Source organism: Hydra viridissima, unplaced genomic scaffold, assembly GCF_058129835.1.
Source record: "Hydra viridissima isolate aposymbiotic clone 2 unplaced genomic scaffold, HvirCarnegie_v1 scaffold_12, whole genome shotgun sequence".
NCBI lineage: Eukaryota > Metazoa > Cnidaria > Hydrozoa > Anthoathecata > Hydridae > Hydra > Hydra viridissima.
Genome location: NW_028324311.1, coordinates 14,981,317 through 15,044,817, shown reverse-complemented (window position 1 = coordinate 15,044,817; position 63,501 = coordinate 14,981,317). Strand labels below are relative to the sequence as shown.

The window sequence follows — 63,501 nt, the reverse complement described above, 5'->3', positions numbered from 1 at the left end:
TGGTCTTGTAAAACCTTGTGATTATGCGAATTAATGATGGATTTTACGTTTCGCATACAGCTATAACTTACCTTGATCGAATTTCTATTGAAAATTTTGTGCAATCTATGATTTACCGGAAAGTGAAGGTCAACCAATGCAAGTAAACGGTTTCCTATTTTTGTTTCCACGTTTTTACTGAAAGGCGGGTTAAACCATATAATGTTTCGCTTGCGTTTTGTATTTTTAGTCGTGGCAACTTGATGTTGATAATTGAGTTTACATTTATAGCCTGCTTTATTTAAAGCCTCTTCGTAAGGTGGAGTAGCATTTTTAAAAATAAGTTCGTTCGATGAAGTTGAAGATAATCTTAATTCAAATATTCAGAGCAAACGTTTTCAGAACGTTAAACACGCTTTTTGTAAATAAAAAAACAATATGTAAATTATTATTCCGAGTTAGTTGTTTGGTTTGCTGTATTTTGACAAACATTATTTATTTTGATTCCTGTAAATAAACCTGCTTTTATTGTTGTTCGTTAAAATGATATTTTTCTACGAAATTAAGTTCTATATTCGAATATTTATGTATGAGTATATATGTTCGAATATTTTCCTAGACTGTTTTGTGTTTTGATGGAAAAAATGTGTATATATTTTTTACTGGGAATGATGTTCAACTGTGGAGTCATTTCTTCTTTATATCAAAAAAAAAATTCTAAAACAATCGAATTGTGTATTTGCTGTGTTTTTTATCATTAGATTATCTTTTTAAGTTTAAAAAAGTATGGTTCATGAGTTAATAAACTTAAAAATCAATATAACAAATTTTCAAAAATTTAATGGGTTTTAGCAGAAAAACTTTTCCTCTTAACTTCTTGATTTGGTCTTGATTGGTTGTGATTGTGCAATTCTAGGAATCTGGAAATAAAGTGTCCTTTTAAATTTAAATATGAAGAATCCTTACTATGCTCATATGTAATTTCAAATGTATGTCACTAATATTTTTGCCATTTTTATCTAAGAACAAAAGGCAGCAAAGGGAACTGAAAGTGTTATCAAAAGACTACCTCGAACTGTTGAATTAAGATTATCTTCAACTTCATCGAACGAACTTATTTTTAAAAATGCTACTCCACCTTACGAAGAGGCTTTAAATAAAGCAGGCTATAAATGTAAACTCAATTATCAACATCAAGTTGCCACGACTAAAAATACAAAACGCAAGCGAAACATTATATGGTTTAACCCGCCTTTCAGTAAAAACGTGGAAACAAAAATAGGAAACCGTTTACTTGCATTGGTTGACCTTCACTTTCCGGTAAATCATAGATTGCACAAAATTTTCAATAGAAATTCGATCAAGGTAAGTTATAGCTGTATGCGAAACGTAAAATCCATCATTAATTCGCATAATCACAAGGTTTTACAAGACCAAAGAAGCATACCAAAAATCACCTGCAACTGTATCAACAAAACCGCTTGTCCTTTAAACAATTAATGTTTGTTAAGCAATATCGTTTATAAAGCTATCGTGAGTTCCGAAAATCTTGAACTCAAAGAAAAAGTTTATTTTGGCATTAGCGAGACACCATTTAAGCTAAGATATGCTAACCATTTGAAATCTTTTAATACGGTCAGGTATAAGAATGATACCGAGCTTTCAAAGGAAATTTGGAATCTCAAAGAAAAAGCCATCACACCTATAATAAAGTGGAGAATTGTAAAGCGCTGCAAACCTTACAACCCTGAAACCAAGATTTGTAACCTTTGCCTTCACGAGAAGTTTGAAATTTTATCGTATAAAGAAAACAACCTGCTTAACAAAAGAAGCGAAATAATATCTAAATGTCGACATGCTAACAAGTTCCTTTTATCCTCTTTTGATACTGAAGACTAAATGATTGCGTCTTTTTGCTCATTACGACAGAATTCGTTCTACCGTAAATTTGATTCGTTTTTAAACGGTTTTTTACGTTTTTGATTTGTAATTAACAGATATATATATATATATATATATATATATATATATATATATATATATATATATATATATATATATATATATATATATTAACATATAATATTATTGTTGTACTATAATCATTTCATCGTGTGATGCAACAGAGTTTATATATATATATATATATATATATATATATATATATATATATATATATATATATATAGTATTGTAGAAATTATTTTAATACTTCCAGTAAGAGTGCTCAATACAGCACTCTTACTGGAAGTATTAAAATAATTTCTACAATAATAGTCCAAAATTTTCGCAATTTTTTTAGACTCAATATTAATACTGTTATACTGTGTTATATCAGACTTTTTGTATGTTTCAGTAATGTTTTCAGTATAAAGTTTCTAATACGAAGGTTTATCTAGCTCATATATGTTTCTAGTTTTATCTGCAAAGACGAATAAGTTATTTGAAGATTTTACTTTTGCAATGTCGTGATGCAATTGTCTTTGAAAATCATTTTGAATATTATACTGTTATACTGTGTTATACGAAACGTTATTTGGTTTAACCCTCCGTTTTCACTGAACGTTAGAACAAACGTAGCAAAGACATTTTTGGGTTTAATTGATAAATGCTTTCCTAAAGAACATAAATTCCACAAACTTTTTAACCGGAACACCGTAAAAGTTAGTTACAGCTGCCTCCCAAATATTAAGAAAATTATTACTGCTCATAACAAAAGAATACTATCTAATACTATTGACAATAATAGCCAATCATGCAATTGCCGAAAAACCGCTACATGCCCACTAAATGGAAAATGCCTTAAGAAAAACCTTATTTATATTTGCAATGTAAAAACCCAGCAGCAAGAAAAGGGGCATTATTACATTGGTCTAACTGAAAAAACTTTTAAAGACAGATGGTATAAACATAGGAATTCTTTTCGTTATAAAAGTAAAGCAAACTCCACAGAACTTTCTAAATTTGTATGGGAGTGTAAAAGTAAAGGTTTAGAACCTATCCTTACGTGGAACACTCTCGATCAGGCAGAACCATTTAAGCCTGGTGGCAATTACTGTAATTTGTGCTTGACCGAAAAGTTCCACATCATTACGTCGAAACTTGGCTTACTCAATAAACGAAGCGAGTTAACATCAAAGTGCCGCCATGAAAATAAATTTTTAATAAAAAACTTTAATGCCATCATAACAGACACTCCATAGCACTTTTTTCGTATTTTTTGTCGTTACGTCTTTTTACGGTTTATAACATCTGATGATCGCTATTGCGTGAAACTTTAAGTAATGTAATATAAACCAAGCTAATTATTTAGTTTACGTAATAATAATAATAATAATAATAATAATAATAATAATAATAATAATAATAATAATAATAATAATAATAATAATAATAATAATAATAATAATAATAATAATAATAATAATAATAATAATAATAATAATAATAATAATAATAATAATAATAATAATAATAATAATAATAATAATAATAATAATAATAATAATAATAATATATATATATATATATATACACACACAGTGGTTTTCATAAATTTAGACGCATTTTCAAAAAAGTCTTACAACTTGTTAATTGATAGTTATTTAGTACTTTTTTTCCCATATTTCTCAAAAATAGGCCTAAATTAAATGATTTTGTCAAAAAGCCTTATATAAATATGACTTACCTGGAATTAGTTAATCATTATTTAAAAAATAAACAAAAGTTAAGTTAGTTTTGCACTAAAAAGACGCGAAAAAGGGGCAAAAGACGTATCACTGATGGTGAAAGATGGTAAATTATTGCTCACATTAAAGAAGGTACTAAAAGTAATAGAGAAATTGCCAGGTTAATTGGATTTTCTGAGAAATGCGTTCTGACAACGAAGCAAAGCTTTTTTTACACTGGTGGTGCCAGCGAGAAAACGAGGCCAGGTAGACCCTTGTCAACCACCAGAAAGGACGATAGTGCCCTTTTTAAAGCTGTCAGAGCTAATCCAAGAATTAGTTCTGACAGCTCTAAATTTGTGATCAAAACTCCATCTTGTTGAAGTTTCCATGGTTAATTAGATAAACCATGGAAACTTCAACAAGATGGAGCTACTGCACATACTGCATATTATACAAAGGAGTGGTTCAACGATAATAATATCAAGACAATACCGTGGCCTCCATACTTACCTGCTTTGAACCCGATTGAAAACATTTGGGCTTGGATTGACTGTGAATTGGCAAAGGTTCGAATTTCCACACTTGGCCAGCTGAATGACGTCCTTAAGGAGACCTGGTATAGGGTCCCAGAAGCGATGTACAAAAATCTTGTTGTCTATGCTTAGAAGAGTTCTTAGTTGTGTTAAAGCAAAACGCGGATACACAAAATGTTGATTGGTTCATAAATTACGCCTCCCAATGTATCGTGCGTCTAAATTTATGAATAATTTTTTTTGTCCTATTTTTTTAATACCATGCAGTTGTACCTAATTATTACTCAGTATTTGTATTTTTTTTGTAAACTTTTTTAAAATTTTTTTAATAAATAGAAAAAAAACCAAACCGAAACCTTTTTTCGTTATTGTTTTATCGTTAAAAAACTAAAAATTTCTATTCTCAAATATAAGTGCGTTTAAATTTATGAAAACCACTGTATATATATATTAACTTTAGGAAGCTAAAGTTTACAATGATTCTAACCTGGAAGTATTGTAAAAATACTTCCAGGTTAGAATCATTTTAAACTTTAGCCTGCTCGACGGTGAACAGCTTCTTGTCCGTGAACAGGATGCGCTCCCATCGCTGAGCAGCGGTCAGACTCTTGAGTTAACAACATCTCTGGAGCCGCACACGTTTGTTTTCATCGGTAAGCAATTGAAATTTTTGGAGCTTGTAAGGCATGAACTCAAGCTCCCTTTTTGCCATTTGTCGCACCAATACACGTTTCATTCCGGTTTCACGGGCGATTTTTCGCATGGAGACCTTCGAATTTCACTTGACTCGCTTCCTGATGATCTGGCGGGTGGCGGACGTGTTGACGGTGCGTATTCTACCACTTCCAGGACGGCGACCATCGTGGCCGAGCTCCTTGAAACGATTGACGGCCTTGAATACAGTTTGATTAGGCACATTAAGCAAGCGAACAATATCACCTTGACGCATTCCTTTACAAAACAACTCCAAAATTGCACTACGTTTATTTAACATTCTAAAAATATAATATATTTTTAGAGATGTCAAACTGAGAACATGTATATACTAAACATAAAAACATGGAGAATCCGAAAACCCAAGTGAGAACCAATAAAATTAAATAGATATCGTAAAAAACTTTATTATCAGGATATATTAAATTTTGTCTCCGTTTTTTTTTGGTTACCCTGTATATATATATATATATATATATATATATATATATATATATATATATATATATATATATATATATATATATATATATATATATTAGGGTGATCCAAAAAAACTTTTTTTTACTTTTTGTTATTCCTAAGATCTAAATGTGTTCATTTATGAAAGAAAACATTTTACCAAAAAAATCAGCCAAATCGGTTAATATTTAGAGGTCGCGCTGGGGCGATCTTTATACCCCTCTAAAATTGGAATTTTCAAAAGTTCAGTAAAATATTGACCTTCGTTTTCTGTACACATTTCGGTTATTTACCGTTCGATTTTAATAAAATAAAAACGAAAATAAAGCTCTTATTACACATAATAATTTTTATTAAACAACATTAAACAACAACAGCTGCTCATTGTCGCCTGGTTTGTTTAGCACTCAATGTTGATTTTTTTGCATCTGGTAAGACAGCCCTGTTTTCTGCAACTAAATTTAGCACATACTTTTGCTGCTCTTCATCTTTTGTTAAGACAGCATTAAAGTCTTGTACTAACTTCACCCCTCTTTCGGCGCAATCATTAACAACTTTAAGAGACTTCACTACTTCTTTAGAGTCGGCATACGACTCATTGTTTTTCCAGTTTGAAGGATCTTCTTCAAGAAAGGAAATGTCAATATTTAAGAAATTAAAAAATGAAAATGATTTACACGTTACAAAGTCCTCAAGGGATTTACTCATTACATTTGTAATATCTGCTAATTTCTTTGATGGCCTATTATTGTCTACGCATTGACACTGAAGGGCAGTTATCATTTTTCTTTTAACTTCAATCTCTACATCATCACTAAAAAAGGCCAAAGATATAAGTTCTTCACTTAAATACCATAGATGCCGCTTAATTGCCTTGGTTGCAGCGGTCGCTATTCATTTCACGATATTCCTCAATATTTTTTAGAAAATCTAAATCATTAAATAGGGCCGAGGCACTGAGTGGTGCAGTAAACCACTGTCGAACATATATTAACGCAGCAAACATGCTAATATCTCTTACTGCGTTTAATTCATGTTGCACCATGTTGATCTCAAAATAACCATATTTTAATTGAATAAACAAGTTTTGCCATCCACCGAGCATGATGGAATGCTCCAGGTGCTTTAAATCTTATTCCACTAGGAGGTTGCTCTCCTAAATATATTAGACATAATTTAAGAAGTTCTTTATAATCATCTCGTGGTTGTGAGTCTTGCAAACATTTTTTTAAGAAATTAATTATAGACGATTTTTTTTCAATCGAGAAGTTTGAAAGATATCTTTCAGCTTCTTCATCTTGCACTGTTGGGCTAAAATCATCTTTCTTGATATTCTCCAGCCTTGTTTAAATCGTTTGAAAATAGCAACATCTGGTCCGGAAATTTCACAAGTTGATTTGATAACTGTTACCGAACTTTCATATATACTCAATCCTTTCACCTCATGGTGGAAGAAAAAACATTTTAATACTTCCAAAATCGTTAGAAGCTTAAGATGGGAAAGCATTGATATTGGTTGAACAATTAACCATTTTGCTGTAGAACTGCGTGTTGACTTTGCGACTGCAGCCATTTTAGATTTTCTTTAATACAGTGTATAAATGAAAATATATTTTGTTGTCACCTATATTTCCAAACAAAATTAGTTTCGTTGAAACTCGCAATTACAGTGGCGAGCAAAATAATAGGTGCGAACCAAAAAACTAACAAATACGAGAATATCTTTGAAACAAATAAAATAAAAATTTGAATTTTTATTAGAACTTTTATTTTATTACATAAATAAACAGAAATTAATAAATATTAAGTTATTAAATATATATAATATATTTTAATTTAAAAAAAATAAATTCCACACCGAGCAAAATAATAGGTGTAAAATAAAAAATGAAGATGGAGGTCAATAGGGTTGCAAATTATTAATATTTTGTTGCATACCCTTTATTTTTTAATACTTCCGTGCATCTTGACGGCATTGAATCCACTAGTTTTCTGCAAACTTCTACAGGAATGCTGTACCAAGCCTCCTGGAGCATCATCCACAGTTCATTTCTATTTTTTGGATTTTGTCCTGAAATTTTAAGTTTTAACTGGCTCCATAAATTTTCAATAGGATTTAGATCCGGTGACTGAGGTGGCCATTCTAAAACTTTTACATTATTGGTCGTAAACCACTCTTTCGCAACTTTGGATGTATGTTTTGGGTCGCAGTCCTGTTGGAAATGCCAAATTATCGGCATATTTTCTTCGGCAAATGGCAACATGACATTATTTAGTATGTCTACGTATGTATATTGGGTCATAATATCTTTGATCCAAAAAAGTGGCCCCACACCGTACCAGGAAAAGCAACCCCACACCATTATATTTCCTCCGCCGTGTTTCACTGTTTTCGCAGTGAAGCGAGGTGAAAGTTCTTGCTTTGATGGTCTTCTTACATACTGTTTTCCATCAGAATTAAATAAATTAATCTTAGTTTCATCACTCCACAAAATATTACGCCATTTTTTGGTCATATCTGGTCCCCGCCAAGCAATATGAATTTTTGCAAAAATTTTTCTTTTCATAATGTTCTTTCTACCAAGTAATGGTACTTTCCTCGGAGTTCGAGCTGGCAACTTACTTTCTAAAAGCCTTCTTCTAACTGTCCAAACACTAATATTTTCATTAATTTCATTTAAAATTTTTGTTGCTGGCTTGAATGGGTCTTTTTTTGAAATAATTGTAATGTGATCATCCGTACGCTGACACGTTTTGCGTGGTCTTCCTCTATTCTCACGTGATTTTTCTGGTTTTAAGGCATTTGTAACTTTATTTTGAGAACATCCCATCGTAACTGAAATTTCCTTGTAAGTTTTTCCTTGTTTTCTTAAATTTCTAATAAGTTTTCTTTCTATCGCTGTGCAATGTTTTCCTCGTCCCATTTTATATCTAATTCTAATTCAATACAAATATGAAATGTTATTATTTTATATAAGTTGTATAAATATTGACCTTACCTTTATATCAACAACAAATAAAAATAATAAAATGTTTTTAATCTTACAGCAAACAGGTTAAAATAAGCACACACCTATTATTTTGCTCCACCAAATTTGTAGGTTAAATATATAAATAGGGTATTCCCCTCATAAATTTGTAAGAAATTGGAAATATACTGCTCTCTGTTATAATAAAATAAGCATAGCTTGTGTAGCAATCAGTTCCTAGATGTCACTTTATAAAATATACTGTAAAATGTCAATTTAAGTGAAATTTATTATTCACACCTATTATTTTGCTCGCCACTGTATATCACTTTTCTAAAATACTGTAATTAATATTATTAGTCAAGCAAAATAGATAAACTATAGTAATTTTATTTCAGGAATCACAACAATCTCGATAAAGTCTCGAACTGAACTAAACCATATAATAAACCAATATAATAAAATATAATGAAATTTGGCTTAATTTGCAATTTATTTTGCCGCTTTAATATGCATTTAAAGAGGAAATGTTGTTTAACAAAAATTATTATGCGTAATAAGAGCTTTATTTTCGTTTTTATTTTATTAAAATCGAACGGTAAATAACCGAAATGTGCACAGAAAACGAAGGTCAATATTTTACTGAACTTTTGAAAATTCCAATTTTAGAGGGGTATAAAGATAGCCCCAGCGCGACCTCTAAATATTAACCGATTTGGCTGATTTTTTTGTTTCAATGTTTTCTTTCATAAATGAACACATTTAGACCTTAGGAATAACAAAAAGTAAAAAAAAAAAAATTTTTGGTCATTTTTGGATCACCCTAATATATATATATATATATATATATATATATATATATATATATATATATATATATATATATATATATATATATATATATATATATATATATATATATATGTATTAAGTGAAATTGTGTATAATGTTTGAAGGCAATAAAACTTGTGGCGTTTAAAAACAATCATTAACTGATTTTACCGAAAAGCCAGGCAATGCACGCAGTATGTTGTATAAGTTTAAAGATTTTCATAAAAACTTAGAGACCTTGAGGGGGGCTTGCAACTATTGCGTATATTGGTTCCCCCTTAAGGTCTCTAAGGAGATAAAAATATTAAATAGATGGATGATGGTATCTAATATTGTTTTAAAATGCTTGAGGGGACGATCTACCCTGTATCAACATTCGACAAAGTTGTTGGTATAGGGTAGATCATCCTTAAATTGTTCATAATAATTGTGTCATTGGTGGATAGAAGGACTTTGATGTCAGTTTCCTTGATGTTGTGGTATTACTATGTAGGCAATTTCAGAAAAATCAACAACCAGTAACGTTTTATATGGAATGAAAGCTGTTGAAGCGTAGAAATATTCCCCAATAGCAGTTAGCGGTTTAAAAGTCTACGCAAACAATTGCAAACTTTTGTGTTGTCTAATGCTCTACGCAAAGTAGGCATCTTTCTGATAGCATCCTTGAAGGTCTAATGGTAGCAATATATTGATTGTCAAAAATGACGAGAGCTATAAGTTTTATTGAAAAGCCGCTGCAATGGGTCAACAGCAACTTCAAAGTTGGTTATTGTACTTTGGTCTTAAACTCATCTAACAATCCAGTACCTTTAGCTTATGGCTGGTTTGGTAATATAGCAGTTAGAAATGTAAAGGTTTTGTTCTGCTTGATTGCTAGGATGATATAAACCTCGGTTAATTTTTGTGGTATTACATTGCTATAACATTATATTCACAAAAAACATATTACTCTTAGATACTTGCAGCTTTTTTTTACAGATAGTTAAAATATATTGCAAGTGTAAATATATATCTACAGGCAATAAGTAATTTTATAAAATCCGAGGTTAAGATATATTTATGCTATTCAAGATAATCTTTGTAAGTTGAATTCAGTGAAATAGCATTTCTAACTAAGGCGTATTTGATGCTATACTTTACATAAGGTGTTCATAGATTGTTGGTTACCTACTGGTCTTTGACATCGAGCCAACATGCTGTCGAAAGACGAAGATGCATCAGAACATCTCCTTTTAACGAATAATGTGTGTTACTCGTAAAGTTTTAGGCACTTATTGAAAAACAAGTGGAAATTCGTTCATGCAAATAATCAATGTTTCTCTGAAAATGTTAATCTACAAACCATCTTTTATTTAAAATTCTTTCTAAAACATTTGCTAATTGTTCATGCATAAATTTTTTTCTTCAATTTTGATTTAAAATATTTTTTTTATGATGAAAAAAGTCGCTAATGTTGTACAATTTTTACCAACGTTTTTAGTATTCATTAATTGCAATATTTAGCTTGGCATGTGCAAATGTTTGCCTTTGTGAACTACGTGCAGCTGAAGTCTAGGCCCATTTCACATCTTCATAACCAAAGTCAGCTTTTTCCAGCAGTTTTCTTTTACAAACCTTTTCATATTTAATGGACAAGAGTTACAGACTTGCAGTTTCAAAAATTTTAAGGTGAGAAAAGTGGATGACATGTTATTTAACTTAAAAAATAGTGATTTTTTTAAAATTAGTCTCATTTATCTTTTTTGCCACAATTTTTAATAAACTTTTTTTATGCTGTTAGCGGCACTATTTTACCTTTAAACCATTTTATAATATCGTCTTTCTACTAATATGGAAGTTGTGTTGCTGAGCATTTCAGTTTGAAGTTATTTAAAAATTTAAATTAGGTAAACTTAAATCAGGTAAAGCATTGTTTACTCAACATGTTTCTTAGTGGGTAATAATTTTTTTTAAACTTATTTTTTTTAAAAATCTTAAGCAGCAATTTATGAAGTATCTTTTAAAAATTTTCGATATTATATCTTATGAGCAATCTTTATTTATAAATATGGGCGAAAAAAAGGTGGATCAAAACCAAAAACGCTATATGTGTATTTTTGTTAAAACAGGTTATTCGCGATAAGATATTGCTAAAAAAATGCAATGTTTCTCGGTAATTGCCCGAGATGTTAAGAAAAAATTAGCTAATATGGAGAAACAAATAACAAAAAGTTATAGGTGATTTGGTAAAGACAAAATTTAACACCGCGTGGTAAAATAATACAAAACAAAATAATTCTTGAAAACCAAACGCCATCCAATAACATACTTTGTACCAAACTTGAGCAGCCTTTAATCAAGATCCCAAAGCTAAATTTGACGTCGTGAACAATGTTTTTTATAATTTACACAGACAAAAGTTAGTCCAAAATTGACGAAGAAAATGTGGCAAAAAAGATTTAAATGGACAAAACATACAGAAATTCTGGCGTTTCTCTGGTTTCGCCCCTCCCTCCCACCACCCCTCTTTTATTTTCGGCAGATTCTGGAAGATCTTTGTCTGAAACGGAAAGAAACGGTATTCATTTTTATTTTTGACAAAGGAAAAGTACTCTAATTCACATTTGAATATTCCATTTTTCCGTTAAAAACGACGCTGCTTTTAACTCCATTTTGAAACTTTTTAAGAATAATTTTAAAACCATTAGTTCAAACCGCTGAAACTATTTACCTGATTTTTACAAGCGTTAAGAAATACAAAGAACAAAAATATGACTTAAATTAAAACGTTAACTGAAAAGCTACTAAATTTATTCATTACAATATATAAAGAAATATAAACCAACAAATAATGAGTTGTGTTCATGAAATAGTTTTACGAACACCTAATTTATTGGGTAGTTAGTGGCAATTTGGTCCCAAAAGTGAAAAAACGTATGCTCTTTAAACCTCTGCATCCACATGAATTTGCTGAGATAGACAGGAATCATGTCCCTATGTGTTCCAAACATTGCTTTAAACTTTGCTTTGCTGCGATACCACATTACTTCAATTTGATTAGTTGTCACGTTTGTTACCGGAACTACAAAGTGAAGCAAGTGGTTCACAGTGCCATGCTGAAAGCCTTGTGCTCCAAGAGTGTTATAAGCACCCCACATATCACTCCTAATTTCCGTGCCTGGCCTCATCAATCGATGTATAATCGAAAAAAGAGTTGCTGCTACAGGGATCACGTTGAGCTACGGGGTTGTTGGCTCGTAACCACCAAATATCCATTGGCTTTCCACAATTCTGCCACAGCTGTATTTGCAGCGAGCAAAAAGAAAATCGTCAATCTTTACAACACAGCCAGGGCCGCTTAATTGTACAAGATTATTCAAAAAGTAATCTACTGCAACATTTCTTCAAAACTGGTTCCAATCGCTAATAGTTTCCCTGCATCCAAAATCCAATTCTTTTTGAAAATCTTCTTGCGACAGTCCCCGACTTTTGCCTGCGCTACGAGCCCATATGTATGTTATTCCAATGATCTTCCACAACTCCAGTTTTGATTTCTTTTTGATTTACAGTACACCTCCAGGTTATTCCATCTACACTGCGTGTGTACAGTTGTTCACTATACTGCAAGTTGCAAACAGGACAAGTCATTACAGTAGCTAGCAAACCGAATTCTTTCAACCACTTTATGCATTCTTTGCAATTATTCATAAACCTCGCACCAATTTGAGTTAACGATATTTTATCGATTTCATCTACGGTTGGTTTTCTAGCTATTGTGAAATTTCTCTTTACTGATTACACAAATTTGTTAAATGACTTATTATAAGACATCAAAAACGTTCGAAAAAATTCCAAATAGTTTTATACCTGTTGTAATTCCATTACGGAAATTTTTAGAGCATTTAATGAAGTTATGGATTAATAGTTTTAATAGTTTTCACCAGTGAAAACAAAGGAATTGTAAATATGTGTTTGCGGTTATTTTTGAAGGACAATTTTTGAAGGATGTTGTACGAAAAGTATACGGTATAAATGGAGGAGAAAATTTGTAAAAGAGAGTTTGAGTGGGAAGAGAAGATTATTGCTACTTATTGATTTGTTGATTGCGAGGTAAAAACGACAAGCTAACCGGCCCATAAAACCAAGTATGAGATTATTTGATATGTTTGAAACGTATGATGGCACTTCGGATGCTGCTGTTTGGATCCATCGAACGAAAGTAATTGCTGAAATTCAGAACTTAAAGCTTGAACTACTTTTTCCGATTCTTCTCAGAGAAGCTGCTTATGCAATGTACGATGCTTTAACCGCGGAAGATAAAAAAGATGTAAGAGAAGTCGAGCGTGTGTTACTAGCGTCGTTTTCTGTAGATGTCCACACTGCATATGAACTGTTACGAAACGAAAATTATGTGAAGGAGAAAAAGCAGACGTATTTTTGGCTGATTTAAGAAGATTAGCCTATCTTGCTAAATTATCAGAGGAGTCTGTGCGTTTGGAGTTTGTTGTGGGTTTGTCAGAAGTCTTTTCACCAAGATTTTGAATCGTAATGGACCCGATTGATACAATGTTACGCAAAGTTAGAGCTACTTTGAACTGTGTAAATGTGATTGACATTGATGCTGTAGGCGCTGTATCTAGACGCAATGCTACAAGAACTGCTTTAGTATGTTACTACGGTAAAGGTTTGAATCACATTGCAAAGAACTGTTCGCTTACAAAGAACTTGTCTCCGAAGACGTTTAGATGTTTTAAATGTGGTGAGGATGGACACATTGCAGGAAAACGAGTGCAGGAGCGAGGAATCTGTGCTACCTCGCTCCTGAACAACGGTGGATTAAGCGCATTATCTACCACTCGTTTGAAAGTTAACGATATGGTAGCGACAGCTTTAGTAGACACAGGGTGTTCGAAGACAATTTTGAATAAAAGAATCCTGGCCAAAAGTCAATGTAGATGCTCTAACTCTTAAAAGGTAAAAACGTTTGAAGGAAAGATTCATCAGTGCACTGGATCAGCGGTTGTGATTCTTGAGGTTGATGGCATTAAAGCACGTGATGAAGTTATTTTAGTGGATTTCCAACCGTTTGGAGTTGTTATGATGCTCGGAATGAGTTCCATTAAATTACTCGGAGGAGTACCCATTTCTCTTTTGGGAAAAGCGAAGTTTGGGTTTAGTTACTATGGGGCAGCGGTTTCAAACAAGGACAAAGTCAACAGAAATGAAGTTAAAAAGAAAAATCATGAAGCAGTTTTTAATAGTGTTGAATGGAGAGTCAAATGGAAATGGAGAAATGGAGAAGACCCCAGAGTACGGAGTTCCACCATACGCTAAAGCAGAGTATGAAAACAAACTGCAGGATTGGATTGATTGGAAATGGCTGTTAGAGTATGACGAAAATGAATTGGGGCCGCCCTTAAGGCAGATTCCCTTAATGGCTGTTATTCAGCGAAACAAAGACAATAAAATCCGACCTGTTCTGTACTGGAGAGAAGCTAACGATTTCATTGAGCCATACACGAGAGATGCAGATTTGTGTGTCGAAAAGCTTAGAGAATGGAGAAAAACGGGTAACAAACCAGTAATCATTGATTTACGCAAGACTTATCTTCAACTAAAAATGGATAAATCTCTTAGGGCGTTCCAAACCGTGGTGTTTCAAAATAAAAGGTATTGTTTGACACGAACTTGGTTTCGGATTGAATGTTGCGTCAATGACCATGAAGTCCGTTGTGATTGCCGTCAATGATCAAAACGAATCAGTGAAGAGTGGAACATCCGCTTATGTAGACATCATTTTCAAAGACGAAATTGTGGTGAGTCTTGATTATGTCAAGAAGCATTTTTTGAAATATGATTTAGAGAGTAAAGAAGGTGAGCAGATTGATGATAATGGAGTTCGTGTGTTATGATTGTGTGTGCGCAAAGTTGATAACGAACTGATGTGGTCCAGAGGAAATCGAGTTGATGTTATTTCGCAAAAGCTAACCAGGAGAGTAGTGTTTTCAACCTGTGGACATTTGTTAGGACATTTATCCTCGTGTGGTTGGGTACAAGTGATTTGTAGTCTCTTAAAGAGGAATGTTGTAAGCCTGACGAAGGGTTGGGACGATGAAGTTTGTGGTGAGAACGTGAAGTGGGTGCTTCAAGAAGTCTTTGCTGAGGTGGAATGTTGCGAGCCTGCTTGTGGTGATTGGGCTGTGCATGGTGATAAGGGAAAAGTGTGGGTTGATGCCAGTTATTTAGCGATTGGTGCTCTTATTCAAGTTGGGGAAACTACTGTTGAGGATGCAAGATGGCTGCGAAAAGAAACATCTGTTGTTCATATAAACATGACAGAATTAGACGCTGTGATACGAGGAATGAATATGACTCTGATGTGGAAGCTGAAGAAAGCGACTGTTTTTACCGATTCCGTGACAGTATTACACTGGGTTTCTGACGCCCTTACAGGATGATCAAGGTTGAGATCAAAAGCGACGGGTGAAATGCTGATTCGAAGAAGACTGAGCGTGTTGCAACAACTAAATGAAGAATACAATGTTAGCGTGGAGGTAAAACTCATTCCTTCTAAAGATAATTTGGCTGACGCGTTAACAAGAGTTCGCAGCAGATGGCTCAACAAACTGACTGTGGCAGAGAGTCAGAATAGTTTTGTGGGAGTCACAGTTACGAAGGCTGAATCTATTTCCAATATACATCAAAGAACTAAACACTTTGGAGTGAATCGAACGTTAAGCTTTGTTCGTAAAACGATTCCGACTGCTACTGAAAGCGATGTTAGAAACGAGATAAAAAATTGCGAACCATGTCAGTTAATAGATCCATTATGGTACTGACAAGTTTTTGAGTCTAATTGATTGCAGACCTTTAAAATTCGCGTTGTGGCGACATTTATTAGGCTCATACGGAAGTATCGCCATAGTATCGCCATACTCCGTCTTATTTTTTGTAAACGTGGAGTACAATCTGCTATATTGACTGACAACGAGCCGACATTTAAAACTAAAGAGATAAGAAGTTTCCTTGATAGTTGGGGAGTGCAAGTTAGATTTAGAGCCGCTTTTTATCCTGAAGGAAATGGAATTGTGGAAAGAAACCACCGTACAATCAAGAGAATAACAGAACGATCGAAAATGTCAATACTGGAAGCGCTATATTGGTACAATGTCTCAGCCGACCAAAATGGTGCAAGCCTAATCGGCAAAATATACAGCTATACCATTGGTGTGAAAGGATTGGGAAAAGAGAATCTTCTTGCACGAAATTTTTTTTTCGGCGTGAAGCTTTCGTCGAGATAAGGCGCATTTCTTTTCTAAAAAAAAACAAAAAAAAAAAATGGCTAAAAGTTTAACAATCACGCAGGTGAAAGAACTATTAGAAGCTCATGAAAATACTTTATTAAAAATCTTTGGAGAGAAAATTGACAAACTTGAAGGGAAAATAGAGCAATTAAAAAACGAAAACATATCACTAAAAAATGAAATTGCTACAATAAACAACGGGATGAACTTCCAAAACGAATGCTACGAAAAAACCATAAAGGAAACGAACGAACTTAATGAAGTAAATGAACTAAAAAATCAAATCAAAGAAAATAAAAACAAAAATTCAAGCGAACTTTTTATAGACAAAATTGCTGAATTAGAAGATCGCAGCAGGAGAAACAACTTGAGGTTTGAAGGTTTTGAAGAAAAAGAAAACGAATCATGGGAAGAAAGCGAGTCGAAAGTAAAATATTTTATTTAAGAAAAATTAAATATAAAACACGACATTCAAATAGAAAGAGCCCACAGAACTGGAAAAAAAAATGAATCCGGACATAAAAAGCGACGAACAACAGTTGTAAAGTTCCTAAACTATAAAGACAAAGAAAAAATATTACAGCATTATAAACGACTAAAGCTTTGGAATGAACGTATATATCTCAACGACGACCACAGCGAAAGATTGAAAAAAGAAAAATACTCTTTGCAAAAGCAAAAGAATTAAGATCCACAGGGATGCAAAAGTTGTCTATAATAAACTTATAACGCGCGATTAATACTTACGATAACAAAAAGAAATTCTTTAAACTGTGCGCAAAAAATAATTACAAAAATGAACGACTTTCAATCGCTAACCTATAATTTTTATGAAAAATACATTATGTCAGATGAAAACGTAGATCCAGATGTAAATTTTTTTAGTGATATGTACACGGACAGTTTATATCATTACCCTAGCACCATTAAAGAATTTCTTTTTAAAAATGTAAATGATACAAACAGTGAAAGAATTAGAATCCTCCGCATAAATATAAGGAGTTTAAGCAAAAATAATGAAAACTTTCGACATTTTCTAGAAGAAACTGAGAACATTTTTAATATTATATGTGTTACGGAAGCTTGGTGCCCTTCTATCGAACTTGAAAATAATTCTAATTTTCATCTAAAGAATTTTGAATTGGTCTCATTAGAAAGACAAACAAATAATCGCGGTGGAGGAGTTCTTACATACGTTAAAGAAAACGTTGCGTATAAAGTTAGAAGCGATTTGAAGGTTTCTGACAAAGATAAAGAGATCGCAACAATTGAATTAATTATTAACAAAGGAAAAAACATACTTATAAGCAGCTGCTATAGGCCACCTGACGGCGCGTGCGAAAATTTTAGCTTTTATTTGCAACATAATATAGTTCACGCTGGTAACAACGAAAGAAAAAAAAACTTTATAATTGGGGATTTTAATATGGACTGTCTTATTTATAACAAAGACAAAAAAGTAAGAAGTTTCTATGATGAATTTTTTTTTAGCAGGCGCAATTCCCTCAATCAATCATCCAACAAGAGTAACAAAAAATTCTACTACTCTCATTGATAATATCTTTACTACAGACATCTTTAATAACTCCATCCAAAAAGGTATCGTAAAAACTGATATATCGGACCACTTCCCTATTTTCCTAACCCTTAACACAACGTTATCAAATAAAATTAAACAAAATAGAACTGTAAAAAAACGAATTTACAACGACAAAAAAATAAATGATTTTAAACATCAACTATCATTACTTCATTGGGGGCACATCAACTTTAATGAAGATACAAGTACTATTTATAATAAATTCTTTGAAACATTCTACTCAGCATATGACGCGAACTTTCCAGTATGTAAAAAAGTCATAAAACCTTCAATAGTCCTTGGATTACAAAAGGCTTAAAAAAATCTTCGAAAATAAAGCAGAAGTTGTATATTAAATATTTAAAAACTAAATCTTCTGCAAATGAAAAAATATATAAAAATTATAAAAATTTATTTGAAAAAATTCGCAAAAATCTAAAAAAAAATTATTATACTAATCTGATCAATAAGTTTAAAAACAACTCAACGCGCACCTGGCAGATAATAAAAGAGATAACAGGAAAATCAAAAAATCACTTAAGTTCTTTACCAGAAACTATAAAATTTGAAGATGTAAATATATGTGAACCGAGCAAAATTGCAAACATATTTAATAAATTTTTTACTGAAATTGGAAATAATCTCTCTAAAAAAATTCCTATGATTAAAAATTCGTTTGAACACTACTTGTGTCCTATAAATATATCTCATTATAACAATGAGTATTCTTCTGAATTATCCCACGACGAGCTCGATATAGCCTTTAAATCTTTAAAAAGAAATACAGCTATTGGTGCTGATGAAGTAAGTGGTAACATAGTTGCAGAATGTTATGAAAGTCTGAAAGATATTCTTTATAAAGTGTTTAATGCATCTATAAAACAAGGAGTTTTCCCGGATCAATTGAAAATTGCGAAAGTCATACCAATTTACAAACAAGGCGATAAAACAAATATCAACAACTATCGCCCGATTTCGGTTCTTTCAACTTTTTCAAAATTATTGGAAAGAATAATATATAATAGAATATTTAAATATTTTGACCAAAATAATATACTATATTCAAAACAGTTTGGCTTTAAAAAAAATATTTCAACTGAGCACGCAATTATTCAATTTGTTAGGGAAATCTCAGAATCTTTCGAAAAAAAACAATATACCCTAGGGGTCTTTATTGATCTTTCGAAGGCTTTCGATACCGTTGACCATGAAATATTGCTTGAAAAGCTCGAATACTATGGAATCAAAAACAACATGCTAAAATGGTTTCATAGTTACTTTTCAAATAGAAAGCAATTTCTTACCTATAACGATGGCCTTCAAAGTGACTATACTGAAATAACCTGCGGTGTTCCACAAGGCTCTATTCTAGGTCCTCTTATGTTTTTAACATATATTAATAATTTTAGCAAAGCAGCTAATCTTCGGAGTATTATGTTTGCTGATGATACAAATTTGTTCCTATCAAACAGTAATATTAATGAGCTGTTTTCTGATATGAACAAAGAACTTAAATGCGTATCTGAGTGGTTTAAATGTAACAAATTGACCTTAAAGACGTTAGACGTCCAGACGTTAGACGTCCAGACGTTAGACGTCCAGACGTTAGACGTCCAGACGTCCTTAGCACGTCCGTGGGACGTCGTGCGGACGACGCATGCCCACTGGGAAACCTTGATAAAACAAAATACATTCTATTTCACCCTATATCTAAAAAACGTTTTTTACCAACAACCATGCCAAAAATTCTTATTGATGAACTAGAAATAAAAAAGGAAACTTTTACTAGTTTTCTTGGCATTTATCTTGATGAGAATGTTACATGGAAACCACATATTGACTACATTTGTTCAAAGGTTTCTAAAAATATAGGAGTCCTCTATAAGTCAAGAAATTATTTAAACAAAACCATTTTAATCCAACTCTATTACTCATTTATACATAGTTATATTAACTATGCAAATATTGCTTGGGGAAGTACAAGCAAAAGTAAGTTGCGTACTCTTTACCATCGTCAGAAACACGCAATACGCTTAGTTTGTTTTGAAAATCGACTGACGCATTCAAAGTTTTTATTCAAAAATATAAAAGTACTTAACATTTATGAAGTGAATATATATAAAATATTATGCTTTATGTTTCAATGTAAAATCAATCCGTCCTTACACGTTTTTAAAGGTTTTATTACCTTAAAGACAAAAAATAAGTATACACTACGAAATGATAACTCACTCTTTGAACCCTTTTGTCGAACAAAATTCAATCAGTTCTGTACAGCTTATCGTGCACCCAATCTCTGAAACAAAATTGTCTTACCTAATTTTGATTTATCAATTACCTCCCCAGTCTTTAAAGAGAACTTAAAAAAATTCATTCTTTTTAATGACAATATGTTGAAATACTTTTAAAATTAAGAAATTTGTATAAACACGCTCTTTTGTTTTTCGTATTTTGTCATTTTAATATGTCTATAATTATTAATGGCTTAAGTTATATTCTTTTATAACTTTTTATGGTTCTGGCGATAAGATCATTAGATCTTCTATCAGATACCAAGTTTTTTTTATTTAAATTAGTCTATATATCACGGATTTTATTGCATCACGAAAGCATATCTCGGATTTTGATGTATTACAAGAACATATGTCATGGATTTTGTTGTATTACGAGAGCATATATCACGGACTTTATTGTATTATGACTAATTAAATGTAAAACTGAAAAAAAAAAAAAAAAAAAAAAAAAAAAAAAATAACATGAACGAGAGATTTCGAATTGGCGATAAAGTCTGGCTGAAACCACCAAATGCGAGGTGCCATACAAAGTGGCAACCAGCTACGATTACTCGCAATGCGTCGAACCAAATTGCAGAAATGAACGGCATTCCGCGTCATGTGAAACACATTAGACCACGAAATGATACTCAGTCTTGCATTATCCGTGACAAGGATATAAAGATGAATACTGAAACTGGTCAAGAAAACGCTGAAAATCAAGGAGAGCAAATTAAAGATGTATCAGTGGACAGACGAGGAAGATATCGAAACTGAAGATAGACCCCAAATTTACATGCTTTTGCGACGGAGTGGTCGGGAATGGTGCATGCCTTCAAAATACTTAGATTGCTATTTGTATGATCCTTAAGGATCAAGGAGGAGTGTAATTCCGTTACGGAAATTTAATGAAGTTATGGATTAATAATTTTAATAGTTTTCACCAGTGAAAACCAAAGAATTGTAAATATGTGTTTGCGGTTATTTATGACAATTTTTGAAGGATGTTGTAGGAAAAGTATACGGTATAAATGGAGGAGAAAATTTGTAAAAGGGAGATTGAGTGGGAAGAGAAGAATATTGCTATTTAATGATTTGTTGATTGCAAGGAAAAAACTACACCTGTTACCTGTTGTTTACTGGTATTAGGCAGTGGCGCAGCAAAACATGGACAAACATTATAGATGGACTGTAAAAACTACTTAAAAACTGATTTTGTTTTGATGATAGCACTCCATCCATTTTTCTTTTCTTTATATTTCTGAACGCTTGTAAAAACCAGGTAAATAGTTTCAGCGGTTTGAATTAATGGTTCGAAAACTATTAATAAAAAGTTTCAAAATGGAGTTAGGTATGCTTTTTTGATGATTGCATAATTCAATAATGTCGAACAAAGCTTTATATGTGTAGAGAAAAGTCGGAGGAAAATACTTTTCTAACCGGCTTATTCAGACTTTTCATCAACCAACTTCTGTAACGCTTTATTCCTGATCGAGTGTACAACCTTTTTGTTGTTCTTCTCAAATCCGATAACAAAGTAATCAAATACTTCTGTAGCTTTACATACCTCTGCTTATTATTTGTGTTTTTTTACTTTAAACATTTCGTTTTTTAATTTAAGGTTTTTATTTTACCTGACTAGGAAACAACTACAATTTTAATCTCTCTGCTCTCCTAGAATAAAATATTTCATGGAATGTTTGAAATAACAGGGATTTGTTACTTTTTATACTTTAAAGTGTAAATGAATTTAGTTGCAATCACTGATGTTAACTTAGAGCTAATATTTCTGTAATTTATATTATTCTAAACCAACATTCACAAGTAAGAGGAACATAAAATAAAGACATTTGATATTAAACAGTCACATCATAAAAGCAAACGGTAATTTTCCTGATGCGAATAAATGCGTTGTTGTATTTCAAGCAACATTATTATGCAAATTTATTCCCTTAATTATTTATACTCAATTCGAGTTTATCTATAATTGCTACATAGAAACAAGAAATTTGCCAGGAGATAAATATTAAATAGTTGGATAATGTTATCTAATATTGCTTTGAAATGCTCTGAGGGATGATCTACCCTGTATCAATATTTGACGAAGTTGTTGGTACAGGGGAGGTCATCCATAAATTAATCATAATAATTCTGTGTAATTGGTTGATAAAGGGACTTTGATGTCAGTTTCCTTGATGTTGTGGTAGTCTATGTAGGTAATTTCAGAGTAACCAACAGTCAGTAATGTTTCATATAGAATGAAAGCTGTTAAAGCGTCGAAGTTTTCCTCAATAGCAGTTAGCGATTTAAAAGTCTACGCAAACAGTTGCAAACTTTCAACACAATATTTAATTTCAATTTGATTGCTGTTCACACATCCTTTGACGAAACACCCAGTATCTGACAGGCAAAGGCTAAAAATACAAAAGAGTTCAATTATTTATTAATTTCTTTTGTTTAATAAAGAAATTTAAATGCTATAACTATATACCAACAACACCATCAACAAGGTCTTGACAAACTTTGGGTTTTGCTTCATTGTCAGAGTGAGCATTAATTTGCTTGCCGGAAAAACTGACACTTTTTAGATAGTTTGTGTTTCCCACCAATGACACCAAAAGATTGTTTACAAATCTATTTGTACCATGCGATTTGTTACATTTGCTGAAATTTACATGGTCAATGTATATTTTGTGATCAGGCACTAACTGTTTCTAAATTACAAAGTAAAGGTACTATGAATATAATTCATCTAGTTAAGTATATAAATAAAAAAATAGATAAATTTTGCAACATGAAAATTCTTACTCTACTAGATCCATCTGAGTATTAAAATTCTTTCTTGATTGGAATGTGTTTCAGTAATATTTGATTTAGAAACAAGACTGTCATTTAAGGCATTACTATTTGTAATGCTAAATAAATGATTAAGTTGATCAGGCATATCAAAAGAGTTGAGAGTGTGAGAAGTTGCTCTACTAGACCCATATAAATTGCTGGGTGCCTTTATCTTCTGAAAAGATGAATGAAAACTTTGAGTTACATTGAAGTCACTTGCATATTGATTTGTGTGAAAGGAAAGACTTTTTGTCAATTTTGGTATATGTGTTAAGGAAGATAAATCATGGGGCTTGTTTAACTGAAAAACTCCATTGAATAAGTTCATATATATATATATATATATATATATATATATATATATATATATATATATATATATATATATATATATATATATATATATATATATATGTATATATATATATATATATATTTACAGTGGTTTTCATAAATTTAGACGCACTCATATTTGAGAATAGAAATTTTTAGTTTTTTAACGATAAAACAATAACGACAAATAATTTTGGTTTAGTTTTTTTTCTATTTATTAGATAAATTCATACAGCATACAAAATATAATAAAATTTTACAAAAAAAAATACAAATACTAAGTAATATTAAGGTACAACTACATGGTATTAAAAAAATAGGACAAAAAAAATTTAGACGCACGATAGATTAGGAGGCGTAATTTATGAACCAATCAATATTTTGTGTATCCACCTTTTGCTTTAATACAACTAAAAACTCTTCTAGGCATAGACTTTTGAAGATTTTTGCACATTGCTTCTGGGACCCTATACCAGGTCTCCTTAAGGACGTCATTCAGCTGGCCAAGTGTGGAAATTCGAACCTTTGCCAATTCACGGCCAATCCAAGCCCAAATGTTTTCAATCGGGTCCAAATCAGGTGAGTATGGAGGTCACGGTATTGTCTTGATATTATTATCGTTAAACCACTCCTTTGTATAGTATGCAGTATGTGCAGTAGCGCTTTCTTGTTGAAGTTTCCATGGTTTATCATTGAGCATAAGCAGGTCAGTTGATGGAATTAGGTTGTTTTCCAGTACTTCTACGTATATTCTGGAGTTGATTCTTCCGGTGTATGTTTGGCACATACCAACACCTTTGTAATTGAAGCATGATCAGATTCCTATCGAGCTTCCTCCACTTTGTACAGCCGGTCTAATGTGCCTGGCGTAATAATTTCCGTTAGCTATTCCTTTGACTGTTATGTTAGATTTGCGATTGATAAGCTCAAAGTTACTCTCATCACTCCACATAATGTTTTTCAATTGTTCTATTGCCCAATACCTTCTTTCACGACACCATTTTAGTCTCCTTTGTTTATCATATGGACGCAGGAGCGGTTTCTTCAAAGCAGAGTAGGCTCAAATCTTACATTTGATAAGTATTCGGCGGACTGTGGTTTGAGAAACAGATGTATTTCGCGTTGTATTGAATTCTGTAGTCAATTCTTTGTAACTAATTCTTGGATTAGCTCTGACTGCTCTAAAAAGGGCACTATCGTCCTTTCTGGTGGTTGACAAGGGTCTACCTGGCCTCTTTTTTTTGCTGGCACCACCAGTGTGAAGAAAGTTTTGCTTCATTGTACGAACGCATTTCTCAGAAACTCCATTTAACCTGGCAATTTCTCTATTACTTTTGGTTCCTTCTTTGATGTGAACAATAATTTGCCTTCTTTCACCTTGAGTGATACGTCTTTTGCCCATTTTTCGCGTCTTTTTAGTGCAAAACTAACTTAGTATTTGTTTAAATATTAAATAATGATTAACTAATTCCAGGTAAGTCATATTTACATAAGGTTTTTTGACAAAATCAATTAATTTAGGCCTATTAATGAGAAATATGGGAAAAAAACTTCTAATTAACTATCAATTAACAAGATATAAGACTTTTTAGATTGTGCGTCTAAATTTATGAATAAAATAAAATCAAGCTTATCAACTAACTTTTTTGTGTTAATTGGTATAGAATGAGTAATAAGCCTCCTGTAAAAAAATTAAGGTACTCTTTAATAGAGTTTCACTTCCTCTATTAAATTATATTTCAAACACAATGGATCCATTCGGAACTCCGTCTCGTCGAATTTTTCTCGGTTTTTCGGAGTTTCGGAGTTCGAGAGAAATCGAGAAACCTCGACGGAACTTCGACGAGGTTTTTAGAAAATATCAATTTTTACTCGTAAAATAATTTAATTCTTATTTTATTTCTACACTGCTTTTACAATAGTTCATGTTGTTTTCAAAATATAAGTGTTTCTTTGTTCAATATCAACACAAATTTACATCTCAAAGCAATTAGTAATGCACAGTGGGACAGGTGGTGGTGGTGGAAAAAACCTCAAAAAAAAAGCTTATTCTATTCCAAACCATATAATAGAACATACTCGTACTTTTCCATTGTACTATTTCAGAAACTCTCTTGATTATAATAGTATCTTTTTAATAATAGAAGTTTTTAAATCCACAAAAATCAGTTGCGGTATAATAAAATGTAATGCATAATAAAATATATTTTTTTGTCAAAAAGCAAGATTTTTTTAATTTTTAAGCAAAGATATTGTAAACAGTAACTTTTAAAATATGATGCGTGTGTGATATTAGTTAATGTATTTTAACTACTTAGTAGCTTAAATTTACAAAAAAAAGTCAAGATCATTATTTACAATATGTCGTGAATCACGTCTTCAACATGCAATTAGCGTGTGTGTAGGTGTTAATGTATGCGTGTGGGTTTTAATGTATGTAGGTGCTAATGTGTGCAGGTTCTTAATGTACGTAGTTGTTAAGCATGTACGCTCTTAATGTATTCAATGTGTTAAAATGACGCGTTTGTAAAACTGTATATAAGGGGAGTTTAGTTTGTAAAATGTATGATTCGCAGTCAGATGGGAAAAAATATTATCAAGTTCATAAAGAAAACAGTGACTCTTTAGTGTCTCAGGGAAAGTCTAAACAACTCCCCACAAATATATACAAAAACTGGTCTTAAAATAACGAGGTAAGTTTTAAACATATAATACTTTTTTTTTACAATAATGTCGTATATCGTATGATCAAAATAATTTTCTCCACCTTAAGTCTAATATTCTTTTATAGAGAAAAATGGTTTCGGAAGTGTGGAAATACTTTGATAAAGTTGTAGTAAATGATAAGAAATACGGAGATTGCGAAAAATGCCATAAAAGAATCGCTTGTCCAGGAAGCAGGACAAACGGCCTAATTGGTCACATCAAAAGTTGCGAGAAAATAGATTTAAACCCATCCAGTTCCAGACCAGTTTTGACTAAGATATCGTTAAACTATCTTCTTGCCAAGTTGACAGCTTAATGGATACTCGATTAGGTCCATAACTCAATCTGAAACACTAAGAATGCTTTTTGAAAATTATGGGCATAGTTTGCCCAAGTCAGCGTCCACAATTTCAGAAAAAATTAAGATGTTTCATGCTGAAGCCAAATGTTTAATGATCGCTGAATTGGCTGCATTGAAAGCAAAAGGAAAAAAATTTGGACTAACAGGTGACGAATGGTGTAGCAATAGAGGTAGAAGATACTACAATTTAAATGTTCATCACTACCGAACATATTTTTTAGGAATGGTGAAATTGCCGTCTCCTAGTTCTGCCGAAACATTAAACATTTTAATAATGCAAAAATTAAAAGAATTCGGTATAGATGATGAAGATGGTGCAGGTAAAACTACGGATGGCTGTAGCTGCATGGTGAAATTGGGTACCATGTTTAAGTTTCCAGATCAAATCTGCCAGAATCATTCAATTCATTTGAGTGTTTGTGATTTGCTATACGCTAAAAAAGGTTGTCGCGTAAGTGTGAACAAAGAAACTGAATCGGATATTGAAACAGAAACAGAAACTGATGGAGAGTCTGAAGGAGAGTTTCTTATTGACTATTCGGAGAATGAGATTAAATATGAAGAAAATATCAAAAAAAGTCTACAGAAACTTCGAATACTAATTAAGTTTTTAAAATATTCATCGTTTCGATATGAAGTTCTTAAAAGAATAATACACAAAGTTTACGGATCTTCGCATGACAAAGGACTATTGCTCGACAACCGCACTGATGGAACAGTGTTTTTCAGATGATCAAAAGATTTTTGGACTGCTTAGAAGCTGTAAAAAAAAAACACTCGAAGAACTAAACAGCTTAAACATTTTAGATGATATTGACTTGGATTTCTTAAAATCGCTGTCTGACTTATTGGAAGTCATTGCTGACGCTGCAGTTCGATTGGAAAAACCAAATACAACAATTTTGGAGTGTGACATCATTATGGAAACGTTAGTAAGGAAATTGAAGGTTGTAGAAACTGACATCAGTTCTAATTTTGCAGAGGCGTTAATCTCCAGATACGAAAATCGTAAAAACATTATGTTGGTATCATTAAGTCGTTATTTGCACAATCCCGATTTTTTTAAAAATAAAAACCACACATTTTTTTACGCTTCCAAAAAAGATATTCAAGTTTTTGCTGCAAAATTATTTGATCAAAAGAAAACTATTTGCAACAAAAGAAAATAGTCTCCTAACAAAATCAGATGATCGCGCTAAAAGCAAACAAGAAGAACCATCACAATCGACATCTTTTTTTGTCAAAATTCAAGAAGTTTTATATCAAAATCAATCAACAGCTAAAAAGCCAAAAAAAGTCAAGACCTTAACCGATCAGTTAAAAGAATACGAAGTAACTGGTGTGAAATCAGAAGCAGTTTTGAAATTTGAACTAGCCATCCACAGAATTCAAGCAACTTCCTCGGAAGTAGAAAGAGTTTTCTCCTCGTCTTCCAGATTTGTCACAAAGTTTCGTAGTTCACTTTGTGATGAAATGATAAATGTTTTCATCTTTTTAAAATATTATTTTAAAAGATCTTCAGAATAAATACTTTTTTAATATTCTTTTTTTAGTTTTTACTATAGGTACCCCAAGAAGTCTTTATTACAGAGCACCGCGGAAGGGCATTTAACTGAAAGTTCACGCCTTCTTCCTAACCGATGCTGGTTAGAAAGCCATTTATTAGATAAAACTTGTTTGTTAAAAGATTGCGATAAGAAAAATATTTAAGTACTAAGGAATATAAAAATATAATTTTTTTAAAAATTTATTATAAATTATAAATCGAAATATATAAAAATAAAAAAATCAAGTATAAGAACAATGTTTAATTATCAACTAGATAGTTTAATTTTTTAATTTATAACAAAGTTTTATCGAAGCTCCGATTTTTTCTCGACTCCGACGGAGTTTTTTCTCGATTTTTCTCGACTCCGGTTTTTCTCGATTTTGGATCCTCTGATCAAACATAGCGGTAACACTTTTATTTTATTTTTATTTTAAGTATTTTCTTACGTATATGTAAAAAAAAATGAGTGTGTCTAAATTTATGAAAAACACTATATATGTATTAATTTATGGCTCGGTAACAACAACTTGTTTTCATCGGAAGTTGGTCAATTTGCTATCATTATTATATGTATTATATTTTATATATATATGTATTTATTTAAGCGTTCTTTTTTCTATTTTTATTTAAATTTAAATAGCTGGGAAAAAAAAAATTTTTTTGAAATTGTGCAGGCTAATTTAAAAATGACCATCCTGCCAGCGCTTTTTCAGGCGCTGGCATTAGAGTTCAAATGGAAGACTGTCCACCCCTCTTTGTATGAAGCACCAAAGAGTACGTGTTTATTGTCAAATCAAATTCACTCCTATTTCTATAAAATTAGATCAATCTTTCTGTTAATTTGGAAATAATAAATTTTTGTACATATAATCTTGTAATATAATAATTAGAAATATCAAACAAAACCAACAAAAACAGCAACTTAGCAATTATATTGAAACGCTGTTAAAAACATAGCTTAGGTACGATTATTTACATACATACATACATACATACATACATACATACATACATACATACATACATACATACATACATACATACATACATACATACATACATACATACATACATACATACATACATACATACATACATACATACATACATACATACATACATACATACATACATACATACATACATACATACATACATACATACATACATACATACATATATATATATATATATATATATATATATATATATATATATATATATATATATATATATATATATATATATATATATATATATATGCTTTGTTCTTGTATCTTTTTAATAATTTTGTGTTTTTTTGTTTTTTAAATTATCGTTATCTTTAATTTTCTTTACTTTTTTTCTTGTAACTATATATACAGATTTTTTTAAATTTCCTTTATTATTACTTTCATTTAATATATTATGACATTTGTCACAAAACCATTCTATCTTTGGTTTTTTTGAAATGCAAACACATTTGAAATGATACCACTCTAAACAGCTTTCATATTCAATGCTTTCACTGGAAACTGTATTTAAAGTGCAAAATGGACAATTCCATATCGCCAGTTGCTTTTGTTGCAAAATTTCTTTCTTTAGGCTATTCCAGGCTAAACTGGTTAAATATGGTTTTAAAATATGTATTGATACAGCATCATTGAGAAATGCAGAAGGAAGATTGCCAGGCTTTAATTCTAAATCACCAACATCTGCTTGCATTGCATGAGTAACATCTTTAACTTTTCCCTTTATGAGACAACCACCCAGAAGAACTAGATAGCAACAGATTGCAATTACATTCAAAATGATATATCATTTAATTGCAGATAAAGTTTTTAAAATTTTGATTATTTAATTCATAAAAACTAACCATTCATTTTTCCTGCTACACTTTTATAAATATAAGATAAACACTTATATCAGTTATATCAGTTTTAATAAATTAAGAACGTATAAAAATATAAATTAAAATTTTTTTTTATATTTATTAAGTATTATTAAAATAATTAAACAGTTTTCCAATATCCATTTTCATAAAAATAAGTAATACCAGCCGGTGTAGTATGAGATTTTTACTCCCACTTTTTTTTTACTCCCCAGTAAAAATCTGATATGAAATTTTTACCGCGGAGTAAAAAACGCGTATGAGATTTTTACTCTCTTTATGAGATTTTTACTCTCATATTAATTTTAGCGAAATTACAAATAAAGAAGACATGCACGCCAGATTTGCTGATATATTTAGTTATCTAAAATATAAAACGTATCCAAAAGAAGTTATAAATAAAGGTGATAAAGCCAATTTTAGAAGACAAACAAAACCATTTATAGTTCATAATAATGAGCTATATCATTTAAATAAAGCTGCAAAGGTATTCTATTATTTCGAAATGTTTTAAACAATTTTGTCATTTTTATCCTGTTATAAGTAGAACCTAGTTACCAGATAAACACGAAAATTTACAACTAGATAAACACTAAAAAACTTTGTAGTTTTCATTATATTTATGGTTTATAGTTTTTTTTTAGAGAAAGGTTATTTGGAGCAGAGATGAACAACAAAACATTATAAAGCTTGTTCATGAAGGAAACGATGTCTCTGTTGAGTCCAAAGCTCTATCTGGTCATACAGGTATTAATAACACTACACATCACATTCAAAGTAGATTTTTTTGGTATGCAATGACAAAAGATATTATAACCTATGTTTCCGAATGTGACCAGTGTCAAAAGTCGAAAAACAGGAAACTTCAGTCAAAACCATTGCTACAAAATGTTTTAATTCCAAAAGGTAATATGAAGCAAGTAGGAATTGATTTAACACAACTACCAGAAGTTAATGGCTATAAATATCTGGTCGTATTAGTCGACTACTTCAGTAAATGGGTTGAAGCAGAAGCACTTACTGATAAAACTGCTAGAACTGTGGCTTTTTTTTTGTATAAACAGATATGTCGACATGGTTGTTTTGAAATTCAAATAAATGACCAGGGTCGTGAGTTTGTAAATGAAATTTCTAAAGAACTTTACTCAAAAACAGGAACAATTCAAAGAATTACGAGTGCATATCATCCTCAAGCAAATGGATTAGTAGAGCGACAAAATCAAACAATTAAACGTACATTAGTAAAGGTGCTGGATGAGGCTGCTCTGGAATGGCCATACATTATTGATAGTGTTTTGTTTTCATTGAGAGTCAGAAAACATAAGTCTACTGGGTTTTCACCATTTTCATTGCTTTACCAAAGGGAAGCAGTTCTTCCTATTGATTTAGATTGCAATTTAATTGATTTTAATGATGATAACACTCTTAGCAATGATGATTCCTCCAACAAAAAAATAATTTCAGAAACCTTTCATGCAATGAATAAAATGAAGAATGAACTTTTTGATGAAGCCTATCAAAATATAGAAAAATCTCAAAAAAGGCAAAAACTTGATTATGACAGGAGAATTGCTCCAAATTTTGAAATTAGTATAAATAAAAAAGTGTTGCTAAGAAATAGTAGACGTGATGATAGAAAAGGCGGGAAACTTGTAAAGCCTTGGACTGGACCATACATTGTAACATCCATTTCAAGCACAAATAACTGTACCTTGAAAAATCTAAAGGGTCAAGTTTTAAAAACAAAGTACAACTTGACAAAGTTATGTTTATATAATGAAAAAATAACTGATGGTAAACAAGAAATCACATTCAATCAAATGAATATGCAAATGTCTATTGATAAGATTGGAAAATATGCAACTATTGAAATGAGAACTTCTATTTCTGAAAAATTTGGAATTGGTATTACCAAAAATATATTTACTGCAGATATTAATCTACTTTCATGTCCAAAACAACTACATAGTATCATAGGCGATGGTAATTGCTTTTTTAGGGCAATATCTTATATCATGACAGGCAGTGAAAGCAGTTATGAAATTATAAGAGAAAAAGTTGTAAGACATATGTGTACCCATATTAATGATAAAATGGCTTCATATATGAATCAATCGGTCATAACATATCTAAATGAAAGTGGTATGAGTGATAATGCAACATGGGCAACGGATGCAGAAATAATTGGGTGTGCCTCATTCATGGGTATTGATATAAAAGTATATAGCAAATATGGTGAGGAATTAAAATGGCTGACTTACCCATGTAGTTTAACACTTACTCAGCTTAGTGAACATGCTATATTCCTTGACAATTCAACTGCAAATCACTTTAATGTTGTACTGTTGTAAAGAAATTTTTTTTGCAGAAAAATAGTTGTAAATCATCCTCTTAATAACTTTAAGATATATGATTTGTATAAATATTTTTGATTTACTTGTTTCTATATAACTGTTACTTACTATTAAAGGTTTGCTGACTGCAAAATACATATATATATATATATATATATATATATATATATATATATATATATATATATATATATATATATTGACAGTGCCAAAGTTCCTTGAATAATTTAAATTTATTTGCTTTAATTTCTAGGACCTAACAAATAAGTTATAATAATTTCTTTGTTAATATTTTCTTTCCGAGATATGAAATATAATAGGCGGTGTGAATAAGAATGAGCAATTACTTTTGCTATGTGTTTTAGGAGCAATTACTTTTACGTAAAGTGGAGCAATTACTCCGAAAACACATAGCAAAAGCAATTGCTCATTTTTATTCACAACGCCTAATGTAATAATCAATACTCCTAGCATTTGTGCCCATATTTAAGGTAAGATATGGGTTTTATCGCACTATTTTCCATAACAATTTAAATATCGTTTTTTCAAGGCTGTCAAGGGGAAAAAACTCATTTAATATTAAGTTTAAATTTAAAGTTTAAAACAAATTTATCACTATCGGGAATAGAATATAAGTTTTACAGATACGTGAGTACTTAATCCGTTTTAATTAAAATAGTAAAACAATTTTTACTTCCATTATGATTTTAATTCCTTATATTGAAATGTAGGAAATAAATTATTTTTAAAAAGTTGTTTGCTACTATATGTAACTTAAAGTTTTAGTTAACAATAAAATTATTATTAAAAGTTTAACTTTTAATAGCGCTATATAAACATAACGGTAAAAACATCTAAAGGGAGTAAAAATCTCATAAAGAGAGTAAAAATCTCATACGCGTTTTTTACTCCGCGGTAAAAATTTCATATCAGATTTTTACTGGGGAGTAAAAAAAAAGTGGGAGTAAAAATCTCATACTACACCGGTTTCGTAGAACTACCAGTTTCTAATTGCGGATGTTAAGTAAACCAACTAAAAGTTACGTCATCGTCATTAGCTAGAACCCAGACCAGCCGGTACTCAAGCTGCGAGAGCTAAAGATCCAGCAGCCGGTACCGTCAGTGATTTATTAAAAATAACTAGATGTCTAACTTCCGCATATTTTTTGAAGCAAAAATCGGCCATTATGGAGGGCAAATTTAACAATCAAATTAAACAATCTTAAGCTTCGTATTTGTTTTGTTTTGATAAATAGCGTATTTTGCCCCTCATAATGGCCGATTTTTGCTTTACTTTTTCTTATGCCGATTTACGGCAGTTAGACATCTAGTTATTCTTAAGAGACGAGTTCGGTGAACAGTTTATCTTACGTTTAGAGCCCGTCAATTGACCCCCCAGATCGTGTGATTTAACGCCTTTGAACTATTTCTTGTGGAGCTATGTTAGGACTAATGTCTACAGGGATAAACCAGCAACGATTGACGCGCTGGAAGCCAATATTGAAGCATTTATTCGTGAGATACTGGCCAATATGTTGGAGAGAGTGTGCCAAAATTGGACCTTAAGCATAGGCCATCTAAAGCGGAGCCGCAACCAACATTAACATGAAATAATCTTTAAACATTAAATTATATCGACCGTTCTATCGACTCAAATAAAGGTTTCATCAATTTTTTCAAATTTATTGTGTTTTTTTTTGAAAATGAAATCCTATACCTCTTAAAAAATCACCCTTTAGAAAACAATCATTTTCATGTGGTTTTAAACATATTCTCAAACTTTTACTAATATCAACTTAAAACATAAAGAGAAACTTTAAATTAGTTATATCTCAAATGGGAAACTTATGAGTTGATGAGTTTTTCCATTAATTAGGCGATATTTTACTTTTAAAAAGTATAAATATGCTCCTTAAATCAAAAACTTGTGATTGTTTTCATAGCGGAATTTTAGGTTTATATTGATAAAGATAGAACTGACTGCTTTTTTACAAATCAAGGGCATGCCATGTCAGAAGGTTGCAGTTAGCAATAATAATGTTACTTGAATCGTTTAACTAACGGCAGAAATGATGCACGCAGGATTTTTTCTCGTCTCCTTTTTTTATTCCGCTGTCGTTGGCGGCGGCTTTCTAAAAAAAGTAGGCTTTTCGGCAAAATGATACTTTGTCGCTCGGAGGCATTATCAACTCTGATTTATCATAAATGAAATTGCTTGTTTATTAATTTTCAAGAAACAATAACCTTTAAAACTTTACAGTTATTGAAAACTTTGTCCCCAAATAGATAATAATATTTAAAAATCGAATGAAATATTAATTTTCGAGTGATTGTAAAAACTCATACTTCACCGGAAACTCAATCAAGTAAAAAAAATCGTTATTTATGTCATTTGATTTGGCACAATTTCCATTTTTAATTATGTGCGAAAAATTCAATTTTATTTTAGATAAAAAAATTATTATCATCAGAAAAACTTCAAATCATACCCACATAACAATAGAATTTAAACTGTTAAAGCGCTTTTCCAGAATTTTCAACAATATCTAATGATTAAAATTAAGAACCTAATGTGAGAGAGTCGACAAATGTAAATTTTAGCGTGAAGTACGAGCGTCTTCTTCAAAATTTCAAACTTTGATAAAAAACTAACAATTTAATTACTTAATATAACTCAATATTGGAATTAATTTTTCGCCGATGGCGTGGAAGTAAAATTTCCAGTTTTTAAATATATTTTGAGTATGAATCTTTTAAATTATTCAAAAGTTTTGAAAAAAAAAAAATCATTGTTACAAAATCGTAAATTTTTAATTAAGTCTGGAAATTATTCATGTAAATCGATATAAGTTTGATATTAATTCATATAAAACATAATACCAATTTTTTAATATTGCATAATAAATCTTTAAATTGTTTTTTAGATAAAAATAACAAAAAAAAAAAACGTTAAAAGTATTTTCTTTTCTTTTGGCGGCGGGAGGTAGAAAAATCCGTCTCTAGTTTGGGGACCGACGGCAGTTGAATCTTATACAAAGTTAAAAAATGACAAAAGTATCAAGGTTTTGATTGAAGATGCTAAATTTAAGTAGAAATGAATATTCGAGGAAAGATGGATAATTATCGGGATCCTTGAAAATCGCATAAGCATGCATTGAAAACATTGGAATGTATTAAAAACGCGGCATAAAAAATTGGTGTGAGCCTTATAGCGATGATCGGTCGTATAAAAGTACAAGGTCAACCACATTGACATCATATGAGCAAGTGCTCTTGCTCTACACAAACTGGTTACCTGGAGTTTCGTAAATAATCGCAATTCGAAAGTGAGAGTGAAAGTTCTCCTTGATCATGCTGTTCGACAAAACTTTGCGAAGGGCAAGCTACAAATCAAAAAACTCAAAGAACCAAAGATGACAACAACAACAACAAAAAAAAAAAATCAAAATTGCCGAATTAAAAAAAAACAGAAAACAGTTGTGGTAAAATAGTTGATCCATACCTCTTGAGATAAGGGCTAGCTTGGGGCTAGCGTTAGAAGCTATTAAGCCAGCTGAGCTAGAGCTAGCTGTTGGCCTAAGGGGCTAACTCATTTCTTTCTCTGATGCCTTAAAAATGACGTTAGCCTAAGGGGCTAACGTCATTTTTAAGGCATCAGAGAAAGGCCCAGCGGTTTGGGGTTGAGACCAACAGCTGGGAAAACTTACTGCTCTATCCTTAGGTCAACGCTCTGGGTCCCACAGCACTTGGCGCGGCTTGTGACAGGATTGACGGTTGTTTGGTGGCTGAGACTCACAGCTCACAATATATTTTTCTATTTAGAGATTATATTTCTATTATTATATAGGCCATACAACATGGACCACACCGTAATGCAAGAACTTAAGAGCAAGCTCAGAGAGAATATACAAACTTTAGGCGAGTATCTGAAAGCCTTCAAGAAACAAGTAACTTTGTCAGACCAGCAAAATATCCACACATCTTAACCGCATCTACTAAAATCCAAGCCAAAGCCTGCACTACCACCTTAACCCAAGGCTCCACTACCAATAATAGGGTACAAGCTAAAACTTTATGTGTCAGCGCTTCTGATCGACATTGCTCCCAGCATCCGTGAAGTGTTGTTAAAGGAAGTTGCGGAGAGAAAGCTAAAAGTCTCTCTCATCCTGGGGGCTGAACTGGAAAAGAATTGACTTACTACTAACATTACCAATGATGATGATGAGGTAGAGACTGTTAGGAAAACCTTTTAGCTGAGGAGCAACACGTTGCCAATCCTAAACAAAAATGATTTCCAGGATACGCTCGTGAGATCGAGGGAAAAGATTATAGAGTTGCTGGAAGAGTTTAGGAAACGTGGAATCTGGCTGGTGGCCCCTTCGCTGCGGTTGGTTGGACATTGGCTCTATTGCGTATTGCCTATTCCGTGGTTCTTGCTGCATCGAGACACCACCATACATCCCCAGACGCTACGTCATCAACGTGAAGAATACGGATAACAGTTGCTTCGAGTGGACTATCCTACCCGAAAAATATCCACTAAATTTCCATGAAAACCGCACGAGCAATTACAGTCAGCACCTGAGTGAGTTTACATTCACAGCCATTGATTTCACAGTGAAGGTCACACATTTCATAAAACTTGAGCGTTTGAACCCTGAGCTCTCGGTGAATCCATATAAGCAAGCATGAAGGCACGGCTATCGACTTCCTACTAATAGTAGAAAAGACTTATCGAGAAAGGACCTACAACCTCTGGATTAAGATCTTGACAACGATGTGCCATCGTATGAGTAAATATACGGCGTCGAAGTACCCTTGCCGCTGATGCCTGCATGCCTTCTTTAGAGCAGACCTCCTGGAAGCGCATCGCAAGGATTGCCAAGATATCGGGGAAAACCTCAGAGGACTGTTATACCGGAAGCCGGAAAAAATACTCTTAAGTTTGAGAATAAGTATAAGCAGGTGCGTGCACCCTTCTTCATATATGCTGACTTTGAGTGTCTCAGCATACCTGTGAAAGATACCCCTGCCAACCCAGAAAAGAGTTCGACCTGTCTCTTATCAAAGCAGGTCCCATGTAGCTATTGTTATATGAGGGTTGCAAAAAATTCCTAATTTGAAATAGAGTTCTTCAAGGTGATGAATAGTAGCGTCGTCAGCAAGACGATAAAAAATCTGTGAAAGAGGATACGCGTCGATCTCATTTGAACCAGCGAGATGGACCATTTGCGGCAGCTTGTCGCCAAACCTGCGTACTTATTGCACATGATATTCGATGGCAATTTGGTGGCCATCCACAGCACAAAAACCAGACTGAAGCTTAACAGGCCGTCAAATGTTGGGAAATCTGTAATTGATTTGTCGAAACACCAAATGTACAATTTCTGGTACAATCAGATTAAAGTACACAGATACAGATAGCTTGATATTCTAGGTCGAGACTGACGATATCTATAAAGATGTGTGGGAGAAATCCGATCTCTGTAACTTCAGTGACTTCCCGGAGGATCATCCATACTTTGACGAGAAAAACAAGAGGGTTGTTGGCAAGTTCAAAGACGAGTCTAGCAGCCGCCTAATCCATGTTTTTGTTGAACTCAGATCTAATATGTATTCAATCCTCTCTGAGGGTAAAAAAGGGGTGGAAAACAAACAAAGACTCACTTTTTGTCGAAGGCCTAACCAAAACTCGCTACAGCAAAAAAGAAAAAAACTAACAGTTATATTAAACAAGTAATCAAGTCAAGCAAACACGTAACGAGCAAGTTCAATTGCGTTTAACTTCAGCAAGACTTGGTATAAGATCTTTAAGTTTCTAGTCAACGGTTTTTGTTAGTTTTACAGCGATAAATATTTTTTAGAATATTTTTGCTGTTTTAACTGCGTTAAATTTGTATTTTGAAACACTCACTCGTGCATATTCAATTAAATCTTTTATTTCAGATGGTGGACCAGGTTTGTTAATCCACTTTTTAATCTCAGCCGAAATAAATACTCCATTTTCTTTAAGAGCGTAGAATGCTATCAAAAAAATCGGTTTACAAGAATATTCAATTATACGATTAAATAATAAATTTTTCAAAATTTACTTGAGTCTTCTGAAATCTGAAGACTTTGATTGCTGTTTCCGAGCATTAGACGGCAATGGTTCGATGCTCTTGAGATAAGCACTTTGCAATGCATCGAATTATGATCGAAAGTGTGCACGGTTAATTATATAAATAAAAATGATCTAATTGGGTTTGACTGACAGGATCTATTTCGTCACGCGGAGTATTTGGCTTCAGCTATGGAGCGTTATTCTAAACAACTATTCTGTTTAACGGAAGGGTACAAACTTTAATTCCCTCGCAAAGGGCTTGACCGTGTTTTTCTTGCACAAAAATCCAGTAATACCTATGAAGTATCTTCGCTAAAGGTATGCTTTAATTTCCTCAGTGTCAGTTAAGCTATTTGAACACATCTAAACATTTTGTTCCACGTCGGAATATTTCCCAATTTTTCTTAAAATGTAAACAATACTATTTAAACAGACGTATGTGTGTATGTCAAAAACAGGTCAACCAATTAATCTTAAATGTTATTTTAAGTTAGGATGAAAATTCGGTTGTTTGAAAAAATCTAGATTTCTAGAAATTTTGGTGCGGTAGAAATAAGGTAATAAATAGTCCTAATTGTATTTGTATTTATTTGAACCAAAAAAAATCAAACACATAAAAAGTTATTAAAAAGGTCCCACTGAAACACCCCAGGGTCAGTATGTAAAATTAGAATTATTAAACAAGTAATCAAGTCAAGCAAATACACGAGCATTTTTAATTGAGTTTTATTTCTGCAAGAACTTTTATAAGTTCTTCAGGTTTTTAGCCAGCTGTAATCTTTAAAACTACACAAAATTCCTTTTCCAAATTTGCCATTTTGTTAACATATTTAATATTCTCTTCAATTCTTTCATTTCCAGTCCCACCCATGAGTTTGGCTACTCGATCTTTATCGTTCAGTACATCTATGACTTTTTGGACCTGTAAAGAAATTAACACTTAAATAGTTCAAAATTTTGAGCAAACAGAATATTTTGTAAAAAAGAGTTGGACTGCTCCGACTGAACCTCGTCTCTGTAATTACTTTGAGAGCGAGATTAAGTAACGTAAGATTTTAAAGTTTTTCTTTCACTGATTTAAAGTTAGTGCAACAACATTTCCATACTTGTGTAAATATAATACTTTAGTCATAAACAAATACAGTAAAACATTTAGAGCTCCACAAAAAACTTGCTTTTACGTATAGAACTTGTACTATTATGAATTTCAAAATTTAAATATGCAGGTGAATTCATATGCGAGTAAGGAAGTTCTCTTGAATATTATTTTTGTATTTTAAAAATCTTTGTTTTGTTTGTAAATCTCTTTTTGGTGTAAGATAAATTTTAAAATGTAATTACACGGTGCATAGAAACGTGCTCTAAGACCTTGCAACACATCCCCAGAATTTTTTATTTTGATTATCATCAGAAAACATTTCCTCATTGAAAAAATGTAAACGACAACCTATTTTAGTTCTTCCTGGGGAGAAATCAAATATTTTAGGGGAGTGCCCAGGAATTATGTTGTTAAAGATAGGTAACTAAGAGGCATGGGGTATACTAAAATTTCTAGCATGTTGATACTGGTGTCGAATGAGGATGATTTGCAAAAAATTAGGATAATTGGAGCTAAACCAACCCCGCCCCGACCCCTAACTGCCCCCTTCCTAGAACTACGTCTCCTTTAGTCGAAAATAATTTTTTTTTGTTCTATCATAAACTAGATCTAAATTCATCGACAGATTTCAAATTTCATTAAAAAATCTCTTTTCGTTTAAGATTTATAACCCTGCAAAGCTTAAAATTACCCCCTGAAAAAGTTTTAAATGGTCTTAACTTTTAAACATAAAATTTTTTTTTGATGTAATTTGAAATCTGTCGATGAATTTTGATCTAGTTTAATATAAAATAAGTAAAAAATTGAAAAGGGTTTTTAGGAACCATACTCTAGGGGAGGGCTGTTAGGGGTCAAAAAGGGTTTGCAACAATTATTTATTACAGTAAAAAAAATTTCTGGTCTTTATGGCTAAATTATGATTTATATTTTACATTCCAAAATCATACTAAACGTTTGTTCATAGGAGGTTTAATATTTTACTTTTTAAAAACTACATTCATGCAAATAGAAAGATACTTTAAAAGTCATTGTAGTTGTAAGCAACAATCGCGTTTTATAAGTTTAGCGCCTCTTTATAGTTTGGGCTATGTTTTCCAACTTTTCTCATTTGCCAAAACTGATTGAAATCCTGATGAATGGATTTGAGAGCTTGTTCGGTCCAGTAGCCCAAGCCTATACAATGTAAGACGTACAAAAGAAATGCAAGTTTATTTAATAAGTATTCGTCATAATTTATGCAAGTTTTACGATTCAACTGTTGAAATAGAGTATTTTATTGCGAAAATTATAAATTTTTTTTATCAAACTTAAAAGTTATTGTTCATACGAAGACTCCACCTTTCATGTTGATGAATTTGATAATATGTTGCTCAACTATATGTACCTTCAAAGGAATTGTAGCCCTTAGATTTCTACAGCTCATAGAGAACTCCACTAAATTTTTGACATATGTGGAGCTTAATGATTTTCCACAACAACCATGGACTATTTTTTCAAAATTTTTAAGTACATTAATGAATTTGGCAGCGGAAACTCCAATACTAGACTCCTGAAAAAGTAGTTCAAAGCTATCTATGTTTTTAAGTAATTTATTCCAAGCATTACCTTCCAAACGATGCTGCCATTGGTAGGACACTCTGTAGAAGTTTAACTTAGACAGATATTGGTTAACAACTGTCATCCACACTCCTTGTTTTCAAATGAATTTTTTAATCTCTTTTAAACTTTTCCAATCATTTTGTTGCTCTCAATCAGTTTAATATTGAAACCTGACTCTACACTTTTCCGTCCTGCTTCACTTCTCGGAAATTGTGCAACTTCAATCATGTTACGATTACTTAGAAATCATAATGAAGTTGTTACAAAAATTGGCTTTAAACTTATAGCAAATTTTTTTTTAAAAGTTTTTTAAAGTAAGAAAAACTTACCTGGCATGTAGTTTTAATTGAAGTTTGTTCAATTTATCTAAAGAAAGGTTTCTTAACCTCAGTCTTTCCGAAAGAGACAGTGAGTTGCTTCTGACCAAAAGCTTTCATAGCTAAGGTGTTCCCTGAGTCGTTTGTGCTGAAATCTTGGATAGAAATGGACAGAACTTTTCCTTGCGTTGTTGGGGATGTTAATTTTAAAATGGCTGTGAAATTATTTTGTCTTTCTAATTTCGTACATAGATGTGGAATTCCTTGTCCCATTTGAACATAGCAATCTTGACAAATTAGTCTTTCTGCAGGTTTATTTAAAGTATTTTTAGCGCATTGATAATCAAGTTTTCCCGACACACATTCAACCATAGGGGCAAATATTTTTTCAATTTTTGATTTGCGCCCATTTTCACAAATAAAACATTCACATTTTCTCCCTCTAATAACTTTGATATTCATGTCTAATTTTTATAGCATACATATAGCAACTATGATAACTAAAATAACGAAACTAAATTTTAACTAAAGTAAATTAAACATCAATATTGTTATAATTACCTTCATAAAACGGTAGCATAGTGAAGTAATAATCAGTCCCTGCAAGCTTTTTTCTACATTTCGAGCAAAGCATGGTAGGAACGTCAGAGTCATCCGCTGAATAATTTTTCCAAAATATAGTTTTGATAAGGTTTGAGCTGTCATTTTTCTTTATATTTAGATTTAAATAGGTTGTTTAAGCATTACTTATTGGTCTTAAATCCTTGTCTTTCCTGAAACAGCAAATACAAAATTTTTTACAAAATCATAATTTTCTTTTGCATGTTTAGGCATTTTAAATGAATGTTTTAAATAAAAACTTCTGATATGGTTTGATATTACTGGCATGACATATCGGTCATTTCAATCAAATGTCAATATAATGGCCGCAAACATGCTTTCAGTTCGTATTTAATTGGGTGTGATAAGCTATTATGCGACTGTTAACAATAAGCAATTGCTAGCTTTTACTAATTGTTAATAATTAAAGGTTGCTTTGCCTTGTTTTTATTTCAATAAAAATAGCAAATAGGTTGTTGATTACATTTTTTGAATGAGGAAATGTTTTTTGATGATAATCAAAAGAAAAATTTCTGGGGATGTGTTGCAAGGTCTTAGAGCAAGTTCCTATGCACCGTGATTATTATTGAATAATAAAGTCGAGATTTTCATTATCAGTTCGATGTTACTAAATAAAGAGTCAAAAAATTGTTTGAAAACATTGATAAGAAAGCGCTTTACCGTTTCAGTTACGCTTTTGATTCTGCCATTCTTTATATTGCTGATCACGCTGGAGCTTACCCCTGCCGCTTCAGCAAGAACATACTGATATTGCTTGGTTTTAAAATTTTCTATTTGCCTCTTTGTTTTGAGTAATATAGCTTCGTCTCTGTCAAAAAAATTATAAAATATCTTTAAGGTTAGTTATCAATATACATCAAAAGAAGCAATTGCAAATTGTCTCAAACATAGTTTTCTGTTTTAAATTTGCCAGCCGATCAATTGTAACTAATACCATAAAAAGAAAGAAGAGGGAGTCACCCCTGAACAATTTTTGGATATTGGACTTTGAGCTGACCCGAGAGCGCCACCTATCTAGGGTGAAAGTAGACATAGTCCCACACCCAGGAATGTCAATTTTGAAATCAAGTAATGACGTCCGCGGAAATAAATTGGATTTGAAGTCAAAAATCATACTAAAAAAGGACTAGCAGGTGTAACATACAAAAATGCCTATAAATTTCTTTTGGTAGTTTAGATATTACCCAAAATGGGCATGTATACTACCCATATGTGTGCCAAAATGTGTATAAAATTTCAGGCCAAAATATTGCTTACTTTTGAAATTATGGCAATTCCAGTTTTCAAAAACCTCACTTTTTGCCGATGTCACCATGTAAAGTTACCATCGATTGAGCCATTATCTAAGTTATCCAACAGGCAACACTACACTTTAGCCCTACAGGTTGTGGGCAACAACTTTTGTAACAAAAAGTTTTTTCTAAGACTTAGTGGTAGAGAACTATGTCAAGAAAACTTATCAAGTTAAGGGATTTTCCTTTATTAATATAACTCTTAAATCATAATAAAAAAATGAGTATAGCACCATAGTTGTCCATTTTTTCAAAAAAGTGCATAAAATAAAAGTTGTAGGGCTTAAAAAATTAGAGGGGGTCATTTTTATACAGTTTCCATTAATTTTGTGTTCCACTTGGAGAAATTTTGACAACCTGTGATGTATTTCTAGTTTGGTAAACAAATCTTACTGTCTTACAAATATATGATTGATTTTTCTAGTCAGCTTGAAAAAAAAAAGATTCTTAAGTACATTAGTTATCCATATAAATCAAAGATTAGTATATTTAATTGTTTGCATTGTATACTATAAGTAAGTGAAAAAAAACTTTTTCATCAAATAAAAATCCCTAAGGGGCTAACAGAATGTTTAAAAGTTGCACAAAAATATTTATAATTATGCAAAGATTGATAGATTAGGTATTTCCTTGAAACTTTTTTTTATGTAAAATTAAAAAAAATATTTCTCTCAGCCAATCAAAATGCCGAACCACGCCAGAACTCATGAGGAAAATCAGAAAATTGTTTGCCTGATTTGTCTTAAAAAGTGCTCAAGACAACTGACAGCATTTATGTGGGAGCAAATCAGCAAAATCTATGGAGTCAGTTTTGATAAAGCTGATTCTCACATTCCTCAAGGTAATGTAGGGTTGATTTTAATTGTATGTATATAGGGAAATCAGTTTTATTGTGGTATTGCAATGAAATTAAAAAGCTTGCTTGCTTTTAATTGATTTATTTAAACTGCCTGTTCTCATAAAAACCACAGCTTTACTAGCAAAACAATTGAGGTACAGCAATATTTCTCTGACTTATGAAAATCACTTTTTATGCTTAAAGGTATTTGTGAAGCCTGTAGAACAATGATGAGGCGTAAAGGTGAAGGGCAAGATATCACTCTTCCCCCTCTGTTTGACTTCACAACTATTTCTGTCAGAACAGAAACACGAGGTCATGTCTGTGATTGCCTCTTGTGTAAAATTGGACGATTACAAATGAATGAAAAGCATCCACTCGATGAGACAAAAGCTGAAGAAAAAAACACTCCTTTGAGATGCAATGATTGCCTTAGTCCAATTGGTAAAGGTTTAGCACACACCTGCAACCAGTTTACCTTTAGAGAGAACCTTAAGGGTTTGGCAGCCCGAGATGCAATGGCTGCCGAGCAGATTGCTGCCACTGTAATCACAAACAAGGAAGCCTCACCCCATGGGACTGTTCGTCTTTCTAAGGCTTCTGGAGGTCATGCATTTCCCATTACGCCAGGAAATTAAAAATTTATTACTATATATAGTACAGAGCTCACAACAAGTTATTATTGTTCAAAATTCACCATAATTTTTTGTTTTTTTACTTGCAAATATCATCAGAATTTTAGTTTTTGAAGGAACTAAATAGAGGCTTTAGTTTTCAGCAACAAAAACTGTATTTAGAAGTAAGTTATCTAAAATATTCTAAACTTTAAAAAAAAAAAGAAATTCCATTTTAAGGCCCAAGTGGAGCTTCCTCAAAACCTGCTTCTTCGTTTTTGACTACTCAAGACCTTGTGAATGTTCAACTGAATACTGGATTGTCCAATGTTGGCATCAAGAGATTAGTCAGTACAGTTAACCAAGCATCAGTTGGAAAACTAGTTGAGCCTAACTTCGCATCAAAGTTCCTAGCTGTTGGACAACAGCTCAGTGAGTTCTTCACACACACACAAATCAAGGGGTCAAGTACTAAAGGGGACTCTAGAGATTTTACAGTTGCTCACTGTAAGAGCTTGTCGGATCTTCTCAACAGAGTTCTTACCTCTCGGAATATTTCTTCTGAGCCCCTGGTCAAGGTTGGCATTGATGGAGGCAAGGGGTTTATGAAACTTTGTCTTACGATTGTTGAGAAGAGCTCTGCAGTAAATAAGGAATCTAGAAGTTCACCTGCTAAAAGATCCTTGACGCAGCGAGTTGCCAAAGACACTGGAGTGAAACGTCAGATGCTACTAGCTGTTGTTGAAGAGTTTCCAGAAACATATGAAAGTGTTCACCAAGTATGGGCACTTGTTGGTTGCGATGCTGTAAATCTTTTCATCGCATGCAATCTGAAATTGGCCAACATTCTCTGTGGCCTACAGGCTCACTCCAGCTCACACCCCTGTGCCTAGTGTGACATTGATGCAAACAACCTTGAAAATGAAGGAACATTTCGAACTTTGGGCTCCCTTAGGAAAAGTTTCGAATCTTTCAGGCGGTCTGGTGGAGTGCATGCCAAAGCTAAATTGACTGGCAATGTCATCCATTACCCGATCATCAATGGACCAAATGACAAACTCATCTTGGACATCATTCCTCCCCCTGAGTTGCACCTTCTTCTAGGTGTTGTGAACCTCCTTTACAAAATGCTTAAAGGTGTGTGGCCTGAAGCTGAGGCATGGCCATCTTCCCTTAACATTGCTCAGAGTCCTTACCATGGTGGGCAGTTGGAAGGAAATGAGTGCCGAAAATTGCTAAAAAATGTGGACCGTCTTCAACAACTAGCAGAAGCTAACTCAGCATTCCAAGTTCTTGGCTTTGTGGATACACTTCGGAAGGTTGACAGCGTTGTTCGAGCTTGTTTTGGATCAGAACTGAGTTTCGATTATTTTGAAAAGATCCAACAATTCAAGACATCCTTCCTTGCAATTCCAAACTGCCATATAACTCCAAAGTTACATGTTGTGTTTCACCACATCAGTGACTTTATTGATCGCCAAACTCCTCCCTTGGTCGCTTCAGTGAACAAGCCGTCGAAGCAGCCCATCGAGATTTCGGCCAACATTGGCAGCGCTTCAAGCGATCCACCACCCACCCTGATTACCCGGAAAAACTGACAAACTGCCTTGTTGATTACAACAGTAAACATCTTTAAACAAAATTTTTGAATCAATTAAGAATCATTTTTGGTTTGATGGTCTTAATGAATTGTAGAAATTTTTCATCAATCATTTGTTTTTGCAGAAACCATATTTTGTTCTCTTAGTATTTTGAAACTTATTTAAAGAAATAAACTATTTGGAAAGTTTTCTATATAACTTTATAAGCCCAGAATCTTTTTTTTTTTTTCAAGCTGACTAGAAAAATCAATCATATATTTGTAAGACAGTAAGATTTGTTTACCAAACTAGAAATACATCACAGGTTGTCAAAATTTCTCCAAGTGGAACACAAAATTAATGGAAACTGTATAAAAATGACCCCCTCTAATTTTTTAAGCCCTACAACTTTTATTTTATGCACTTTTTTGAAAAAATGGACAACTATGGTGCTATACTCATTTTTTTATTATGATTTAAGAGTTATATTAATAAAGGAAAATCCCTTAACTTGATAAGTTTTCTTGACATAGTTCTCTACCACTAAGTCTTAGAAAAAACTTTTTGTTACAAAAGTTGTTGCCCACAACCTGTAGGGCTAAAGTGTAGTGTTGCCTGTTGGATAACTTAGATAATGGCTCAATCGATGGTAACTTTACATGGTGACATCGGCAAAAAGTGAGGTTTTTGAAAACTGGAATTGCCATAATTTCAAAAGTAAGCAATATTTTGGCCTGAAATTTTATACACATTTTGGCACACATATGGGTAGTATACATGCCCATTTTGGGTAATATCTAAACTACCAAAAGAAATTTATAGGCATTTTTGTATGTTACACCTGCTAGTCCTTTTTTAGTATGATTTTTGACTTCAAATCCAATTTATTTCCGCGGACGTCATTACTTGATTTCAAAATTGACATTCCTGGGTGTGGGACTATGTCTACTTTCACCCTAGATAGGTGGCGCTCTCGGGTCAGCTCAAAGTCCAATATCCAAAAATTATTCAGGGGTGGACTTATAGCGTAAAATTAGTGCAAAATTACTAAAAAAAAATTAAAAATACCATTGCAGTCGTCCATAATGGCTGCAATTCAAGAAAAAGTCAATTTTTTTAGCAATTGATAAATTAATAACTGATTAATATATCTAAATGAAACTTTGACACAAGACTCTATAAAGTAAGATCAACTTAAACTAAAAAAATATTATAATTTTTGCCTCGATTGCCCATAGTATTTGATCAAAATATTTTAAAATAGGGACAACATGAAATATAAAATATTTCTTGATTTAAAAGACCTAACTCAAATGTTTTTAGTTTAAGTTGCAATTACAAGTCTTAAAAATATACCCTGAAAATTTCACCACTCTAGCTCTATCATTTATAGCTTAGGAGTTATGATTTGCTAAAGTTTGATTATCGAAAAAAACTCTTATAAATATATTATTTGAGAAAAAAAACTTTTTATAAACCACTTCAGCTTTAAATCTAACATAAAAAAACACTAATATAAATATTTATATTTAAAGAAACAATTACACAAAAGCTCCAGGTTCATAAGTAGTCCCTTCTTTTTGAATATTTTTGTCATCAGATGACTTTTTCTTCCCGCGAATTATCTTTCTACGAAGTTTAACTTTTTCAGTATTTTTGTACTGCGCTTGATGCAGTCTGGAATTGTTAATTGTGATGCATCCTTTTGTTGTATAATTGCTAGGGATCAAGTTCAGTACCTCCATAATTTGCAAGGATGCTTTGCTACCAATATTAAAACTAGCCACAGCATCAAAAACTCTACGTTGCCATGATTCATTATTTGATACCCCAATATCCGTACCAACCTGAGACTTTACTTCTATAGCTGCAGCTGTCATTGACTTTTCAGCAACAGTTTCACATGCATGTCCACAAATTTTGAAAAGTTTATTATAACTATTTTTTGTCATTGGTTTAGGCATATTCATCATTGTTGTAAATCGTTGCAGATTAGAATAGCCTGAACCAATAGTGCGCATTGCATATGTTGTGCGTAAGTTTACATCATATCCATTCTTTCTACACGTTGGGAATGTATAAAAGATATATAACCACATTTACATAATACACTCATTGATGAAGCTAATCCTTCCTTTTTGGCAAAGTTTTCGATCAGCAACAATTTCCCATTTTGACATTCTGGGCAAGGCAGTTTACTAAAAACTTCCGCTAAAATAGAGACATCAACAAGTCGGTATCCTTCAACTGTTTCACTTATAGTTTCTGTAAAGTCAATGTCTTTAACTTTTTTCCTTGAAACATTTGATGCAGAGACAGAGCGAGAAAGAGCAGGATTTTCTTGATTAATAGAACTAGAGTGAGGAGCTGCACTGGCGTTTTGTTGGTGGTCAGAGAGACTCTCAATGATTGTTTCATTTGATATTGTATGCTTGTTCCCATAGAATCTTCTTTTACGAGAATATAAACGTTTAGTACTTTGCTTTGATCTCCTTCCCATAGTAATAACTTATTTATAATATCCTTACAATATTTTTACAATAGTTTTAAATCTTCTAAATCCAAACAATATGGTATTTTTTTGATAATAAACTCAAGTCTACCATTTTTATAGAGATTTTCAAGAAGTGAAGCAATTGAGGTTGATTATTATCGTAAAAATTCTTTAAGGTGGTAGTATGGTCAAAAGGATTAGGACTATATTGGAGTCTATAGAAAGATGATTATTTTTTTATATATATATGATTATTATTATGCGATGAACAAAATTCAATTTTTGAGACAAAATTGCTAATATTAGTAATAATATTGCTAATATTAGTAATATTGCTAATATTAGTAATTTCTAATATTAGTAATAATAAGTTTTGAATCATCTAAATTTGGATTCTACGTTAAATTTTGATTTAAAAACAATCCTATTATTTTTTTGAAATAATTTTTAAAAGGTCTTAAATCATATTCCTTAACAATTGAAAACCAATTGTTATCGAACGACCAATAAACAAGCTATTTTTCGGAAGCCTCATGTAAAACACTGCACAAAATGGTTATTAAAGTAAAATTTTGCGATGAAGATGATTTCAAAATTTTACTTAAAAACTAATTAGGTATGTGCGTATCCATCCAATTACGGCACCGATTTTGTAATCAAAATCTGCGACCATTTTATCATTGCGTACTTGACGTATGTGTTGTAAGAATGCATTTTGTCGTGTTATTTTTTAGAACTTCATATCAACATTTTTATTTTTTAAAAAGTAGAATAGCTTAACTTCATTTTTGTGTTTGTTTGTTTTTTTTTTGCAGTTACCACTGCTATTATTGAATTAACTGTTCTGAAAAACTTCGTTGTAGTTCAGATATAAAATGGATATCGAAAGTATGCTGAGTCTTTTTTTAAATGTACTGGGCCCAGTTTAAAAACTAATTTTTTATTTGCATGCGAAATTTTATTGAAAAATATTATGTAGCAGACACCTAACTTTTTGTAGCAGAATAGGTACCTTAGCTTATTATTTTTCGCAATATAATGGGGAATTGAGAGGGAGGGGGGCGGCCCTCCCAACGATTTTCTAGCAAAATGAAATAGATCATTATTACAGCCAATTTCTTTAAAAACGAGAACGAATATCATCATAATATGATGCACCTCTGATTTGCTCATAACAATCTCTTTGCATTATATTATCATAATTATTACAACTACCATAATAAAATATATTTTATTGTTATTGTTTAATGTTGTTAAATTATACTACATTATTTAATAACAATATGCTATCATTTAGTAGTTTAATTTTATATTTTAATTTGTTGATAATTAATTATGATAAATTTTTTTATGATGATTATGAGTGAATGAGGTATCGGATGGTGTGCATTATATGATGCATCATATGGTCTTTTTTTTTAAAAAAGTTTAGCATGCAAATAATATTTATGTTATGATAAAGTTGCTCATAATTATTATCAAATAATAATTATGTGCACTTTTGTCATCTTATCAAGCAATTCATGTGTTTTTGTCTTAAGTAAGTGATTTTTGTTTTTGAAAAAAAATGAAATTAAAGTAAAAATTATTCTCTTAAAAAAATTTTATTTATTTTAAAAATAAATATACTTGACATTTTAAAGTATCATGGGACCCAAAAAGAATATGCGTGGTTTCATGGTGCAGCAAAAAAATATCTAGCATCAAACTTCACTTTGCCTTCACAAATAGACATAGACTGTAGAAATGGACATATAGGGTTTATATTCATTAGCAATGATGAATCACAAAAAGCAACTAATGAACCAGTCAATAAGCTTTATGGCTAAGGTAAGGGCAAGATTTAAACATCTTAATGAGACTATCGCTTGCAAAGACAAGACAATTAAAAGTTTGAGGAATAAATTAAAACTCCAACATCTTAACTTACAGTTTAAAAAGCTTCAAGTTGCAAATTTTCGTTTAAGAAAAAAGCTAGAATTTGCTCAAACAAAGCTGTCTAATGAAGAAACCATCTTACGCCAACAAATTACTGAAAAGAATGCGGAGATTTATGCCCTTCAGAATGACATGCTTAAGTTACAGGAGAAGCTAGAACAAATGCAGCAAAAAGTACAAAACACCAAGTATAAAAATGTCTTCTCATCCAATATTAGGGCAGTAATCTATGACATGTTGGCATGTCAAGTTCCTACTCACTGTGTGCCACAACTTTTTCATAAAGTTGGAGAACACACTGGATATATATTTAGTGACATTCCAGATCGCACAACTGTGGAGCAGATGATGCGTGAGCTAGGTGTTATTTCAGAACTCCAGACTACTGAGATAGCATTCTCAACAAAAAATTTGACACTTGGTTTTGATGTTACAACCCAGGAGGGGGTTCATGTAAATGTTGTGCACTTAACAACTAAATCTTTATGTAAGGTTGTAGCCATTGATCACCTTGCTGGAGGTACAGCTTATGACTATATGAGTCATATTGCAAAGTCTGTGGATAATCTTGCTAAGATGTACAGCGACTTTTACCAGAAACAGTATACTGACGTACGAAGCACTATTATTAGCAACATAGCTAACAGTTTGTTGATAAGCATACTTGTTTCAAATTTACAAACAAGTTCTTTGCATTGCACACTTGCTGATAATTTTTTTTTTTTTTAAGGTGATCCAAAAGGCTTTGTTAACTTTTTGGACAAACATGGCCTGCCCAGAGGATTTATACTACGCAATAGAGGAAATAGGCTGCACATCCTTTTTTATACATGTGGAGTTTTAATCCATTACTTCCACAAACTTCAAAGTGTTCTGTTTTCTGGAGTAGTTTTGTGTGGAGCACTAAGAAATTGTTTGCTTCAAGACTTCACATCTGAAACAGGTTAGATTTTATGGTGTAATAATGACCTTATCATATACTTTATGACATTATATTTAATTCAAGGTATCCGTGAGATGTGTGCCCTAGCATTAATTGGAAAGCTACTTATAGAATCTTAAAAGTGATCTACTAAGCTAAAGGTAAATAGATATCAAATCTACGCGATATATATTAACATCAAGGTTATAACTCTAAGCTTCCATTTTACATATTTTCACTTAACAAGAAGCCGTAAATTCGGGCCGTCTTAAAATAATCTACACATAAGTTCCTGGAGGATACAACACTCCCCCGCCTTTAATGTTTGATTACATAAGGAATGTCATTTTCATTTACGAACGTTACTTTAAGTTCATTAATGCTTTCTTTTTGATTTGCGTATTCAACAGGAACAAGTTTATTTATAGGTCTATTTACATGTCTAAAAGATCCATCTCCTTGTGAATACTTTACTGTTGCCGCACGTGAACAACCATCACTTGATATCAAGATTTTTTCGACTTTTGCAGTCTTCCAAAGCGAACGTGATTTCTTATCTTCTTCTATCAAGACAATGTCGCCGACAGTTATTTGTAAGCTACCAATACTTCGTTTAGATTTATGGAACTCCCTCAGTTCTGTTAGGTACTCACTCTTCCATCGTTTTATAAAATGTTCAAGAACTGTTTGGAAATGATTATATCGTTTATTTAACTCATGTTCAATATAACTATCACTATTTACACCATTTAAGTTTAGCTTTCGCCCAAAAACAAGATGATTTGGTGTTAAGGCTTCTACGCAGGGTTCGTTATATACATAGGTTAGGGGTCGATTATTAATTACAGTTTCTATTTCTTGCAACAATGTTAACATTTGTTCATAGTTTAAACGAGCTTTACCAACGACTTTCTTAAGACATCGTTTAACCATCCTCACCATTCTTTCGAACAGCCCACCCCACCACGGGGCAGCTGGGACATTGAATTGCCAAGTAATCGATTTGTCACTTGCAAAGAGTTGTGTTTGTTCTGCAATAAATTGTGAACCATTATCAGATAGAATTTTGCTTGGTACGCCTCTTCTGGCAAAGAAACGTCTTAGTCCACGAATACATGATGTAGATGAAAGATCGGAAACCAAATCCAAGCATATAGAACGGGTACTAGCACAGGTAAATAAAAATATCCACCCCTTAAACATGGTGCCACAGTCTCCATAAATATTCTTGATAAAAACAGGACCAGCATAATCAACAGCAGTATGCATAAATGGGTAGTCATCACATAAACGACTCAAAGGTAGAGGTGGAGAAGGAGGATACATATAAGGCTTTCCCTCAAAATACTGACACAGGAAACACTTTAAAATTATGTTGCGAACCAGTTGTCTACACTGAGGAATCCAAAACTTAGTTCTTAGCTCTGAAAGAGTCTCTTTCAAACCATTGTGTTTCACCAACTTATGGAAATAAACAATCAATAACTTAGACAGCTGACTACTACGAGGAACAAAAATCGGAAATTTAGCTTCTTTTGGAATTGGAGCATTCTGCATTCTTCCATGACATCGAACAATTCCATCAATGACTTGAAGTCCAAAATCTCTTCTGAACTGTTTGTAATTTTTACTTTTCATGACATCACGTTGTTCATATCGCACCCATAGTATTTTTGCACATTCAACTTCGTCAGCAGATAATGTAGGTGTCATTGTGACATGTGTCTTCTGAACCAGACTCTTTAAATTGTTTACAAACCGCAGAATCCAGCCTGTTACTTTGTTTAATTGTTCATAACTACTAAAATGTTCAATACAAATAAACTCAAGATTAATGTCAATGGAGTTGGTGGCAGCTAATAAACACAATTTACTTTCATTATCTTTATGTTCAATTAAATTGTAAGAGGGCTGTGGAACTGAAACATCATTAAGATAATCAGGGCCTTTAAACCAAATGTCATGATCAATTATATAATTGAAGGAGCATCCACGGGATATAATGTCAGCAGGATTTCATGTAGTCTCCACATAATGCCAAAATTGTATAGGAAATAAATCACGAATTTTTATTAAGCGATTTTGTACAAATGTCTCATAAGTTTGATTTATATTATTCAACCAATGAAGGCAGATAGTGGAATCTGTCCAACAGAAAATGTCATCAATGTTCAAATTTTTAAGTTCCTTTCTAACAGTAGACATCAGAGAGGATAATAAACACATTGCTCTTAACTCCAGTCTTGGAATAGTTGATTTATTTACAGGGGCCACTCTAGATTTTGAGGCAATGAGCGAGACAAAACAGTGTGATTTATTAACAATACATCTAAGATAGATACAACAACCAAATGCTTTTAGGCTTGCATCAGCAAAGGCATGAAACTCAAGTTTAATATTTGTGTTGGATAAGTAAGAGTCAGTTAGAATCCATCGAGGCAAAGATAATTTATTTAATGAACGAAAATCTAGTATGATGTCATTCCACTCATCTAAAGCATGTCCAAACAACAAGTCATCCCAAGAAAATTTTTCAACACACAATCTCTGAAAGAAGCACTTACATCTGACAACGACAGGATTAATAAGTCCCATTGGGTCAAAAATACTAGCAATAAATTTCATAACATCTCTTTTTGAAGGAATTTTTTTAACGGTTTCAAGAATGTCTTTAAATGAGTATGTCAATTCATCTAAATCTTTATCCCATGCTTGACCAAGAACTTTAGTTGTATTATTTCGTTCATAATTATTTGAATGAATCTTTTGTTCAAATTCAACCGAGTTTGATTCAAATTTCCGAAGATTTAAGTTTGCTTCTTGCAAACAATTTCTAGCTTTATTGAAGAACTCTAAGCATTGGTTTAGATCATTGCTTCCAGAGTTTAAATCATCAACATGTAGAGAAAGCAACATCTTTTCAACAAACTCTGGATCAATGTCAGCGTATTTTTGAAGGTGAGTCACTAATGTTGCACTGAGTAGGAATGGTGACGATGTTACGCCAAACAGAACTCTGCATAAACGATATGTAACGATTGGAGATGATAAAAGGTCTTGTCCATTTACAGAATCTAGATTGTCAACCCATAAAAATCGAACAAAATCTCTATCTTTTTCTTTTAAGGATATTTGCAAAAATGCTTTTTCAATGTCTGAGATGAATGCATACTTGTTACATCGAATTCGCAAAAGTACACCAAACAAAGAGGTTGTTAAGCTTGGACCTGCATTTAAGCAGTCATTTAAGGATGGTCCATCAATAGTTGCACTAGCATCAAAGACCATGCGAACTTTAGTAGTGGTCTTGTCATCTCTTATTACAGGGCGATGTGGTAGGTAATGTACATCTCCATAACTAATTTCATGATTGTTTACTTTTTCAATGACACCTTGAGTTAACTGTTCTTTTATATTTGCATTGTAGCTTGTAAGCAGTTTGTTGTCTTTGCTGAGTTTTTTAAGTACAGGTACTGGGCGTTTGATGCAATAAGTGTAATTATCACTAATTAAATCATGGTTGAGTTTAAATGGTAACCCAACTTCATAGCAATTAGAATATTTATTAAATTGAATTTCATTTTTAAAGTTCTCATATACTAAGTTGTTAGTGTCAGATGTTGTTGTTCCTACAGTTTCAGAATCCCAAAAGGATGACATATGAAAACTATGAAAAACAGTTTTATCATTACAGAATTCAGAAGCAATTTTCAAAATATGAGAGTGGAACACACCACAACTATTTGAAATGCCAAAGGTATTTCCACTCAATAAAAAACCAACTTTGGATTTCAAAGCAACAGGACCCTCAACACCTCTAACTATCTCATTATCTACAATGGACCAGTAGAAATCAGCACCGATAAGGATGTCAATACGTACATTCCCTTCAGTAAAATGACTGTCTGCCAACCTCAAACCCTTTAAATGGCTATAATTCTCAATAGCAGACTTTATGTTTTGACCATTAATGGGAGCACATATCTCCTTCACAAAACACGAAATGGGAATGCTAGCACCATTCATATCAAGAATGCAGAATTGGACCTTCTCTAGATTTTCAGTGATACACTGATTTCCAAATGTTTTAATAGATATTTTCTTTAGATCAATAGTTTCCAAATGAAGTCTTTTTCGAATAGAGGGTGAAACATAACTCAATTGGGAGCAACTATCAAATAAAATTCTACAATTACGTAATTCAGTGGTACCAGATGTAATTGTAACTAAAGCAGTCTGTAATAATACTGAACTTCCTTTTGATACTCCAGCAACAGATGTTAGTTGGTTGTCTGGTAGTCTGAGCTGATTTTTTTTATCACACATGGCTGAATGATGTCTCTCTGAACATTCATAACACTTTATGCGAGATAAACATTTGGAAGAAATATGTCCGATACGTAGACAAATGAAGCAACGTTTTTTGTCTTTTAAAATTTTTCTTCTTGCATCTAATTGTGTAACAGACATGCATTGTTGGGATAAATGATCCTTGTCACAGAAGGCACACTTAAAACTTTCATTTTTATTATGAAGTTTATTGTAAGAAGTACTATTGTTTCTTCTATTGTTATATGTGGAGCTTGAATCCAATGTCTCAATAGATAAGGGTCTTCGATCATAAGCAGAAGTATTCAAAATTGACTTTTCATGAGCTTGAAGTTCAGATTTAAAAATTTCAAGAATTGTTTTTATATCCCAAGAGTCACAGCCTTGAAAATGTCTTGAGATAATAAGATTTAACTCTTCAGGTAATTTTTGCATGAGAATTGGTACAAGCAAGGGACCATACATAGAAGAAGTTATGTCCAAATTCTCTAAACTATGTATTTGAATTTCTAGATTGTCATAGGTTTTTCGAAGTTTTGAAACATCTCTAATATCATTAACTTTATCTAATGTAAGCAAAGAGGTCATGTGAGCTGATATGAGTAGTTGTTTATTATTGTACCTCTCTTTAAGTAGGTTCATGGCAACATCAAAATTGCTATTAGTTAAAGCAAGACCTTTAATAGTAGAAGATGCCTGTCCTTCAACTAAGCTGCGAAGATATGTCAGCTTTTGGATGCCAGATAAATCATTATTATTGGCAATTGCACATTCAAAGCTCTCATAAAATGACAACCAATTTTCAGGCTGACCGTTAAATGGTTTTAGGGTTATTTTCGGTAATTTGACTGAGCATGATTTTGACTGACTAGAAATACTTGTATTTGCATCAGATTTAGAACTATTTACTTTTTCAATAAACTTTGTTATTAATAAAATGTTCTTACGAAAGTAGACACTGAACTCAGTAGAAGTATCTTCCTCAATTTCTAACTCAGCATCGTCCTCAATTTGGTTCATAATTTCGTCATTAAACTGTTCAACTTTTTTAAATTTTTCAACTAGCGTATCTTGAAAACTAGACAGACTTTCAACAGCATCTTCAACAGAATCATAAGTGTTAATACAGGAAAAAGCTTTTTCAAACAGTTTTTTAATAGAACTAATATTAGTCGCGCGAAATCGACGTTTATTTGCTAGAGACATTATACAGAAATATGCAAACTTTAATACGCTTAAATCTTTGTAATCACTAATAATACAGCTTTAAAACTCAACAAGCAAGTTCAATGTAAATATCTATCTCTCTGTGGGCTCCAATATAGAATCTTAAAAGTGATCTACTAAGCTAAAGGTAAATAGATATCAAATCTACGCGATATATATTAACATCAAGGTTATAACTCTAAGCTTCCATTTTACATATTTTCACTTAACAAGAAGCCGTAAATTCGGGCCGTCTTAAAATAATCTACACATAAGTTCCTGGAGGATACAACACTACTGACTGGTCCTTGGATGAAAAAGTTCTACGTTGCATCAAGTCATGGACTTGACAACTTGTCTGGCATTCAAGTTGTCAAAGATGTTTCCAATGCACTTGTTGAAAGCAGCAGAACGGCCCTTTCCCTTATTCACAGAAAAACAGACTTTTTTGGTGGTGATCTCAATGATCCAGTTTTTAATTCATTTATTGGCTTTTGCCCAAGGACTGAAGAGATGAGATGCGCATTAGCCAGCTCCCTAAATGCTATCATTAGTGTTATTGACCGTCAGTATGAGCGACAGTTCAAGATGACCTCTACTGATCAATTGAAGTCCCAAACACTATCGGCACGACCTCATAAAATTGACTCTGAAGAACTTGTAGGTATGTTTAGAGCTGCAAAGCAGAAAGCTTTTAATGCCACTCTTTGTTTCTTGTCATCAAAAATTCGCACATGCAAAAATAGGACAACTGATTTCTTTTCTAAAAAACCAACTGATGTACGAAATAAATTGATAGCTTGGTCCATCTCCTCAGCCCGAAAAAAGCGGTTAACAAACATACAATGTCATGAAGAAATGAAGGTGGAGTTGATTAAATGCATGGCTAAAATGATTCAAATTTAGGAGGATAAAGAATGAAGAAAAGTAGAAAAAGTATTAAAATCTTACATGCCTCAGCAGATAAAGCAACTGTTTCCTGATTTGGAAAGTAATGCGGCTGCAGATATTGAAGACATTCTCAATGGTACTGCTCTTGGAAGAAATATATGCCACATGTGGCATGATGCTGACACTAACAGCCAAGATATACACTATGGCAGACTTCTTAGCATTAAAAAAAATACAGTGCCAATCATATAGTTTCTTATTGGAAACCAAATGAGAATGAGGATGATGATGGTGTTGAGTACAATATGACTAAATATCAACTCTCTGCATACATCATAAGGGGTGATATGGTGATATCATAAACAAATTGTGATTGAATTCATAATAGTATGGTAAGTTTTATTATAAAGAGTAAAATGGTTTATATGCTTGTGTTAATAGATATCATTTACAGATATTAGGTAAGTCAAATTGTTAGAAATATTTTTGCAATTGTAATTATTGTATATATTATGCTCCCCTTAGCATTTTTATTTATTTTTTTTAAAGTTATGAAATGATATATATTTCTCTCCTTCATTATATATCAGACCTTATTTCAGGAAGTGGGGTAGTTATTGACATCGAATAATTGCTAGGATACTGATGCATTACGAGATCAACTTACTTCTATCGATGTTTAAATGGTAAAATGTGTTATGCATCAGGAGTTCAGTTATTTTAATTTATTTTTCCCCTAGGGCATACCGGGTATAATTTATTTTGTTTATTATTGAAAGGTTTTATCAGAGCATGCTGAAAGTTAGACTTTTGCTTTTGTGAATATTGATACCTTCAGAAGACAAGAATCTACATTTTCTATCTATGATGTCAATGCTCTTTGGTAAATAGAAAAGATGCGTCTTGTTCGGATTAGAAAGTCACAATCATCACGAAAAAGGCTACAAGATAAAAACAACCTTTTTGACTAATTGTAATATGAAAAAACATTCAAACAAGAATCTGTATAAGCTGCATTTTAGAAGAAGAAAAATCCTATCAAATCAAATACCAAGGTTTGTTATTGACAGAGTCAATCCTTTAGAAGTCTGCAACAATATAGAATTTAAATGACAACACAGATTTACAAGGGAAACTTTGGTAATTGTAGTTAATGGGATTTTTAACGATAATGTAAACAATCAAGGTTACCCTCTTTCATCTGGGCAATGACTGGCAATTGCATTGCGGTTTTATGCTACAGGTTCATTTCAAGTGAATAGATGTTCAAGAAATATTATCAGACAATGCTACTTATTGGAGATTTTATATTATGTTTTTAAAGACCATCATGTTATAACAACAAATAAAATAACAACAAAAAAGAGAATTTGATATTTAAATTTGTTTGGTTTGATTTAATTAAGTATAATCTTTTAAGAGTAATAGGAGATTTGGAGGAGCTGAAAGTTAATCAGTAAAACTGTTTGTTGAGTGGTTAAGAACATTAAATCTGAAACTGATTCTTTGATCATTCAGCAAAAAGGTGGTTGTAAACTTTCATGGAAATTCGTTTATGTCAAAAAGGCTATTTTTAGTTAAAAGATCCTTTAAGCAGTGTTGACTCGTGTGGTGCAATTTTAATGGAGATACAAATGATACGAAAACAATCAAACCAACCAGCTCTAAGAGCAATTTTTGGACCGTACTAAGTATTATATTTTATATTTATATGAAATTTAATACAGAGTACCTATATCTTCAAAGATCTTATTCCCAGCCGGCACACAACGTTGTATTTACGTTGTATTTATGTTAAAATTACATTTTACGTTACTTAACATTAATCTAAGTGATCGTCCATAAAGTACGTTCGCCAAAAGTTTTGAAATATTGACCCCCCCTCCCCCTGTTGCCATGCGTACTTTTTAGTCTCCTTCCCCCTTTGAAAAGTACGTACGCTTTTGAAGTACCCCCCCCCCCCCTTCTCTTTTCTCTTCATGAGTTGAAAAGATAATTTTTATTAAAAACAAATATTATTTAAGAAATTTAAATATTAGGGATCGTCCATAAAGTATGCTGGGCATGAGTAAAAATAATAATTCATCAAAAAGTGTGATATTCTTTATATTTCAAAACGTTCCATTTGATTAAAATAATTGCTCAATACTTTTCAATATGAAGTATAAAAAAAGTTTTGGAATTTCTTCATATTTAAACTTTTAATTAATTAGCGCGATAACAGTCTTGCGAAGGGTAACAAGTTTAAAAGTTAGAGTTTTAAAGTATTGCTAAACTTTCAATATAATTTTTAAAATTGTTATGTAAATAGTATTTTTTTTACAATTTTTTAAACTTTATTTTGTGCTTGGAAACATAATCAACACCACCTTTGAGAAAAATAACAATGACGATGAAAGCAAAGCAACTCATTTAACAGTTAATGAAAGTAATTCTGATCAAACTCTTGTCATCGAAAACAAATTTGATTGGGTTAAACCACCCTTTGATTTAGATAGATCACCAACAATTTACATTAGTTGATTAATGAAGACTATATAAATAATTTTGTTTATAAAATATTAAAACGATGTTTTGAAACCTATAAACAGTTTTTTTTAATTTGTGATTACATAAAAAAAAAAAATTATTACCCTGCCTTTAAACACAACATATAATAAATGTTTAAAAGTTTTAAAAGTTTCCTGTTTGTCAGCAAAAGCGCTTAAAGATCAACTACATAAATCTTTCAACAAGTCTTTTTTGTTTTATTTTGTGAAAATAATCTTTTAAATGATTGCAAAGCAATACACTTTATTGTCACCTTGATGTTTAGAGTTAAAAATTTTCTAACGCTAAATTGATTGCTTGCATTTTTTTAGCTGAAATACTTTTCAAAAATTTATAACCTCCAATTTTCTCAAGTTTCTTAGTTTATTATATTTATCAAAAAAATTACCCGAGATAAGATGATGCAATTTTGTAACATGACATTTTTCATATTTAAGAAATAATAACTATGTTTTCATACAAAAAGAGTTCTGAAATTCGAAAAATAATATAAACTTTTGAAAGATTAAACTTTTGAAAATCACCTTAGGTATTTTGGTATTATTAGGTATTATTTGCGGAAATATTACAATCGTTTTTAAATTGTTATATTTGTTAATGCTTAAGTATATTATGGTTTTTATTTTTTAAATACTTTTGAAAGCTTGGTGATTTTTCCCGGGTGGGGCAAAGTCCCATCGACAAATTTCCGAATGGGGCTCGAGCCCCCGACCTCTAGCACATTCTACGCCTATAAGTCTACTTCACGAATTATACTACACTATGTTTGGGTACAGTTAAGCGACCTAAAATAATTTCACTTTTTCGCTTTTAAAAGTACGGCGAATAGTATAGAAACGCATTTAAATTGAATAAAAGTATGTACGCATGAGTGATTTTAAAAAAGAAATTAACTTTTGCTGATGAAACAAAAATAGTACAACGCGCTTCATTTTAAACTCAAAAGTATTTTATTTTATATATAAATATCAAATATTTTTATATAAAAGAAAATATGTTATAAATTAAATGGCTATTTGAAAAACTACTTTAAAACTTATCTAATTTGCTTTTAATAAATATTCCATAATGTTTTTAATCTCCGCGAACGATAACTATTATAGTTAAAGAATAATATTAATATAATAATTGTTTATGCTCATGTGTTTTTAAAAGAATACGAAAACAGCCATTTAATTTATCAATTACAAAGGATACTGATAAAACACGCAAATTTTAATCTTTACTTTTTAAATAAAAAATTTATTATAACAAATAATTAAACAAGATTTAAAACAAGTTTTATATGAGAATATTTTATTTTATATAAAAATATTTGATATTTATATATAAAATAAAATATTCTTGAGTTTAAAATTGAGCGCGTTGTACTATTTTTATTTCATCAGCAAAAATTAATTCCTTTTTTAAAATTACTCATGCGTACATACTTTTATTCTATTTAAATGCATTTCTATACTCTCCACCGTATTTTTAAAAGGTAAAAGTGAAATTATTTTAGGCCGTTTAACTGTAGATTTACCATATATATATATATATATATATATATATATATATATATATATATATATATATATATATATATATATATATATATATATATATATATATATATATATATATATATATATATATTAACAATCATATTCAAAAAAATTCAAAAAGCTTTATATAAAGATAAACCACTGAAAGAGAAATTAGAAAATGAAAGTGAAAAAAAAAAAAAAAAAAAAAGCGTTACATTTTAAATGATGAACTAAATTGGCAAATATATAAAACCGAAAGCGAAATGAGATTTGAACTGGTATATTATTATAGTTTAGACGGCCTGAGTCATTTTAAATTTAAACTGATTCCGTAATTACTGATATAATTATAGATAAAAAAAAAACGTCTAAAAATTGTTTATTTGAAGTCTTTTATTGACCAAGTTTTTTTGTTTCAAATTTATCCTTTTAAGACGCTTTTTGAACGTTTACAAAACGTTCTTTTTTACCTTGGACGATAAAACCTTGAATAAACGTCCAAATAACGTTTAAAAAAAACGCTGTGTAATCACTGGGTGGATTTTGTATTAAACTTTTGAACAAACAAAGATTTAAAGGTCTTCAAAGTTAAAATCAGTTCATGGAAAGAAATTGGACTAAGAAAAAAGAACTTATCCTGAAAAGAAAAAAAGATGGAAAAACTTTTCCTCTGTCTAACAATGTGAAACAATGAAAGTCAATTTGTTCTGGATCGCATCCTTGTGTAAGAAAATGAACTAAGTTTTAATGCTCAACGACGACAACACCCGATTCGCACCAAATATAAAATATTTTACATTAAAAAAATTAAATTTCACTCACTTTCTCTTTCTTTCCATGTTTGAACTATTCCCTGAAAAATGTCGAAAAGTTCAAAACGAGACTTTAACTTGAACCGAACAAATGCTTTTTAATTTAATATCAAAATAAATTTGGTTTCGTAAAGCCTGCTGTACGCTCGAAGCCAGTCAAATAATGTATCTTGAGAAACAATAGAACTAGGCTTAACGATTTCTCTTAAGTAAACTCTCGCAAGATTAAAAGAAGTTATAAGTTAAAATATACAGCAAATTTAACAATAACACCTTGTAACTTAAAAGTAGAAATAAGAATGAGATTTGCGCGCTTGAAAAGATTAGAGCATAGGATGATGTATTTAAATGTTGTTAAAGATTAAAAAATGAAATAAATTTAAAATTAAGGTGTTAAAGCTTATTAATAAACAAGGTCGAATTGTTAAGTCTTCTAACCATTTTGAAATTTTTACCGAATGAAGA

General features: G+C 31.8%; 1 protein-coding gene and 2 pseudogenes across 1 annotated transcript; 2 read left to right on the top strand and 1 right to left on the bottom strand.

The window, feature by feature from the left end:
- Positions 1-25,940: 25,940 nt before the first annotated feature.
- Positions 25,941-28,148, top strand: LOC149881472 (uncharacterized; annotated as a pseudogene).
- A 10,955-nt stretch (positions 28,149-39,103) lies between these two features.
- Positions 39,104-63,288, bottom strand: LOC149881470 (uncharacterized). The gene is made up of 3 exons (XM_090068922.1): positions 63,047-63,288; positions 42,705-42,852; positions 39,104-39,330 (listed from the first exon to the last, which is right to left on the bottom strand). Exons 1-3 carry the CDS (start codon positions 63,061-63,063, stop codon positions 39,172-39,174), a joined length of 324 nt encoding a protein of 107 aa, XP_089925048.1. The 5' UTR covers positions 63,064-63,288; the 3' UTR covers positions 39,104-39,171.
- On the top strand, positions 50,750-58,510 carry LOC149881471 (uncharacterized; annotated as a pseudogene).
- Positions 63,289-63,501: the final 213 nt, after the last annotated feature.

Bases quoted from the DNA above. Each gene is read 5' to 3' on its own strand.
- LOC149881470 (XM_090068922.1), bottom strand. The intron at 39,331-42,704 runs GTAAAGCGCTTT...ATTTCTTTACAG, and splicing joins TCAAAAGCGTAACTGAAACG to GTCCAAAAAGTCATAGATGT.